Below are 72089 nucleotides of genomic sequence, written 5' to 3'. Positions count from 1 at the left end.
TGGCACCAACGGGTTCCTAAAAACCCGTTACCTCAGTATCTAACCCTAAATAGGATAACGGCAAATCGCCAATGTTTGACTCCATTCCACTTACTTGGTATTTCCTGAGCTACGCTGTATGCACCTACCCTTCGCCGCTGGAACCGGGTGGAGGGAGTGGGAGCTGCAAGTTCCGGTTTTATGGATTGCACACCACGCACCTGATTGGTTCACTACGGTGGGGGCCATTTTGTAATGTCTAAAGTGGTGAATAGTACGTAGTGTAAAGATCCAAGTATCTGTTGACCTCGTGAGTTATATTCATAAAAATTTAATGAAAGGATGGCTCGAATTCAGATATTTGGGGATGTTGCCCATGTCTATGACATCCATATGCCACGAGGCGACCACACCGACTGTTGCGGCTGTCACTCGGTGAATTGGACCTCATTGGGGCTTCCACCCATGCCTGTGATCTCTGTATGCCAACATGGGCCACTAGGACCATTGGAGCCATCGATTGTGTTAAAGGAGACCCTGTGAAGAGCAGAGAGACTCAGAAAAAATGTCTGAAGCACCCACAGCAGGGCCTAATAGATAAAGGGCCTCCGTATTTGTGGCGGATGCCTGACAGTCGTGGGGCTTTCCCACACTCGGAGATTCTGCCCTGAGTGCATAGACACCCCCCACAACTGTGGGGCCTCCGCCACGAGTGCCGAGGACTTTTGTGATTCAGGCCCAGAATGTGGGAATTACTCAGTGTGCTGTGTTTTGCATGCATAATAAATGCAGTTTTTCCTGCCGAAAGTAAGTACTAGACTGGGCAATCATTTTATTGGAATCACTGTGGGTATTTTGAGGAATGAACATATGAATACCTTGAACCTACCTCCCCCAGAACAGCCTTGGACTGCTCGACCTGCGCTACCACTGAGAGTCAAGTGATGAAGTGATAGTACATGGACCAGTTACCCAGGGCCCATAGTAAGTCAGGCCCCAGGACAGCAGAATTTAAATGCCTCAACCCCCAAGGTCGGGCCAAGTAACTCCTACTTGCCCGCTGGCCCTCTGAAAGGGTTCTGCTATTATGTCTTATTAGTTCTGGTAAGTTTAGGTGCCTGTTCTTTTCTGGTCCCTGTGGGAGGTGGTGACATGGAAGTACACTGGTGCAAGGATGACCAAGAGGTTGATAGAATGTCATAAGAGGTCAGATGGCCAGCAAGTTCTAGATGAAGAACAACATAAGCAAATTCACCAAGAATATTAAAACCCAACACATAGTACTTGGTATACTAGAGATGCCCATGTTATATGGAAGAGAAAACCAATAATCTAGGAGAGAAAGTCTGCCCAACCATATGGGAAGTAATTGAAGAATGTTCCCTGACTTCCCACCCATAATGAAATTGCTGTTATGATGTTGGTCCTGAGGAAGGAGTTTTTCCAACCTGAATAACACCGGTACATGTGTCAACTCTGTGTTGTAAACAGACCTTCTATGTATTTGAAGTTATACCTGCACATTCTGGAGGATCGGTTAGGAATTTAATGTACAGATGAGTACACGTTTTAATTGGATGCTCTATGTGTGTGATTGCAATGGATGACAGTGACTGATTTCATTGAAGGTTTTAAGGTCACTGTTATGGATTGGGTATATCTTATGTGCTTATTTGAGGACTTTGTGCATTCAAATATCAAGGTATCTTTTTGGTACATTTATAATAAAATGTAATAAATCTGTGTATATTGTTTGCTTATTATTGTTCTTAGGTCATGGTTTTCTTTGAGGTAGTGCATTTCCTTGTTCTCATTTGAAATGGCCCCCCTTCTGCAACCTCATCTGCATTAGTTGAAGATAGCTTGTTTTTCATTGATTTGGCTCCAATCATAGCGGGCAACAATTTTCGACTTACCTCATTATTATTCATGAAGTAGGCCAGGCTCTACCTACATTAGTTTAGAATTTTAAGAACCAACCTATTTTCAAGTCGGTCGGTTCTTAAATTTAATTACTGGGTGCAAACTTCAACCAGTATCTGGCGACAAGTAAATAGTACATCTGTCCCAAGGCTTGAATCTAGCCCTCTGCAAAACATCCTGTGATTTAGGGTAAAGTATAAAAGAATCTGGTTTCTTGTAAAGTATGCTAACACCCTCAGACCATGTGTGTGCTTTGTAAAAGTTTAAAAAGAAAGAAAAATTGTCAAGTATAGTAGTCACATTTTTTTGCAGCTTCAGTTGAATGTCTGTAAATAGTTGCAATATGTGTGTGTTTTACCTTCACGTCCATATCACTGTTGGTAGGTTTCTGAAAACTTGCTTTACAAAGGTGGCCTGGTTGCTTATGCACTGAGCCTGTGTAGAATTGCAGATACTCATTCACCGAGAAATAGGAACAGATTTATCAAGACAGGTGCAGTCTTACAAAAGTACCATAGGGCAGATGAGAGTGTGCCACACTTTGGTAGCTGCCCTGCATGCATGAGTGCTGAGTAATTTGTCTGGTCGTCTTCATAGTAAAGGGTAGGTGGATCTGGACTTAGTGTGGCATCTCTGGGTGGCAGCATGAGTCTACAGATCTCCCGTGCTCCCATTGGTTATGACTGATTGAGTATTTTGTATAGCCTGCTGCTACCAGAACTGGAGAGTCCTGTCATTTGGTTGGACATGTGGATGCAATGCCCAACAAAGAGTTTAATAAGTGAAGAGTTATGTTTTCAGATTTCACCTGATTTGCAACTAAGGAATCATGAAGCTAAGAGACTAATGTAGATTGTTCCAAAGAAAAACAGTTAAAAACCTAAATGACCAATTATAAAAACCTTGCTTTCATTCAATCAATTAATCAATCAAGGCATTTATAGAGCGCACTACTCACCCAGAGGGTCTCAAGGCGCTTGGGGGGGGTGGGGGGGGTGCCGCTACTGCTCGAACAGCCAGGTCTTGAGCTTCTTCCTGAAGGAGAGGTGATCTTGGGTCAGGCGGAGGTCGGTGGGGAGGGTGTTCCAGGTCTTGGCGGCCAGGTAGGAGAAGGACCTTCCTCCTGTTGTCCCTCTTCGGATGCGGGGGACGGCGGTGAGGGCGTGGTTGGTCGATCGGAGGTGGCGTTTGGGAGCGTAGAATTTGAGGCGGTTGTTGAGGTAGCTCGGGCCTTGGTCGTGTAGGGCTTTGTGTGCGTGCGTGAGGAGACGGAAGGTGATTCTCTTGTTGACAGGGAGCCAGTGCAGGTCTCTCAGGTGTCCGGAGATGTGGCTGCGTCGGGGGATGTCGAGGATGAGTCTGGCTGAGGCGTTCTGGATCCGCTGGAGTCTCTTCTGGAGCTTGGCGGTGGTTCCGCGTAGAGGGCGTTGCCGTAGTCTAGTCGGCTGGTGACGAGGGCCTGGGTGACCGTCTTCCTGGTCTCGGTGGGGATCCACCGGAAGATCTTCCGTAGCATGCGCAGGATGTTGAAACAGGATGCGGAGACGGCGTTGACTTGTCTGGTCATGGAGAGGGAGGAGTCCAGGATGAAGCCCAGGTTGCGTGCGTGGTCTGTCGGTTTGGGTGCGGTGCCCAGGGCGGGGGGCCACCAGGAGTCGTCCCAGGCGGAGGGCGAGGAGCCCAGGATGAGGACTTCCGTCTTGTCTGAGTTCAGTTTCAGGCGGCTGGTCGTCATCCACTCGGCTACGTCTTTCATCCCTTAGTGGAGGTTGGTTCTGGCGGCGGCGGGGTCGTTGGTCAGGGAGAGGATCAGCTGGGTGTCGTCGGCGTAGGAGATGATGTTGAGGTTGTGCTGGCGTGCGATGGCCGCCAGGGGGCTCATGTAGACGTTGAAGAGGGTGGGGATGAGCGAGGAGCCCTGAGGAACGCCGCAGATGACTTCCGTGGCTGCAGATCTGAACGGTGGTAGGCGGACTCTCTGTGTCCTTCCAGCGAGGAAGGAGATGATCCACTCCAGTGCCTTCTCCTGGATTCCGATGTTGCTGAGGCGCTGCACTAGGGTGCGGTGGCAAACAGTGTCGAACGCCGCGGAGAGGTCTAGGAGGATGAGGGCCGCTGTTTCACCGTTGTCCCGCAGGGCTCGGATGTCATCGGTGGCAGCGATGAGGGCGGTCTCGGTGCTGTGGTTGGCTCGGAAGCCAGACTGTGAGGGGTCGAGGGATCCATTCGTCTCGAGGAAGGCGGCCAGCTGCTTGTTGACGGTCTTCTCGATGACTTTGGCTGGGAACGGGAGGAGCGAGATGGGGCGGTAATTCTTGAGTTCGGTGGGGTCCGCTGTTGGTTTCTTTAGTAGAGCGCTGAGTTCGGCGTGCTTCCAGCTCTCAGGGAAGGTGGCTGTGTCGAAGGAGGTGTTGATGATGTCCCGCAGGTGGGGTGCGATGACAGCGTCGGCCTTGTTGAAGATGTGGTGGGGGCAGGGGTCGGTCGGAGATCCGGAGTGGATAGAGTTCATCGTGCAGATGGTGTCTTCTGTGTTGATCTGGGTCCAGGCGCTGAGGGTGGGGGTGGGGGGCGTTGGTGCGGTCGTGGGGAGCGTTGTTTGTGGGCTGAAGCGGTTGTGTATGTCAGCGATCTTGTTGTGGAAGTAGGAGGCGAGGGAGTTGCAGAGGTCTTGCGAAGGGGTGATGTCGTTGTTTCCGGCGTTGGGGTTGGAGAGCTCTTTCACGATGTTGAAGAGTTCCTTGCAGTTGTGTGCGTTGTTGTCCAGCCGGTCCTTGAATGCTGTTTTCTTGGTGGCGTGGATCAGTTGATGGTGCTTCCGGGGGGCGAGCTTGAGGGTGGTCATGTTGTCCGGTGTTGGCTCCCTTCTCCAGGCTTTCTCGAGGGCTCGGCAGTTCTTCTTGGAGCTCTTGAGTTCGTCGGTGAACCATGGGGCCTTCTTGCTGCCGGGTCTGCTAGGCGGGGTCCTCAGTGGGGCGAGGTCGTCTGCGCAGTTGCTGATCCACTTCGTGAGGTTGTCGGCGGCCTGGCTGGGGTTCGCTGAGCTGGCGGGAGGGTGCTGGCTCAGGGAAGCGGCGAGCTGGTCTGCCGTGATCTTGTTCCAGTTTCTTCGAGCAACCTGTTGCTGGTGGTGGTGGATCGTGGTCCTTCTGAAGCTGAAGTGGACGCAGCTGTGGTCCATCCAGTGGAGTCCGGTGGCGTGGCTGAAGGTGATGTCCTTGCTGGATGAGAAGACAGCGTCGAGTGTGTGTCCGGCGAGGTGGGTGGGGGTGGTCACCAGCTGCTTAAGTCCGAGGTTGGCGAGGTTGTCAAGCAGGGTGGTGGTGTTGCGGTCGTTGTTGTTCTCCAGGTGGAAGTTGATGTCCCCCAGGAGGATGTAGTCAGCGAAGGGGAGGGCATGCGGGCATGCGGGCAGATGAAGTCGGCGATGTCTTCGCTGAATTGTGTGCGTGGTCCCGGGGGTCGGTAGATGAGGGTGCCTCTGAGGGTGGTTTTTGGGTCCGTGTGGATCTGGAAGTGCAGGTGTTCGGCGGTTTTCAGGGTGTCGTCGGTGTTGGTCGTGATGCGGATGGTGTCCCTGTAGATGATGGCGATGCCTCCTCCAGTCTGGTTGCCGCGGTCTCTTCGGGTGATCTTGTAGCCCTCTGGGATGGCGATGGCGATGTCGGGCGCTGAGGAGTCGTTCATCCAGGTTTCCGTGAGGAAGGCGACGTCAGGAGCCGTGGTGTCGAGGAGGTTCCAGAGTTCGATGGTGTGTCTGTGGACGGAGCGGGTGTTGAGTAGGATGCACTTGAGGTGGTCTCTGCAGGTGTTCGGCTTGGCGGGTGCTGGAGCGGGGCAGGTCCGGTTGCAGGAGAACTTGCAGGCGTGACGGCTGAAGGGTCCGTGGGTTCGTCTCGGGGTGGCTCGGTAGCATCCCGGGATTCGGCCGGTGTTGAGTGCGTTGAGGGTGGCGGCGTCGTACGTCCGGCGGGTGGGCTGGGGTCTGCGGGAGCCAGGGGTCCTGGCGCTGGGCGTGGTCCGGTTGCGGACGGGCGCAGACGGGCTTACCTTTGGCGCACCTTCGGCGCACAAACGGCGCGCCCGCTGCGCGTGCGCACGGTCGCCATTTATGGCGAAGTGCAGGGAGGGAGGGGCAGCTGGGAGGCGGGAGCGGGGAGGAAGGGGGCGTGGCTACACTCCCCGGTAGCGGGAAGTCGGCAGCGGGGAGCGGGTGCAGGGGACGGCAGCACAATGGGGGGGAAACCAGGGGCAGCCCGGGGACAAAATGCAAAAAGCATCAGGGCACAGTGAAAAAAACAATACAGCAGGCAGGCAAAGGAACACAACGCGGAGGAAACAGCAGGTGGGGGGCGTGGCCTGAGGGCGGACCCGAGGGCGGGAAGGCACTGCGAGGCAGGCAGAATCGGCAGGCGGGGGCACACGCAGCAGCTGGTGGCTGTGCGGCGCGGGGGTGTCCTACAAGTAGGTCACACTCACCTGTGCCGCACGGTCGCCATTTATGGCCAAGTGCAGGGAGGGAGGGGCAGCTGGGAGGCGGGAGCGGGGAGGAAGGGGGCGTGGCTACACTCCCCGGCGGCGGAAAGTCGGCAGCGGGGAGCGGGATAATAATGTTTTCTGCAGGAATGGCCCTCAGAACGTAGGAAGGCCCATAGTGAGGAAATAAGCTCTTAAGGCAACACTGACATTGATCTCTAGCTGCCCTGGACAAGACTTAGGGGTTGAAAATTCAATTTTTGCAACAGAAAGCCAGTGGAGTGTATGCAGGTGATGAGAAATGAGCTCATAAATTTGCATGCCACAAGGACATGGCAGAGGCATTCTGTATGCCTGAAAGTCTGAAGAATTGTTTTTGAGTTAGACGAAGAGAGACGACAGAATGGATGCTTAGATTAGTGTTTTCCAAAAGTCTTTGGGTGCGAGGGGCTAAGTCCTTCTCTACAAACCTTAAGGTGAAAAAGTAGCTGGAAAGTCTTAGAAATTAGGTTTTGAAAGGTAAGATTGGTATGAAACACTGTATCAAGATTGAGAGCAGGACAGGAGGAACAGAGCAAGGAATCAAACAAGGTGGGCCGCCAGTAAAGAGCCCAGAATGAGCAATCTCTTAACAGCAGCTCCTCAGTTTTTGAGAAGTTTAAGGCCAAAGACCTGGCAGTCATTCAGTAAACAAGCTCAATCATTCACTGTTTAATTCTTAGTCCGAGTGCAGGAACGTTTCCCTCAAACTTGATGATCAACCCAGTATCATCCGCATATAAAAATTGATAGAACTAAAAAAGTGAATGATTTCTGCCAGAGGGGTAAGATATAGACATTCCTCTACCTACATGTGAGAAGGACCCGGTGAGGGGAGAGACACTTACCGGACGGGCACCAAGGGGGAACCAACAATCACGCGTGCCATCCCAGCGCCACCACACCGGACTACACAATCCATGCTCCTCTAATATGTTTCCACAGGAATACGTCAACCCGTCTGACCCGGAAGCACCACCCCCACAACCCGGAAGAGTACATCTGGAACCAATGAAAGTGGGGCAGGTACAAAGAGGAGGTTCAGAGAGCGTCGGCGCGGGAGAAGGAGGAAAACGCCAAAGTGGAGAGGATGAAAGAGAAGACCCAGGACAAGCGAGAAACGGAGAAGAAGCGGGACTCGAGGGAGACAGAGAAGACGCGGGACCCAAGGGAAACGGTGAAAATGCGGGACCCGAGGAGTAAGACGCGGGACCCGATTTACCAGACGCCAGAACACCAGGAAACGCGGAGGAAGCAGAGGAAAGCTGGTACGAGGACTGGTGGTGTCCGGAGGATGCTGGGTAGCGGCCGTAACTCAGGAGAGTTACGGCAGAACCGGTGAGTACTAACGGCTCGGGGTTGCTGGGAAGGGAGGGACGGAGAGCGGGAGGGAGTACGGGGTGTGTTGCACGAACAAGAGGACCTTAACAGTTAATGGGACACCCTTACGACAGGCTATGGTCTGAGTATTGTTTTGTCAACCTCGTCGATATCATTGCGCACACTTTATTACAGTTCTTAGGCACTTAAATCTTAAAAAAACTTTTTTCCTCTCATCCTGAATCTCACTTTGGGCACCTGATTCACAACCCTTTCCAGAACCGGCACACAAATTAACTAGATAGAGCACAAAGGTGTGGTGAAGGGAGAACAAACCCATAACCTTAGACCCTCATTCTTACGGTTCCACTATTGTTTTTTTTTATCCTCCTATGAGCCTCCGGGGAGACCACCTCGGTCAAGAGGATCCAGAGAGCAAGACAACAACTTTGCGCATATCAACCCCCTCCAGATCATCAAAGGAGTCATCAGAAGAAGAAGAAGAACACCAAGGACACTCATCCCAACAATTTGCAAACCTTTCTATTAATAAACCACTTTCTGTTAAACCCCTACTTCAGCCTCCACGCCTGTTTATCAAACCTGCCCTCCACACTACATCATCAATCAATCAATCAGGATTTATAAAGCGTGGTATCCAGGCGCTTCCAGGTCGCAGAGGCTTATTCGGACAGCCAGGCCTCAAGGGCCATTCGGAAATCTGGAAGTGAGGGGATGGTCCGGAGTTGTGTGGGGAGGCTGGTCCAGGTCTTTGTTGCAATGTGGGAGAAGGAGTGTCCTTCACTACTGTTTTGGTAGATGCAGGGTGTATGGGCTAAGGAAAGGGAGGCAGAGCGCTGTCTTCTCGACGGTCCAAAGTTCAGGCGTTCAATCAATCATATCATTTGTAGAGCACACTACTCACCCGTGAGGGTCTCAAGGGACTGGGGTGGGGGATGCTGCTACTGCTCGAAAAGCCAGGTCTTGAGGAGTTTTCTGAAGGTCAGCAGGTCTTGGGTCTGCCGTAGGTGGATGGGGAGGGTGTTCCAGGTCTTGGTGGCGAGGTGGGAGAATGATCTGCCGCCAGAGGTCGCTCTTCAGAAGCGGGAGACTGTGGCAAGGGCGAGGTCGGCAGAGCAGAGCTGGCGGGTGAGGGTGTAGAAGCTGAGTCGTCTGTTGAGGTACCTTGGTCCGGTGTTGTGGAGTGCCTTGTGTGCGTGGGTGAGGAGCTTGAAGGTTATCCTCCTGTTGACTGGGAGCCAGTGCAGGTCTCTCAGGTGGGGTGTGATGTGGCTGCAGCGAGGGATGTCGAGGATCAGGCATGCAGAGGTGTTCTGGATGCGTTGGAGCCATCTCAGGAGTTTGGCTGAGGCTCCTGCGTAGAGGGCGTTGCCGTAGTCCAACCTGCTGCTGACGAGGACCTGGGTGACTGTTCTCGTTTCAGTGGGGATCCACTTGTAGATCCTGTGGAGCATGCGGAGGGTGATGAAACAGTAGGAGGAGACGGCGTTGACCTGTTTAGTCATGGAGAGGGTGGAGTCGAGGATGACCCCTAGGTTGCGTGCGTGGTCGGTGGGTGTTGGGGCGGCTCCCAGTGTGGTCAGCCACCAGGAGTCGTCCCAGGCCGAAGGGGTGGATTTGAGGATGAGGACCTCCGTCTTGTCCGAGTTCAGCTTCAGGCGGCTGTTCCTCATCCATTCAGCGATAGCCTTCATTCCTTCGTGAAGGTTGGTTTTGGTGGATGGGGGTCCTTGGTGAGGGTGAGGATCAGCTGGGTGTCATCGGCGCAGGAGATGATGTTGAAGTTGTGCCGACGGGCGACGTGGGCGAGCGGTGCCATGTAGATGTTAAACAGAGTTGGGCTGAGGGATGAGCCCTGGGGTATGCCGCAGATGATCTTGGTGGCTTCAGAGCGGAAGGGGGAAGGCGGACGCTCTGTGTTCTGCCGGAGAGGAAGGAGATGGTTCAGTCCAGGGCCTTCTCTTGGATCCCAGCGTTGTGGAGGCATGTTTGTAGTATGTGTTGGCAGACCGTGTCGAAGGCGGCTGACAGGTCCAGGAGGATGAGGGCCGCTGTTTCTCCGCTGTCCAGCAGGGACTTAATGTCGTCGCTGGCGTTGCTGCGGAACCCGGACTGGGAAGGGTCCAGGATGTTGTTGTCTTCGAGGTAGCAGGTCAGTTGTTCGTTGACGGTCTTCTCGAGGACTTTTGCCGGGAACGGGAGCAGGGAGATGGGTCCTTGGGGTACGCCTTGGGTTATTTGTGTAAGGCGTTGATCTCGGCATGATTGCAGTTCTCCGGGAAGGTTGCTGTCTCGAAGGAGGTGTTGATGACTTTCCAGAGATGGGGTGCGATGGCTGTGATGGCTTTGTTGAAGATGTGTTGTGGGTATGGGTCTGACGGAGATCCGGAGTGGATGTTGTTCATGATCTTGATGGTGTCGTCGTCGTTGATGTTGGTCCAGGAGAGCAGGCGGTTGGTGCGGATGGTGGTCGTGGGTGAGGCGGTCTCAGTGGTTGTCGTGGCGGTCGTGGCATTGAAGCTGTTGTGGATGCATGCGATCTTGTGGTGGAAGAAGGTGGCCAGCGAGTCACACAGGTCTTGCAAGGGTGGGATGTCGTTGGTGTTGGAGCTGGGGTTGGAGAGTTCCTTCACGTTGTTGATGTAGGCTGGTGCTTGGTTGTTTAAAGCCTTCTGTGCCTGTCAGCAGTTTGAATTGGCATCTCTTTTGTACAGGAAGCCAGTGGAGTTCCCCGAGGTGGAATGTGATGTGGGTTCATTGGGGGAGGCTGAGGATGAATCTGGCTGTGGTATTCTGTATGTTCTGAAGTATCTCTAGGTGTGCAGCGATTCCTATGCAGAGGGTGCTGCCATAGTCCAGTCGACTAGTAATGAGGGCCTGCGTCACGGTATGTCTTGTGTTTAGGGGTTTGGCAATTGAAGATCTTATGTAGAAAGCGCAGTGAGGAAGAAGGCGGAGGAGTCAGCGTTGATATGTCATTCAAGGTGATCTTGTTGTCGGTCCTATGTCTGGTGGCTACCAGGTGTCGTTCCATGGGTTGCTATTGGCGCCAAAGGTCAGTAATTGTGTCTTATCGGTGTTCAGCTGCAAGCAGATATCGTTCATCCAATTGGAAACTCTTGTCATGCATCCGTGAAACTTGGTTCTGGTGGGGTCATTGATGGGTGACAAGATGGGTTGGGTTTCACCTGCATAGGAAATTATGTTGAGATCATGGGATCTGACAATGTTCGCCAATGGGATCATATATGCGTTGAAGAGTGTGGGGCTGAGGAATGAGCCCTGGGGGCCGGGGGGCACCACAGGTGATCGCCTTGTGTTCGGAGCTGAAAGGATTTTTCTTGTGAGGTAAGATGTGATCCATCTGAGCGCATCCCCTTGAATGCCGATGTGGTGGAGTCTTTCAATCAGCGTGTGATGGAATTTGGTGTCAAAAGCTGCCAAGAGGTCGAGGAGGATCAGAGATGCTGTTTCTCCTCGATCGAGGAGGGTTCAGATGTCGTCATTGGCTGCTATCAGAGCGGTGTTTATGCTGTGATTGCTGCAGAAGCTGGATTGGGAGGTGTCAAGTAGCTGGTTCTGCTCTAGGTGTGTCATGAGTTGCTTATGGATGATCTTTTCCAGTACATTTGTGGAAATGGGAGCAGGGAGAATGCCATCATGATAATGGACTTGCTAGTGCGTTTTGATTTTGGAGAATTAAGATGTTTCAACATATATGTGTCTGCTTTGGGTGTCAATGAAGAGGAGCACAAGAAAGGTCTTTTTCACAACAGCATTGGATTTCGCACTTTTAACCTTGTGCTGAATTGGCAGCCTGTGACACATATGAAGGGTTAAAAGATATCGATGAAAGATATAAGTCTATGAGAGATATATATTTCATTCAAGGAGAAATATGTTTTTTTTATTTGATGCATTCGAAATCTGGAGTACTTTTTGATCACAGGCTCATGTCAAGTATTGTGAATTCAACATATGGAATTGTAAGGTTTTCAATTCTCAAATCATTGCTGCTGTGAGTTGTCCACTGTGGCAGGATGCAATCCTTACCTGTCTCTAATCATGCCACTGTCGAAGATGTGTGGTTAACCAAGGCTATCATATTTTTCTGAAGAGATGGGGACTTGGGAATGTGACATCAGTGCTGGCTTTGAACCAATGTCTTTTGACAGTGACCAAAACCACTACTTCCTAAGAGAGGATCTAACTGATGCAAAAGTTGAGAGATTCTCAACCCTCTAAAGAGATCTCTGAATCCAGGTGGAATGGATGAAGAATGAGTGAGGGGCAGAGAGGAAGAGACAACATTTGATTTGGCCATTTAAAATAGCACGTAAAACTGCTTCCTAGGAAGTGTCCCAGTGCTAACAGGGAAAACAACTAACAATTCACTACTCCCCATGTAATGGAAACTTTAGGAATAACTGATGTGGGGAACAGAGATCAAAGAAGTCTCATAAATAAAGGCCTTGCTCCTAAACGTATGTAATTTTAGTCTTTATAGGAAGCAAGTAGCTTTTAATCTTTTTATTATGGATGAGGAGTTTTGATTGTGAGTGGATGGCTGGTGGCAATAAATGCCCCCATCTTAGCGTGATAACAGCCACCTAGTCTCACTTTCCTGATTCTTGGAGTAACAATTAAAAATATTTATTTACATCTAAGTTCTCGCAAGAAGATCTACCAACAAAAGAGTGCTTTCAAATAGGTGTCCTGGCTGTTGTTGTAGACCTTAGATGCCACAGTGCTTTGTAAGCGCTTTGAATAGGCATCTTTTGGGTATTGCGAAACAGTTCAATTTCTGTAGACGTTGTAAGATGGGTGTATCTCTCTTGAGCCCAAGAATAATTTTGGCACCTGCATCTTGCAGCAGCTGCAGATGATCTAGAAGATGATTGGTGCTCCTACCAAAGGGAAGTTGCAATCGTCCATTCTAGATTTAATTTATACTTTGACCATGTTTACCCTGTGTGAAAAATAGCAGAATGTTCTTAATTATGTAAAGCAACATAATTCACCCTTCATAATTCACATCTATATAGATAATAACCCAGAAATTGTGCACCTGCGGTGTGTGTGATGGCAAAGCACGTAGATTTTCTGGCCACCACTATGATGTCCTGGCTGTACCAGGTCCAAAGACAATAACTTCAGTTTTTCCTCCATTAACAGTTAGAGAAGTTGCACCCATCTAGCAAGCAACGTCTTGCAGGCAGTTTCCGAAGTTGGAGGCTGCCTTGACTGGATCTCAATGCAATCTGACTATCAAATGGGTATCATTGCACCAGGTGAAAAAAGGGATGCAGAGCAGCTACATCAGTGAAGGGGGGTGATGTATGGATTAATAAGAGTCGAACAGAAATCCAAACCCTGTGGCACTCCAAATGTGATTGGCTTAGGTGCAGAACAGTATATAGCAAGCCTTATAATCTTGGAAAGATCTTGTAATAAAAGAGGTAAACTATTCCAGAACTTTCCCTCTAATGCCTTTGTGTTTTTAGCTGCCTGAACAAGAAAGAGTGTGAGATAGTATCAAACTCTGCTGGCAGGTCTAATGATATCACAGCACACACTAAATCTGGGTCTCTGGTCTGCGTGATCTCATCTGTTACTATACGGGATCCTCAGCTGGTTGGATTCGTTTAACGAAAAAAGGCAAAAGTCCCCACACTTAAATATAAAGAGGGCAGACGCCTCCCCATGGACCAAGTGTCTGTGTGAGTATATTCCTGATCTAGCATAAGCAATCTATAAACAATATTTTCATCTTAAACAAGACAAATATCTAACTCTGAGTCAAGTGTCTATAAACCTACAACCAATCTAGCATGCAAAATATTTCAGGCTCAAAAGTAACTATAAAATGTGTGTATATATACAAAACAATTGTATTAGAATAAAAAACATACAGAATAAATCACGTATTCATTCCATGGACATAGTAATTCTCCTCCAACCGGAGGTTACAATCTAAAATTCTTCACATGAAGCAATAACATTTTAAAAAAAACACTCAGAACAGTCAACGCAGCGTTTCGGTGCCACCTTGTTATTTCCACCTTCTTCAGGACTAAAACAGTTTTCAACAGATCTTATAAAGAATTGGATTATGTTCCAATGTCATAAGCTTAGGGGGGTGAACCTTTTGTCCCACCAAGAGACTACCGTAATACAGCCTTACAATTCTAATAATATCCTATTTTGTCTGTTAGAGCCACAGTGATATTGGGGATACATGGGTTTGAAATAAAAATATGAATCTGCTACGATAAGCAGATGTGTCTTATTCTGCAAATGACACAGAAATTGAGACCTGTCATCGGCTTTTTAACATTGGCGATAATGTGCTCTGGTGTAGTCATATATTCTGCAGGTATTTAAAATCATGGTCGAGGACACGCGGCCTCCCAGCTCTAGTGAACTTGGTGCTGCAGTAAACTAGTGATAATTCACTCACAGGCCCTGATTACACTGGGTACTATACACCAAGGACTTATAGGTAAGTTATATGTGCCAAGTATGATTTTTAACCAACTGGACAAGATTTTAGAGGTCAGAGTACATGCACTGGGGCCTGGGTACGGAATCCAAAAAGGAACAGCATGAGTTCAAAACGTTTTGAGTGAACCAGCACAAAGATGGATTTTCCTACAGTTGTTAGCAGTGGTAATATCATCTTTGTTACTTCAAGGTGTTGAATCGGTTTGAGATCTTTTGGAGGGAAGAGTTGGCAATGGAAGTAAAAACCAAATTACCCTAACAACTGGGTTGACCTTCTGAATGTAGCTATTGGGATGGTAAGAGACTTTTCCCACTTTGTTGACAATATAAGCGTAAACACTGTGGCAGGTTCAAACAATAAACATACAGTTGTGTAAGGGTCCTTCCAGCATGAATTGCTGCGCAAGGGCCTATGTGGCCTACGTGACCGACATGAGGCAATCTGAGTGGCTAGTGTCCTCTATGATTAAGACCTGCATCTCTGACAATTTGTGAATCTTACAATGTCTACATCAGGTATTTGATGAGATTTATGCAAACCAGTAGTTTAGAACGAAACAAAGGCACAGATGGCAGAGAATGGTCACCAAAATGGTGACTGGTACACTGTAGAGTGCATGCAAAAATGTGAGTACCATAAATCCATCTTCTAGGCCAGAGAGAACAAGTGCAGCAAATTAAAAAATAGTTTCCACTAGGTCCATTGCATCTACTAGATGCAATGCTCCAGTGGCAATCATTACAGCTGTTTTACCTGACACACACTTATTTTTGCTTCAACATCAAGAGCATTAGCAACAGCTGTGTCTTTGGAGCAGCCAAAACTCACAAAAGATATCAGCAAAAAGGTGACAGACATCGGTTGGAGTAAACACTCGCATTACAGAATTCTAGCACTGTTTTAGAAACCTGACATACAAATCATGCAAAAAGCAGAACTGGGTCCCAGAATGAGAAAAGAACTTCAGGGGCACAGCAGATCAAGTATTGCAAACATGAAAGTACAAGCAACAGATTCCCTTTCTGGCCAACCTTCGATTTAAGATTAAAAGAGCATAAACCTGCTTCACTCAGATTGTTCCATTGAGTGGACGGGCGTGACTATTATGCCTTTTTTTCCCTGGGAAATCCCCAACTTTGAGTTACATGTGCCTGTCTATCAATCCGAGGGGAGTACGTGTGATTAATAGAATGCACGTTGAGTTCATGCCTCTGTGTTCTGCAATGTGATACTTAAGATTGCTTGAATATATTCGTAGTATTTAATCTAAAACCTGACTTCTTTAAAATAATTTTTAAGGAATACGAATGGCAACTTGCCCCTATCTGTTACTTGTTCTGAAAGTTTTCAACAACTACTGAATAATCTTATAAAAGTTAGACACAGCTAGCTAAGAGAAGAGGTCACCTCCACCCCAGAGGGCAGCTGAATAAGCCATGCATACTCTCATCACTCACTCTCAATGAAGGCTACTGAGAAAGGCAATTGGCCTTTGCCGGCTGTGCTTTTCAGTTGCCCTTGTGGGGCAAGAATAGCAGGCTTGCTATTAAAATGAACAGAAGCCTTATTGCTCTAACACACGGTTACTCATAGTACGGCCCGCGGGCCGCCAGCAGCCCTGCAAACCTTCCTTGACAGCCAGCGGATCTTGCAGACATCCTACCTGTGTTTTAAAAACTTTTTTTAATAGTGTTAGCAAACACTGCGGGTTGCAGCAGCCCGTCTCTGTGAGACTCTGCTCTGTGGGGGCCGGGGGATTCCAGTGATTGTCAGCGTGGAGATGCAGGGGCGCCTAGAGGTGAAATACAACAAAGCTTTATTAACATGTACATGGTCTTTTAAAGACCTGTGAAGTACTCGGTGCGGCTGTGTGTGTGTGCGCTGAGAAACTGTCTCAGCCCGGACTGAGGGCTGACACACACTGGGGGTGAGATGACAGAGCGTGACAGAGTGAGGGAGAGGGAGACAGAGGGAGAGGGAGAGAGGGAGGGAGACAAAGGTTGACAGAGAGAGGGCGACAAAGAGGGAGACAGAGAGAGGCAGTCAGGGGCAGACAGAGGGAGAGGGTGGGAGACAGAGGGAGAGAGACAGAGGGTGACAGAGGGAGGGAGAGGAAGGCAGACAGAGAGGGACAGAGAGAGTGACAGAGAGGGAGACAGAGATGGAGACAGAGGCAGAGAGGGAGGGAGACAGGGGGAGGGAGACAGGGAGGGAGACAGGGGGAGAGAGACGGAGGGAGAGAGGCAGGGAGACGGAGGGAGAGAGGCAGGGAGAGAGACAGAGGGAGGAAGACAGAGGGAGGGAGACGGAGACAGAGGGAGACAGAGAGAGGCAGACAGAGGGGGCAGGGCGACAAAGGGAGACAGACGGAGGGAGACAGACGGAGGGAGACAGACGGAGGGAGGGGGAGGGAGACAGAGAGAGGGAGACAGAGAGAGGGAGGGAGAGAGAGGGAGGGAGAAAGAGGGGAGAGATGGGAAGGGAAAGGGGGAGAGATAGAGGGAGAGAGGGGGGGGGAGAGAGAGAGATGTGTGTATGCCATGTCTGGTGGCTCAGTGGACGAAGGCGTCTGCTGCAGGGACCTGTGTTCAACCTCATGGTCACAATTTATTTTATGCTTTATCACCATCCCCTCCCCCTCTGACTCCACCCCCACCGGTGCAGCCCTCGGCCACAAACCACACTGTAAATTTGGCCCCCGAGAGAAAGTTTGTGAGTACCCATGCTCTAACAGGTAAGTGTTTGTGAACCATCTCTGAATCTTGAAACAGGCTTTTAGTTGCTAATATGCTAAAACTGGCATAGCAAATGGAAGTAGCAGAATGAAGATAAGATTGCAATGCAACATGCAGCAATTATGTTGGAGTACTATCTACTGTTTACGCTTTTGTTAAACTCTGCTGCCTTTTTATTTGCGTTTACTGTGGTTACAAAGCATATCATGTGCACCATATTAGGGGTTTAATTTTAAAATAATTTGTAATGCATTTCATTTTCTAGTGTTCTGGAGTGTGTTATTTATGATTAACCCTGGGCAAAGCACTTTGCTACGCTCGCGTAGATTGCGCTACTTTGCACTACGCGAACTGCACGTAGCAGAGTGCAAACACGCGTAGCGTAGTGCAGCGGTCATTTTTTGCTTGCTCACGGTCGCCAACGTCAAGTTGGCGACCTCGAGCAAGCAAAATGACATCAAGTTGCCGATCGCGAGCGTGGAAAATAAACCTCCCGGCGAGATTCTCAACGCGGGGAGGTCAGGTTTCTCATTGCGAGTGGTCGCGTATGCTCGCGACCGCTTGCGATGAGAAACTACCAGTCCGCATTGAGAAAGCTGCCGCTCGAGTAAAAATCTTCTCGAGCGGCAGTAAAAGACAGCTCGCACTGTGCAAGATGCCGTTTTTAATGATTGCACAGTGCGGACAAGCATCCGGCACTGTGCAATCATCGCGAACAGTGTACTACGCAGTTCGCGTAGTTCTACGCGTAGCTCGCGTAGTGCGAAGTGCACTTCGCATAGCTCCACGTAGTGCTACTTCGCGAACCACGCCCAGGGTTATTTATGATTGAAAGAGGGTTTGGTGTTCCACTAACTGTCCATCTAATGTCTCATGCAACTGATCGTTACCTGATACAGAACTCACTCAAATATTTCTCAGTGGGTTGTGGGGTGTGTAGCAAACGAGTTCCGCCTATTTAGTCCACCTGCATTTTTTGCTTCCGACTACCCATGTTGTTTTAATGCAATTGAGTCTCAGTACTCGTGTCTCCCTCACAGAGAATTCATGGTAATTGGACTGACCATTTATACAGCTATTGCAAGAGGCTTTTGGCTGGTCACATGTGAACACATGTGCAGGCTGGGTGTGTGAGACTACCGTCATGTGAAGTATGGTATGTCCACACAAGTAACCAGTCGCAGACGGGACTCTGCAAGGGTTGTTACTGATCTGGAGTAGGTCTTTAACTATGAGTGGGCCTTCATAGTGTCGGTCTGTGGCGCTTTTTGGAAAATCTTTAGTGCTTTTGCTGTTTTATACATATAGGCAAAACCTGTCCTTAAGTACAATTTAGCCCCACGTAATCCTAAAAAGTCCACGAGGTATCAAATCTGCACACCAAGTTTGTAGTTTCAGTTCAAAATACCTCACATCCACCGTTTAAATGACTTCTGGACTTATCATATTTCTAAGTTCCAGTCAATGATCAGTATCCAGAAATGTTCTTTATCCCCTTGAGGTTACCTCCCTGAACCTTCCCTTCTTCAACCCTCCCCCTGCCCTCCGTACTGGGGCAAGTTAACAGCAGAGGGAACAAGGGCCTCGCCATTCAAAAAGAGCAATTATGAGCGACTGACTCAGCTTGGGGAAAGAAAGGGATGGAGAGGTGATCAACAGCTGGTTAATTAGCTTGTCACACTGCACCTGGGCTGGAATAGCACAGGCCCACTAGAACAGAGGAGGGGGCCAGACCACTGGAGCCAACCTAGGAGGGGCTCACCTCTGATGTTTTGGTGGGAAGTAATCAGGCCGTGATATCATCTATGGGCAGAGCTGAGGCCCTCACAGGAGTTATCACAGAAATCATAAAGTTGCAATTTTTGGTTGTCCCAGAAAGCTGTGCAGGAGGGTTGGGACAGCGATGGAGGGAGGATGTAGCTTCATAAGATTGGCCAGGGTTGACTGGCCCCTAAAACTTTCCACCATAACTTGAAAATATCCTGAAATAAGGAGAGACAATTGTGAAGACCCTGGACCCTGGAGGGGGCCAACAACAGAAAGGATGCCCAACTGATAAGAAAAAGCCATCTACTGCCCTGCAAAGATGGACTAAGGACTTTCACTCAAGTTGACCTGCAGGGCCACGGTGGCTTACTCCAGAGACAGTGACATTGGTCTCTTTATACCCCATGAAGACCAGTAGGGGGAAAAAACAAGACTTCAGTACCCCACAAATGTGCCCTGCAAGGCAGCCAGGAGGCTCTGGTGGCTGGGGCATGCAGCCAGGAAGATGTTCTGCTGACTAAGCAAGATGATCCCTCCAGCAGGCAAGGAGCATCAGGAGCCAAGGCAAACATTTTGCTCTTTTGGCGCCATCCCCAGGAATGAGCACAGCATCTTGGGGACGTCATTCTTTGGGACCTGCAAAGAGAAGGGAACCGAATGTCAGCTATGTTGCCGCTCCCTCGTGTACATGTTTGAGGAGGTGGGTTTGCCAGCCTCACACTACTCTGCTCACACTGTTCGTGGTCCGGGGATGTTGCAATGCTCTTTCTGTGAGTGGGAGCCAATAACAGAATGGTCCAGCACGGTGGGGGATAGAAAGATATTTCATCAGCTGCTGTCTGGTGCCAAGAGAGAGGTGGTGTGCACGGAGGGCTGGCGAGACAGCCGGGCACTGGAACTCCTACCACAACCCAAGATAGTTGTGGGTGTCCCGGGTGGGACTGGGACAACTAGAAAGAAATATTTAAACAATAGACATGCGACACGAGGCCACATAGAGGGGGAAAAAACAAGGCTGCCCATATATTATTTATGGACCGGGCCTGGGCACCCAATAAAGCCCCCATGCAGGGCTATTCTGTGCACATTTTTCTTTTATTGTGGAGCCCCTGGAAACACAGAGGCACAACCAATATGTGCCTGATATGTCTGGGAGACTGCAACGAACACAGCAGCTCCCATAAGATGTTTACAACAACTTGCCATAAGTCTCACAGGGAGCTAAAGGCATTCCCCCAGGAGAGGTTTCATTTGGATCTAAAGTGCTCTGAGCTGCATACTCAAGTTTGGGAGTGCAGAGACGCCTTGAGATTGGCCCCACGGCTGCATTTTGTGGCCTGGAGATTGTGAAGAATGACTCAGACACATACGTTGTTTTCAATTAAAATGCTTTATTGACAATATGGTAATGGAACAGTTAACATTTACGATTATAATGAATGCTTATTATTGGCAGCTCTGTTTCCAGTGATTTAAATGATGGTGTCCTGTGATGGTGACCTGAGGCTGTTTCTTTTAATGTGCTGACATGACGACACAGTCAGTAGGCCTGCCTCACATATAAATGGACACCCTGTATAATGAGTTACTTGACAAAATATAACATGGTTATTATTAATGTGACAACCCTTGATAAAGCCAGTAGACCGATTTTATCTAGCATGACACCTCCATATATGGTGATGTTGCACCTGGTAAACAAAGGGGATATTGTGATTATGTGGTTCAGGGCCGTCTAGGGGTGTAATGTGATATGAGGGCATCACCAAAAGTATTTCCATCTACCTGAATGTATGTATTCATAACTTTATGTGAAGTATTCAGTAGTAGAGGTGTGTAATAAAAGTACTTTCCCTTTTCAAAAGATAAAGCGCTGACAAGACATTGATTTATTGAGTTTTGTTGTTTCGCTCCAGTGAATTAGGATTGCTTGCCTACCACCGCCTCCACCGGGTTTGCCTCGGACTGAGCTGCTTCGATAGCCTGGGAGAGGCGAGTGCTACAATGGGGTATTTGGTACCCAGTAATAGGACAATTGCGTACAGATTACTTTTGGAGGATGTTATACTTTGCAACTAATAACCCAATTTGTTACAAGGTGGGAGCAGTCCACCTTGTTTTCTGATTAGGGGGCCAATAGACTGAGCCTTTAGTGCCAGGGGTTCTAGAAAACCAAACACTGTGATTGTAGAACAATCTAGAAAAAATATCACCAGCTTCTATCGAGGTGGATACCAGACAGAGAAAACCGCTCTTCTTCTGGAAAAACGGAAAAAGAAATAAGGCAGGACAAGGCAGCATAGTACAACACAGACCGGTGAGGTTAACGCAGAGCAGAGCGGGATACCTGGTGCATGAAAATAGTCCTCAAAAAACTAACAAGGAAGAGCAAAAGCAATGTTGTAAAGGCAATGGTTCACAAAACTCTGAACCATCTCCTCACTGAAAAAGTCACAAGTATGAAATTGAACCTTGAGCTATTGGATACAAACTCAAAACCAGGACGAGAACTGCAATAAGACATTTATCCAACAGCTTACATCAAACACAGAACACCTCCTGGAAATAGTAATAAGCAACTACGGGTTGTTCACAATAGCCTAAAAAGAAGAAACCGACTTGAAACTAATAGACTAGCAATGGGTGAGGAACTGTAAAGCTAGGTAGATCAAGCATAGCAATACAACTGAACCAGATTGCTAACTTGATGAGGTCAGAAGTTCAACAAATCACAGAAACTGATCAAAAGAACAGCATTCAAATGTAGAAGAACAAGAGAAAGATTCATTGTAGAAAATGGATCAACCCAAGACGGTACATAGGACGCAGATCAACAAAGAAATCTGAGGGATCAAACAACAAGCACTAGTACATGATTTACTATAAACCAAAACACTGCCTCCGATCAACAGCCAGCCCCAAAGGCAACAACTAAAATCTGCTTATCCCATCTTACATTTGCAGGCATTATTCAATCCAAGAACTTGGAAATTTACTTACCTAAATGTAGCAGCATACAACAAAAAGTAGTTGCCTTTTTCTTCGCCATAGCAGCAGAGTCAGCCATGGGTAAACTTCCCTGGTCACAGTGGTGTGGTCAGCCATGGGCCCACGTCATCGGACATGGTGGTCTGGTCAGCCATGGGCACACTTTTCTGTCACAGCAGCATAACATGGAACCCCCACTTAGGAGTGTCTAATTCCCACCAAAACCTAGGGCATGCAGTTGCTCTTCTCCATCTTACTTCCTCTTGCAGACCCCCACCAGCAGCTGGGCCTCACTGCTTCTGGCTCTTCCTGGAAAGACACCCCTCCTGCAGAGTAGGCAAGCTCTTTCACTCAGCAGGTAGGTTGGCATATATGCACTTCATGTCACATGGGCAGCTTCTTCCAGCAAGGCAAGGCTTCAGGTGATATCCTCAGTTACCTAGGAAGCTGCCAGTCAGGCAGACCAGAGCTCTGGTTACACATCATTCCATTACGCACGAGGCAGAGCACACCCTTCCTTGGTCATAGAGAACCTGGAAATGGAGCAACAAGTGGGTTTGTGGCTCCCACCTTTATACATTAAAGCAGACAGGTGTTGTTCTAATGTCTGCACTTTAAGAATCTTGTTGGCATGGTTCTCCCCTGACACAGCCTTAGTGCAGAGTGATGCTCTTCACAGGAAAGTAGTCTACAGCCTGAAACACCCACAATAGAGGCATACAGGAGTGAGCTTTCTGAACCTGGCTATCATCAGCCACAGTGAAAAGTGATCCAGGGAAAGAAAAAAAGGATGGCTTACCTAAGGGGCCCTGTTCACTTTGAACAACAGAATCTGCTCTCCAATTCTTCACCGCTACCATTTACAAATGGCAGTGCTCACAGAAGACAAATCCGCTCCTCCCAGTGAAGTAGAATTTTTTAAAACACCTTTTCTCCTCTCTTGCTATTCAAGTGTCTAGGTCTCCTCAGCTCAGGAATGTCAGCAGTACGCTTTCAATGTTTGGGAAAGCAAGCTCACCTCCATTGTGTGCACAAAGCCAGGCCAGCGCCATCCATAATGGATTCCAGCATCCCACACACCTCCATTACTCTGTTTCACTCAGACACACAATACATGTACCAGAGAGGCCACATTTACAAACATGCACAACATACACTTGCTCCAGTGACACAAAGAGGTTGCGTCGCAACCATTGACTAGAGGTACATGGTACGCTGCACCTCCAGCTATATATTCTAGACAAACAACAGTAGTCCACTATCAGTAAAATGATGGCATGCTTGGAGGGAGCACCCATCTAGGTCACAGGACAGGTCCAGGACCTTTTTCATGTCAAGGGGCAGGCCTAGTCATCTGCACACACTAGATTAGAGGGGAACCACAGCAAATATGAAAATATGGATACCAGATACTCTTATTTGGGGACGTAGAGTAAGAGAACACATCTGTACACCCTGCAAGGGGCATTACCATCCCAACAGGGCGCTCCAATTATCACCCAAGGCTTTCCTAGAAAAGACAAAGGGAATGCTAGCCTGGAACAGTTTTTCATTGACAACAAGTTAACAACAGCACTAAGCACTGTTCCACCAAACTCAACCCTGATACTAACTGTCAACTCGGCAATAGCTCAATCTGAAATCGATTCCAAATGTTTGCACAACTCTACCAACACAAACACCAGGTGGTAATAGTGACGCCACAGAGTGATCATACTCCACAAAGTTTGAATTTTCTGCTCAACATAAAACACACAGCTGGTGTATCATGCAAAATTGGAACTCATGAATCAAAAGGAGGATACTTTAGGGATTAGTCAACATAAACCAACTGGCATTCTTCATCTTTCAATATCTTCAATCGATCAAGCGACAGTGGAGGAGTTTCTGCGGCTCAAGCACATTTTATTCAAGCTTTTGAGGAACCAATAGAAACCGTTGTGCCATGGCCATTACGTCAAATTCCCGCCAACAATCTAAAAAACAAAAAGTAGAAAATCAACACTGATTGATGATAATGAAGCAAAAAAAAAAAAAGAACGAAATCAGAGCTCCATTATGACTTGAAGCAACGTGACATTGAAATCATCAATAACATTTCAATAGGGCACAAAAAGCGACCTCAAACTACTAAAACTCAATGTGAAAAGCAGCAAAGGTATCTTTATCGAGGACAAGGTACTTTCAAAATAATATTACGTCAACTATACCAGCCTACAAATAGGAGGCATATTCTCAAACAAAGTTCTACAATGATAGCCATGGCACTGAACATCACAGACCTTAGGATGCACATTCAATCATCCTGGCAGGCTAGTTACCCAGATAAAGTATAGTAGTCTTTCCCGAGCTGTGGCAAACAAGCTTGGTCAAAATTCTAAAGATGAAAGGTAAGATCACAATGCCAAGCTCATACTGACCAATCAGATTAATTGATATATTTGAAAAATAAAGCACAAATATTTTGGATCATATGAATGAATTGACAGAAGAAAACACCTTTTAAAGTTAATACAAGGCAGCTCCAGAGGTGGTCGACTGGCAAAAAGACCAGATCTTCAGTCTCCAACATTCTGTCTATGAGGTTCCCACTTACAGATAATTACCCTTAACCTCTTCAATGCGTCGGACGGCCAGAGGATGTCCGACGCTACGGTGGCCGTGTGCATCGGACGGCCGGGGGCCGTCCAAACTACGCACATGTCAAATTCCATCGCGACAAAGAGGTTATATGAAGCTTTTTGGGACTTTTCACAGACTTTTGGTCTGGTCAACAGGCAGATATTTCAGATCAAATTGGTAAGTACGGGTCTTCCACTGCCACACTTAAAAATAATAGCCAGACTCTAAACAGATTCTAAAGCACCATTCAAGATAGGCCTAAATAGCACAAGATGCACAACATTCACCACAGAAAAGAGTACTCAAGCAAGGTTACACATTTACTCTCAATAAAGAGTAGTTCTTTGATTTAGGAGAATACTGTAAATGAAAAAAGCAACATAAAAGCCTGCTTTATCATGGAACATTCCTATTTAAGAATGTGTGAGATGCCTGTTGAAACTTTACACTTACGTAGGAATGTAAAATATATTCACGTCTGTGCTGGATCTCGGTGTAAAGGATTGCTGTGTGAATGGGGCACGCCTGAATAGGCTTATTGGAAGACGGAATGTGTGCTGCTGAATGTTCAGAGTGTGTGAGTATTCCACCAGGCGATTTAAGAGGATGGTTGATCTGCATTAAACTCCAGCTCCATGTGTTTTTTCACATCTGTACTAGTAGTCAGTTAAATAAACTTACTGCAAGAACTTTGTTGTACATGTGGATAATTAATCCAACAGTCGTCCTTGTTATCTGCTGTCCTTTGTGTGCCTTGAATGAGAGGAGCCTTTCCACGACAGGCACGCAGCCCTGCATTCCTGCCACTGATCCATGGCAGCAAAGGTATTCATCATGATGGTATTTTGATAAGTTCCGTTTTGTGGACAAAGAAAATTACATGTGAACAGTTTTTTCCATTTAGAGGGTTTATTTAAAAATGGATTGTTAAAGGGGAAACTCATCACGCAGGCTTCCATCAGACGCACAGTCCCTTTAGCAGTGTTCATTGTCCCCTAGTAGCAATGAACTCACCTCCCTTCTCACCCAAGTTCTTGTAAAGTCATTATAATTCTGAGATGAGTCAATCTCCACAGATTAAGGGCGTTTTGTTTTCCAACCTACTCAAAGCATTTTAAAAAAATCTTTCCTTAGTTATTCAGTGTTGGGCATAAAAGAAAGCATTTGCCATGCAGGTACCTGTTTTTTTCAGTCTAACAATGAACATTCTGTAGGCCCTTTATCCATTAACAATACGCTCAACTTGCTAAGTCAAAGAATGGACGTGTATGGCAGGGACAGCGGTTTGCCTTGGATTATTCCCTTCCTGTGGTTTGTGGTGCGTGCTCCGGAGCAATGGACCCCTCTGCAAGCTTCTTGAGATCCTGTCCTGGACCCGGCTAAACACAGAGCAGGGGAGCTGTTGGTGTTCCTAGCACAAGACATATACTTGGTGAGATGTGCAGGATTGTGTGGTGAGTGCACTACGGCTCCAGGGCCAGTGTGGGGGTGAAGGCTAGAGGGCAAAGAGCAGATTTGGAAATTACTGGTGCAGCTGAAACACACTCAGATCAGGGGACTCCCCAGATGAAAGATGGTTATACATGATTAGTTTCACTCAAAAATTGAGGCGCACAATGGTGTATGGCTGCTATGAGGAAATCCTCCCTTCGTGGCTGATTCTGTCACCTGGCCAACTGGAGAAAATTCAAGTATAAATAAATATAAAATGATTTAACCCCTTCCATGCTGGTGACGAACCCCAGCCGTCACGCTCTGCGGCGCTCGTGTGCTGATGATGGCTGGGGTTCGTCACGGCCCCGCCCTGTTCTTTTGTTTACCGCACAGCAGCGGAAACGGGCCAGCATGGAAGGGGTTAAAAACAAATGGTCCTCAGTTCTGTTCAATAATGACATAGCCAGATTCGCCAAATTTTGTGGAAAGATTTAGCCTCGTTATAACCACTGTAGAAAATTTGCCAAATGTAGGTTAGCAAGCCCAAATGTAAACATACTTTAATTTTCTTTGAAGGTTTATTCTCTATTAAGAGTCTCACTGTGTTCTCCATACAAATGTCACAAACTTGTTATGTATAATAAAACTTTATTCTTTTTCAGAACTGTTAGTGTCCATGCTCTTGTCAGGGGCAACTGCAATGCATATGTTTGTACAGCATCAGAACACAATGTTCCTTCACAGCCCGCAGTTACATCTGGTCATAATATCAATATCAACATCAACCTACCCAGTAAAGAACCATGCAACAATTCTGTAGTTTTCAGTATCTCGTTAGCCGCTTCTATGTAAACTAGGATCTACACTCCGCTTCTAAGTTGGAGGCATGTACAAAGTAATAAATATATCAGGAATCTAAGGATGCTTTAAGTATTACTACCATCTCGTCATGCTCCTTGAGATGGGATCCTTGATTTTATTACACTAACTACATCCAAAGGCAATGACTCACAAATATTCAGGGGAGAGCTGCTCTATCTGCAATTCTGTAAATGGCAAATTTTCAGAAAAACAAAAGTCAAAATGCAGTGATGCAATAAATAACAGGTACACTCAGGAAGGGTAAATGGAGGGAATTATTAATTTTAAAAACACTGACGGCAACATATCTGTCCCTTTGTCCCAGATATCTTTCCTCGCTGTGTGCCTAAAACCCTGAAGCTGCCAAGCTAACAAGGGACTGCAAAGAAGGGAGTCACTTTATCAGTGTATTGACTGGGTTTCAGATCCAATTAACGGTTTCTGTTAATCCAATAATGTCTCCAAAATTGATTCATATTCACAAATATATATGTAGTGCCTTGAAGTGAAAAGCTCAGTTTCCAGCATTCTTAAGATAGAGGGATGGATTTTATGTTATATATTTGACTTCGCTAGACTGCAGAAATGTCAATTTTCTCTAGCTCGTGATCCCAGTGTTTCTGCCATACTGTAATCCAGTATGTGGAACAATACTGGAATCTGGTAAAGTGACCAACGTCTGATGTATCTTTCCTGCATTGCAGATCCTGCATCTTTTGGATTGTTCACTTTTCTCTACACATTTGGAAAACCATGTTTTAGAATGTCAACTAACCTGGTATGTTAGGAGTTAGCTACCCTTTCTGAGTTTCATTTTATCTTTTCATGAGCACATATAATTGCTTATGTCTCTATTTTAATCGGTATGAGGTTTCTGTAGTACACTGTACTTTTCACTATATATGTTAAGTTTCGCCCAAGTGTCTAGTTTCCTTCTAGTTGCTCTGTTGCTTTAAGGGATATTCAGTTATTCTGCGTGTAGTCCGGATTTTCCTTCACGTACTGGGTTTCTTCTATAATAATTTTGAAATGTACATTGAATGGCGACATGTAATGATGAAATCAGCACATACTCTCATCTCCCCAGGCTGTACGGTATTCTGAACATTTAGGTCACTACTGTTGACGAAGGACAGATTCCTGTAGCCATGTAACGTTCCTGTATGCCCAAGCCTCTGTCTGCTCTGTATCAGGTATAATTATTCAATTAAATTCATGTTAAAATGTGAAATATTTAGAGAATTTCCTGATTTCCCTGGTGTGGACTTTCTGATGCCATGACAGACGACTTTTTTACTGAAAGGTCTTGTCATATTCAGAACATAAATACGTTTCCACACTCATGTGAGTTCTCTTGTGCATTATTAGTGATATATTTGTAATGAATATTTTGCATTCAGAATATGTATATGATTTCAGTCTACAATGACTGTCGAATGATCACCCTATGTATTGAAATACTTTTTACACTTGGAGCCTATTAAGAGTTGCTTGTAATATTAACCCCTATTTATGCATGGGTTAGAAATATGAGTGTGAACGTATTTAACACGTTGGATATTTATAGGATGCGTTAAATAACAACCTTTGTTAAATTTCAGCAGGTCAAACCCACCAAAATTTAACTGGGGAAAACATACGGTATTTAGAGTATCAAGCAGATTTTGGTGTGTTTAACACCAAAATCTGCATGTTAATTCCCCATAAACTTGAGCATTATGAATTTCTCATTCCTGAGAAAGAGATTGAGGCTTTGGAGACCGAGGATAGGATGAAGGCCCTTGTCCGTTTTGGGAACCAGAAAGTAGCGGGAATAACAACCACAATCTACTTCAACAGCCTACTTCAGGCACCAGAACCCTCTCTATGGCCCCCTTGGCCAAAAGTATTGTGACCTCCTTGTGGAAAAAGGATAGATGATCCTCCATCAGTCGATTGTGAGATGGTGCCATGGGGGGAGGGACAGTCTCTGCAAAACTCACCAGTTACTGTTATGAACTACCAGCGGGGAAGGCGATGGCGAATCCTGCCACAAACTGGATGGCCATAGTGGTAAAAGAGTAGACTAGGAGGGTTTGGAGACTGTTGTAGTGGCGGCGGACAGACTAGACTGCTACCACCTGACCCAAGAGGTCTGTGAGTACAGCGCCCTCAGCCACGCAGAGGCTGGGGAGCCTGCACAACGCAGTGGCTGGGTTAAATGGTCATTGCTAGAAGCTTTGAAAGCAGCGAAAGGCAGATTGGGGTGGACGTGGGGCCGCAGAGAGGCCTAAGGACCTGGCTGTAGTAGAAGTATCCTTAAATCGATCAGGCGCTAAATATGCCTTTTCCCTGAAGAGTTGGGTGCCATCAAAGGGCATGTCCATGAGGGAAGCCTAGATATCCCCAGAGAAGCCAGGTGTTCTCAGCCTGTCGCTGAAATCACTCTACGAGCGAATCAGTCATATCAAGTCCACATTGAATCGTTGACTTTGCTGCATCTCTTCTGTCAGCAACAACTTGGGAAAGTAAAGCCCAGGCCACCTCTGCGACCCGTTGCAGCACTTGCACAACTGTATCCCACAGAAAGTGGGAATAATAGCCCTATAGGCATGCAGTCTTCACAAACCGCAACGCCAGGCTGGCGGAAGAAAACATCTTCACAAATGAGTCCAGCCTCTTGGATTTCCTACTCAGGGGAGCAGTAGGGAAAGCACCATCGGAGGTTGAGGTTTGGCCCACCAACGTCTCAGGGGTAGGATGTTGGGAGAGGAAGTTGAGATCCCCATGTGAAGGGTAATGGCGGCGGGCAATCGTCAAATTCACAAGAGCCACTGTGTTTTGACCAGCTACCCAAAAGGAAATCAATGAGGGCATAATCGAATAGAAGTAAGGGTTCCAAAGCGGAGATTCCTGGTTTCAGCAGAGACCCTTGGTTGCAGCACCTCCATCAAAAGATTAGTCTTAACTGCCACCATGGGAAACTGAAGGTTCAGGACCTTAGCTACTATATGCACCACCATTGTGTATGATGCACTCTCCTCCATTGCCATGGTAGAAGGTAGACCAGCATATGGAGAAGTATTCAGGCCACTGGCCTCACACAGGTCCTCTGATCATCATAGGGCTGGTATTCTAAATGGACCAGCGAGGCCTAGCCGGTAAAAATGAGACTCCACTCTGGGAGGCAGGGCTCCCGCCAGTGTCAGAGTGGGCAACGTGCGACACCTCTCCGGCTCTGTGAGGATGCCAATAATCCGGTCGTGTGGGGAGCACTGGTGCTGGGGAAGGTCAAGGTGGCTCGACTGGTGGCAGTCTGAATCCAGGAATAGATCCCATGGTGCCCCACCCGAGCTGGCGGCAAGAAACCAGAGGTGGTCCCCTTTGACCCCCACGGCACCTGAATGCACGTTATCAGGCCAGACCACCCAAAAATTAAGTGCATGACCTCATTGAGCTCTCTTAACTGGGAGGGAGGGGGGGTCGATCCAGCCTTCAGAAATTCAAGAAGGCAGGAAGTCGGAACAGAGAACGAGGCCTAGATCGCAAAGGCTCCCTCATCTTCTCAGCGGATGAACAAGAAGTCAAAGAATGCTTTGACTTCTTCCTCTTCTTCTTATGCCTCCTACCTGAATTTTTCAAAGACTTCGAGCTGGACAAAGAGGACTTTGGGCCGCACAAATGATCCCAGGATCCTCCCCTCGACTAGGATTTCGTCCGCTGTGGAGTCGCTTGCCGGACCACTATCAGTTCCCGGGACTGCTCCCTGGAAGCCATTGGAGCCTTGGGGTATCAATCGGAGCCCACCTTGGTGCTGTGGCTACGCTAAAAACACGAAAGGCAAACGAGGTGCAGGTCTGTCGCCATCATCGCCTGCTGACAGGCACCGCAGGGCTAAAAATTTGACTTATGCAAGGACATCCTCGACACACCAGGAGGTAAACCTCAAAAGAAGTCAACATGACATTGAAAAAAAGGCCTGTCAAAAAGCGACAAAGGGGTAGCTCTACTCGCGATCAGCTTAGGCTGGCATGGAAAGAGAAGAACTGATGTCTGCACGCCTGGGTGACGTTTATATAGGTACCGCGAAGTCATTTTCGGTGCAAGCGAAGCAGATGGACGCGAAGCCGACCCGGCGTCACCTACTGGTGCTTAGCGGCACTGCTCATGAAAAATCTTCCGGATCCAGTCTGACGCATGATTGGAATTTCTAAGGTAAGGAATCTGCAGCTAGAAATCTCTGTCAGGTAGAACATTCATATTGTTTCTTCCCTCTGTGGATTTTCTGATGAATTGAAAGATGACTCTTTTGCTTGAAAGCCTTGTCACATTTAGCACATTTATAAGGTTTCTCCCCTGTGTGGGTTTTCAGATGAACTGAAAGATGACTCTTTTGCTTGAAAGCCTTGTCACATTTAGCACATTTATAAGGTTTCTCCCCTGTGTGGATTTTCAGATGAACTGAAAGATGACCCCTTCGTCTGAAAGTCTTGTCACATTCCGTACATTTATATGGTGACTCCCCCGTGTGGACTCTCTTGTGTATGTACAGATTATCATTCCGCTTGAAAGCCTTATCACATTCAGAACATTTATAAGGTTTCTCTCCAGTGTGAGTTCTCTGATGTACTGTCAGTCTTTTCTTCAGAACGTATGACATGTCACATTCAGAACATTTAAAGGGTTTCTCTCCTGTGTGATATCTCTGATGTACTAATAGGTCAGTCTTCAGAACGAAAGCCTTGTCACATTCGGAGCATTTATATGGTTTCTCTCCCTTGTGATTTCTCTGGTGTAATGACAGTACATATTTTTGTTTGAATGCATTGTCACAGTCAGTACACTTATATGGTTTCTCACCAGTGTGATCGCTCAGATGCCGCATTAGAAGAAATCTGGTTTTGAAACCCTTATCACACTCAGAACATTTGTATGGAATCTCACCGCTGTGATACATGTGATGTCTCCTTAACTGTTCTTTTGTAATGAAAGCATTCTCACATTCCGAACATCCATAAGGTTTTATCCCAGTGTGAACTCGTTGATGTGTTATCAGCGGTGCCTTTGTACTGAAAGCCTTCTCACATTCAGAACATTTATATGGTTTCTCACCAGTGTGAGTTCTCTGGTGACTGATTAGTCCACCTATTCCGTTAAAAGCTTTTTGACATTCAGAACATTCATATGGTTTCTCGCCGGTGTGATTTCTTTGGTGTATTATTAGCTGGCCCTTTGTGATGAAACACTTGTCACACTCAGAACAGGAGTATGGAGTCTCACCACTGTGTGACATTTGATGTCTCTTTAACTGTCCTTTTGTAGTAAAAGCTTTCTCACATTTAGAACATCCATAAGGTTTTATCCCAGTGTGAACTCGCTGATGAATTATCAGTGCTGACTTTGAACAGAAAGCCTTCTCACATTCAGAACATTTATATGGTTTCTCGCTAGTATGTGTTCTCAGACGGCTTATCAGACCTGCTTTTTCACTAAAAGCCTCATTACATTCAGAACATCTATTTGATTTTTCACCAGTGTGAATTCTCTTATGTGATGGTAAATCACTCTTTTGCGTGAAAGCCTTATTACATTCATAGCATCTATATGTTTTTTTCCCAGAGTGAATTATCTCATGTGATGATAAATTATTCATTTTCTTGAAAGTCTGGTCACATTGAGAACACTTATATGGTTTCTGCGTAGTGTGATTTCTGTGATGTAGTATTAGTTCGCCCTTTTGATTGAAAGCCTTGTGGGACTCAGAACCTTCACCTGTATAAGGCTGTTGATCATCATCTTCTGTGCCTTTGTAATGAACGTATGGTCACATGTTTATACGGTCTTAGTTCAGTGTAGACAGACTTTTGTCCAATGAGAGAGCCATTTGTGATAAAGCCTTTACATTTGGGTCATTGACATTTTAATTTTTCAATATAGTTTTGTTTGCTTGCTATCAAATAGCTTTTTCTAATAAAAGTCTTGGTAAACACTGTAGATGTATTTACTGAGATCTCCTTAATGTTTTTTCCAGATGGGTATTCATATAAAAATCTCTGTCACATTTAGATAATTTGTCGCCTCCTCCATAATGCACACATTATGTTTAAATAATTATTCCTTGAAATCAAATCCTAGAGAAACTGGGTAAATGCATGTAGCTTCTTCTGTGTCAGTCCAAGTTAGTACTTTCAAGTTAGCTACATTTTACTCACAACATATAGATGACAAATAACCTCTCTACACTCTAGATTCTTACCAGTAGTGCTACAACTGCAAAGTTGTTCACCTAAATGAAGTGCCTTTGCATTGATAAACCAAGTAAATAATTTCTTTGCCTAGTCCCACTGTGTACAGGTGTTCAGCTCAGTTAACAGTGTGGCGGCATCATTTCTCCATTGGCTCTAATATTTCCTTTCTCGTCAGTACGGAGTCAATATTACAGCATTAGGTGCCATTTTAAAGCACATCTAGGGCACAAATATGATCTTTTCCCTGTATGGCACATGTGATTTGTTAGAAGATAGCCGGTTTTCATATTATGCACTCTTCTCATATTCAGTGTTTATTTACATGGCAAAGCTCTGTGCTAGCCTCTCAAGAGGGTATATTTTGATGTGTTTTTAGAGTCACCTTTTACGCAGAAGACAGCAAGGAGTTGATTAGCCCATGGATAGTGTTCCGTGTATACATTTTCTATTGTTATCCTAGTTACTTTAGTCTGGAAACATTTGTTACATTCTATACATGTGTGTAGTCTTTCTCCTTTGTAGGTCAGTTGAGTTCCTTGTAATGTTAATATGTAGACATGCTCATGAGATACTCCTCAGTCCTTTGGTGTGCGGTGCTATGTCACATTCATCAAACACTCATCATTCCATTGGTGTCTGCTACAATTCTTCACTGTTTGCGCAAGGAACACACATCGGTAACACCTGTAGAGCTTCTTCAGTGGAATAAAGTCTCCAAAAACGGTTTTGTACTTTTCAGTGGGTTACAGTCTCAAAGGTTGAATTGCAGTTCCTGGTGTCCACGATATTCCTTTGACCATTGCTGTTATTCTGGATTTCCTTCACTTAAGGGACAAAAAAATGTATAAGCATTAGCATTTTATGAGCCAAAATACCAATTTCAGCATTAACAAAAATCTATTAGTTTCCTTATATGGAAATGAAGTAACAAAAGCCAGGTACACAATTGTAAGTGATAGTCACAGTGCATTAGAATAGAAATAGCATAAACATAATCTAGTGACCACAGTATTTTAATCACATGAACCAAAACATTTGTAAACTTGTAACAAGCTCCAGAGCAAATTGTTAGTCTTCCACTAACAATGTTCACAACACAAATTATAATGGACACAGGTATCTGGAATCCAATGACCAGACACAGCAAGAAGCAGGTAAAATTGGTAAAATTGACTCTGCTGACACCATGGATTAAAACAAAAACATGGATGTTAAATCTAGTGACCAACATAAATTGACATAAGACATTATCATTAAATGGTGATGTCCACAGCATGTAGTGTGATAAATAAGAAAGATTTAAAGACATTTATTTATTACAGTTATTTGAGGAGCACATCAATACCAACTGCAGTTTTCAGGTGCTAAAGTAGAGGAAGCTGCAGCCAGAGGTTAAGGTTTTAAAGAACAAATAGCCAAGTTTTTAGAAGCTTTATACAAACAAGGTTTTCAGGCATCAGACAGAGCTATAAAGGAAGAGAATTCCACAGTTTGGGACCAGTGATTGGAAGGCACACACACTTTTCTGTGATTTGCAATGGGAAGGCTGGAGAGGGAAGAAGAGTTCAGGTTAGAGAGTACGAACACAACAACTACTTGATGAATGTTTCCATGTATATTTGTGTGACAGATCAGCGCTCTCAAAGGCACAGTTTCAAACTCAAACAATGACACCCGTGATCCAATTAGCAAGGCATGGATATGCCAAAAACAAAGATACCTTATACTCCCTTGATCAGAGCTTTAATTAACACAGAAACTAAGGACCTGATCTAGTTTGCCAGACAGACTATCACCTGCTAAATTTATAGATCACTGCTGGCCCAGCTGTTACTGTCAAGGAAATAAAAGTTTGGGGGACAGGTGCTGTTGATTTTGACAGTCATTTACCAAAATGTATTACAGTTTTTGATTTTCAACAAGTTGGCTGCTTGTAATTAAAAACAAAAAACAATTCACTGCCGCACTCAGGGAGTTTTTTCTGTCGGTATTGATGTCTGTGTTTTTTTTCGTCCTCTCACTGGCAAGTTATATTGCCAGGTAACAGGGAGAAAAAAAACTTCACACTGCTTACCCTAAATAAGGTGGACAGAGCTATGCCCTTGGTCAGATGTCCCTTACTCAGTTGTGCCGCCTGAGGGTGCTTTCCGTCAACAGTACTAATGGGGGATTTGTTTACAGAAAGTTGTCAATTCTCCGGACTAAATAGGGTGGGAAGACCATTGGTTTGGGGGAAAGCGTTCACCATCACTTTTATGATTAAATATCCTCCCTCCACCAAACTGTAAATTGAGATATGAGATTAGGGGTGGGCGAAGAATTTTGCTCTAACGGCGGAGTTTGTGAAGTTTTTCCCACTCCAAGTGGAGTTCCGAAATACTCCGCGAAGTGACGCAGAGCAGAGTTTTTTCTCTTGAACGGCTCATCAACGGTAAGTTGGCGAGTGGTCATGAGAGACAATTGCACCCTGAACCTCCTCCTGGCGAGATTTCTCAACATTGGAGATTGTGGCAGAAATCTATAGCTCGCGTTAAGGAAGCTGTCGCCCGAGTACAATGTCCAATCGAGCAGCAGCACCCTCTGGTGCGGCGTGTAGTGCTGTTTGAGCTGATTTTACAGCATGGGACAAACTCCCGGCGCTACAAATAAGTGCGAGCAGCGCAACTTAACAAACTCGGCCACTGGCGGACCACCGCAGACCAAGGTAGAATTTTTCCAGATCTTCACAGAGTTCTGTGAAGTAAAACTCTATGACCTCCGCTCAAGCCTACATAAGTAATGCAAACACGGTGTTAAAGTCAATTACTCAACCTGAGAATCTCATCATTTAGTGGCAGAGAAACTGAATTCTAATTAGATTTATTAATGGTTATATGAATGCTATAACATGTAAGCCATAAACAAATTAGCACAAATTCAAGCCTACCAAATTCAGTAATAACGTATAAATAAATGAGCTGCCTCCACAGAAGCTTTTATCATTTACTGCAACCCTTTGTGGGTTTCATAATTGCATGGGTTTGATTAAATATGCTTAGCATTTTTGAAGGTGTCACACTACACTCTAAAATGACATGCTACTCATGTTGGAACCAGTAATGACTCACTTTTCTTCAATTACTCTATCTCAGAAAGGGGGAGCCAGAGAGCCCACGACAACATGGCGGCCCATTAGTGTTGCTCTGCCAGCTCGGTTCTAAATATCCATTTATGATCAGGCCATCTCCACCATCTGTGGTAAAACATAATCTCCACTATGGCCAAAGCGGACGATGTGCCCGGCGACAGATAAACCCGCTGGGCAGAGTGGAACACCACTGAGAGTAGGACGAGATTACGAAGCGGCTGGCTGGGAGCTGAGGTCGGGCCCCTGGGCCACGTAGTCCCTCGGTCTGCGGAGCAGAGACACAACCAAAAAACTGAGCATAAGAGTGTTGCGCAAGGTGTGGCCAATAGCTGGGATCGATGAGCGGACGTGTGCGCAGGTCGTCACGGCATCCCACCAGCAACAAAGCGGCAGGCGGTGACACCCATGCAGGGTGTGTGGACTAATCCAGGCCACGGCATAGGCCTACAGAGGCGCACATCACACTGGAAGAAGAGCGGAGTCTCTGTGGGACAGGGCCTGCTCTGAACTGTTGTGCGAGAGGTGAAGGGCCCAGGGTGAGTGGAGCGAGATTGACACTGCCAGAGATCTAGTAAGGCATTGTGTCCACCTGCCTGTAATCGATTATTGGCAAGGCTACGAGGCCCTTCGCGCCCTGAAGTGAGTACACATAGACCTTGTGCTGGAAACAATCCGCCCGAGGGCTGGTAAGAGATTGTGCCAGACCGTTGCAAATAATGAGATGCTGCTTATTTCCTGCATGCTGGGCACCTTGAAAGTTATGTCATTGTTGAAAGTATGCATGTTGATTGTTTATTGGAGATGTCATTGGCTAGTTGGGGCTGCTTAAGTGTGAGTGGGTGGATGTTGGGCTATTGTGATGCTATATACACATGCATGACATATATGGCTCCTTGGCTCACAGTGCAACATAAAAAGAATAGAACCTCATTATGTCGTGAGAAGACAAAATGACCAGAACAAGTGATAGTATTAATTGTATTACATGGAATGTTTGTGGCCTCAACGATTCCCCCTAAGGTCATATTCGTGCTTCAGTTTCGAGAAAGACACAATATACCTGTCGCTCTACTACAGCAAACGCACCTAGTTGGGCGCTAGGACTGCACTGTGGGGACAGCGTGTTGGTTGGCCTCCTCTTACTCCACATATTCACGGGGGTTCTATTATTGATTACACGTGGGGTCCCCTTTACACTTGCAGCACATTATGCAGATGATCAGGGTAGGCTCCTCATAGCGCGGAGGAAGTTGGCGGACACTGCGAATTACATTGGTCAATACTTTTGCACCAAACGTAGACGTCCACATGGAGACAACTACATTTAGCAACACCGACAGATGTCATTTGGGGAGGGAATCTAAATACATTTCTAAATTGGATGGAGGATCACTCTGCAGACATGGTGTGGCTTGGGAAACAAGCAGCCAAGGTACTACAGAGTGAGACGGAGGAGTCTGGTCTGGTGGATACCTGGAGATTGAGACATCTCACACAGAAGGAGGGCACAGTTATATCCTCAGTCCATGGTATATGGTCCAGATTAGATTACTGGCTCATCTCCACTGAGGTGTGCCAGTGGATAAAGGAGGTATGGCATCTCCCTAGGACACTGTCCGAACATGCGACAGTCCTGATGTGTTTACAAATACTGAATGCGACCATTCCACAATTTACCTGCCGCTTCCGTCCAACAGAGCTCCTTGATTCGGCCTTTAAAGAAGAGGGTCAGAGGGCGATTGTCAATTTTTTTTGCATTAAACACAGGCTCGGTAGGTAGTGGGAGCTCTCTGGGAAAAGCCTTTAAAACACGATATGTGGGACATGCATAGGCACTCAGGCGGGTGTACTGAAAACTATTCTGACACAATTAAACAATACCAAAGAAAAGCTAAGTTAATTAGAAAGAGAGTGTGAATGTTGACCAACTGAGGCTATTTTGGCAGCAATTAGAGAACACATGACAGAATTTGAGACCCGTGCAGAACAAAAATCACAGGCCATGTTCAAGCTTCATGTAGCAGGAGCATATGCGAGGGTGGGAGACACGGGCACTGCCTTGCACAGAAACTGAAATCGCTGAACTTGTGGTACACTTAGTAGATTAGGATGGCAATGCAATATATTCGAACTCTGATATATTTGAGACCATGAGGAAATATTACGCGAGACTCTATGAGCCACAGAACACTGCACCATTCACCGAACTGAATCAATACTTCGGAGATGTGGCTCTAGCATGGCTCTGGCCAGGGCAGAGAGAATATCTAAAGTAACTAGTGAGAGCTGAAGACGTAAAAGGGGGATACGGGATGATGGTCATACTGGCTGCTTCACCTCCGTCGAGTCGGCTAGGTTGGGATAGTGTCTCAATGGTCCAGCCGGACCAGAGTACTCCTCGAGCCGCGACGAGGTCAGCAGGTCTCGATCTGGAGATGTTCGGGAGGAGCCGCGACAGCGTCAGCAGGGCTCGGATGGTTGCAGGTTCAAGCTTGAGCCGCGACAGCGTCAGCAGGGCTCCGGTGGTCTTAGAGGATGAGCCGCGACAGCGTCAGCAGGGCTCCGATGGTACGAGTTCAGGCTCGAGCCGCGACAGCGTCAGCAGGGCTCCGAGGTCTTTGAGGTCGAGCCGCGACAGTGTCAGCAGGGCTCCGGTGGTTACAAGTTCAGCTCGAGCCGCGACAGCGTCAGCAGGACTCTGAGGTCTTTAGAGAGGACGAGCCGCGACAGCGTCATCAGGGCTCCGGTGGTCTTAGAGGTCGAGCCGCGACAGTGTCAGCAGGGCTCAGGTGGTTCAGTTCCTTGAGGCGAAGAAGGAGCTGCGACAGCGTCAGCAGGGCTCAGAGGTTCCAGGTGAGTTCTTCTTAGGGTCAGCCGTGATCATATCAGCAGGCTTCAGGTCCAAGATACAACTGCCCGCTAGCTGTCGGGCGGGGCCAGTTATAGTCCTTTGGCTCTTTGATCTCCGGACCCTCGCAGGCAGAAGTCTCCTGCCCTGGGGGCTGGTCGTTGGCGAGGTCCGGCGGTTGGCTCTTTGATCCTTTGAAACGATGGGTCCGAGCGGGTCTGGAGCCAGCACTCGAGGAGGCCAGAGGTGCGATCTACTCCGGCCCACAAGGGAAGGCCAGAGGTGTGAGAGAAACCAGGCTCCCCGGAGAGGCCGGAGGGCAATCGAAACTTCTTGGTCTTATCTCACTCAGGACTCTTTACCCCCCAGCCGGGACTGGCGCGCCGTTGTAGTCTGGGTTTCGCTGGGGGCCGGGGTCACGCTAGGCCCAAGGAGGCAGGGATGTCGGAAGGGAAGATGGCGTCCGGGCCTTGTGGGGCATGCAATGTTAAGTGCTCGGAGCCGGGCGTGGGACGGGAAAGGCAGGCCTGGTCGGGGTGCTAGGGGGATCTAGGCTTAACTGGAGTAGGGCGACCAGGCTCGGGGTGCAGGCTACGCTAACGGGGGGCTGCGCAGGGAATGCGGGGTACAGGACTACGCTCACGGGGTGCGGAGGGACCGAGGCGAACCACGCCACGAGGTCGGGTCCAACACGCGTCCCCCCCAGCTGAAGGCGGGGAGAACTACCCATCCTCTTGGGGGTTCTCTTCGCTGAGGCGGAAAAATCGGGACAGGCCATCTGCGTTGGCATGGTCAGCACCAGGCCGGTGCTCAACAGTGAAGTCCATCCCCTGGAGGGAGATGGACCAGCGCAGCAATTTGGGGTTCTCCCCTCTCATCTGCATTAGCCACCGGAGGGGTCGGTGGTCGGTCTGGACCCGGAAGTGAGTACGGAACAGGTAGGGCCTCAGCTTCTTCAGGGCCCAAACCACCGCGAAGGCCTCCCGCTCGATGGTGCTCCACCTTTGCTCTCGAGGGAGTAGCCTCCGGCTAATGAATGCTACCGGCTGGTCCAGGCCGTTCTCGTTCACTTGGGACAGGACTGCTCCGATGCCATGCTCGGACGCGTCCGTCTGAACTACAAACTCTCGTGAGTAGTCGGGGGCCTGTAGGACTGGGGCAGTGCACATGGCGTCTTTCAACGTTTCGAACGCCTCTTGGCAGGTGGGGGTCCAGCTGACTTTCCTGGGCTGGTTTTTGGAGGTTAACTCCGTGAGGGGGGGTCACGATGCTGCCGTACCCTTTGATGAATCTCCGGTAGTACCCCGTGAGTCCTAAGAATGCCCGCACTTCCGTCTGGGTCGTGGGGGCCTCCCAGGTCACGATTGCATCGATCTTGGGCTGGAGGGGGGCTACGAGGCCGCTTCCGACCTGGTGCCCGAGGTAGACTACGGACCCTTGTCCGATCTGGCCCTTGCTTGCCTTAATGGTGAGACCGGCCCTTCTCAGGGCCGTCAGCACCGCCCAGAGGTGCTGGAGGTGCTCGGACCAGTGGGAACTGTAAACTGCGATATCGTCCAGATATGCAGCGCTGAACTCTTCCAACCCAGCCAGCACCTGGTTTACCAGCCTCTGGAAGGTGGCGGGGGCGTTCTTCATCCCGAAGGGCATCACCCGGAAATGGTAGTGACCATCCGGGGTGGAAAAAGCGGATCTTTTCTTAGCTCCCTCCGTGAGGGCGATCTGCCAGTAGCCACTGGTCAGGTCGAATGTGCTAAGGAAGCGAGCAGCTCCGAGGCGATCAATAAGCTCGCCGGCTCGGGGGATGGGATGCGCATCGGTTCTGGTGACTGCGTTGAGCCCGCGGTAGGGCAGGACTTACAATGGGCTTCCACATCGGAGCGCATGCCTGGCCAGTAAAAGTGGGTGACTAGGCGGTGATAGGTTTTGTCTTGACCCAAGTGTCCCGCCAGGGGCACATCGTGGGCCAGATTCAGGAGGAAGCCGCAGAAGCGTAGGGGTACCACCAGCACTCGGGCTGACCCTAGCTCGGCAGACTTTTGCTCGCTGTACAAAAGGCCGTTTTCCCAATAGACAAAGTGGGAGCCGGACTGGTCACCGGCGGCCTGGGCCGCGGCCTGCTGCCGCGGCCCAACCAAGGACGGACAGGAGGTCTGTTCTAGGCAGAATTCTTCTCGGGACGGTCCTCCTTCCTGGCGCCACTGGGCCAGCTCAGGAAGGTCGTCCAAGCTCGGGGTCGGTTCGACGCCAGGACCGAGGGGACCGGCGTCGGGGGGAAAACTCTCCCCGGGGAACAGTTCCGGGGTCTCAGAAGATTCGGAGACCTCGGGGTCCTCGGGGGTCGCCGGTGCCGCCTCTAAGGTCGCCCCTTCGGGCGGTCATCGACCGGGTACTCACACAGGCCCACTCGGGCAAGCCCACCATCTCCAAGTGGGTCCTTTTCTCAACCCACTGCCATGGGGAGCTCTCTAGATCGTTGCCGAGCAGGCAGTCCACGGGCATGTCGGAGCAGACCGCCACTCGTAACTCTCCAGAGACGCCCCCCCATTCGAACGGGACTTGAGCTATCCGGCAGGTGCGGACGGAGTTATCGGCTGCGATCACCCTGCAGGAGATGTGGGGAACAATCTGGGCTTCGGTGACGAGGTGCCGTTTGACGGCGGTGATACTGGCCCCAGTGTCTCGGAGCGCCCCTATGTGATGGCCATTGACAGTCACCTGCTGTCGGTATTTCTCTGTGTTGTCGGGTATGGGGGCTCCTGGGACCATCTCCCTATCACCCAGGGAGACTAACATCATGGCTGCGGGGTCAGCTCCCTCGAACTCCTCTTCTCCCCCCTCCTCTTCTAGGGCTTCTGAGGTGATGTGGCGCACTGGGGGTCCTGCAGCGGCAGGCTTCTTGAACAAAGGGCAGCGGGGGTCATTGGCATAGTGCCCGGGTTGCTGGCAATGGTAACAGGCTTGGCTGACTCGGGGCCCTGGCTTAGCTGGGGGGAACCCTGCACGCGCTGTGGGAGGCGATGTGCCAGGCTGGTTCCTGGGGGGGCTGCGCGGGGACCCTCCCTGGGATCCCCTCTGTCTATTCTGATTCCCCCCTCCCCTTTGGCAGGAAGGCCCCTGTTCATTTCGGCCAGAGTCTCCCCCGGGCCCCCGGGGTACTCTGGTGCTCACCCAGCGATCGGTCTCGACGGCCAGTTTCCGTGGGTCAGCCAACTTGCTGTCCAGGAGGTGCTGTTGGAGTTCCACAAAGCAATTCAGGGACAAATGTTCATACGCAATGAGGTCGATGAGTCCCTCGAAGGTGGATACTTTGCTGCCCTTAATCCACCCTTCCAGGGCCCGGCTGTAGAAATTGACATATTCTACCCATGTGGTGCCGGGGATCTTCTTGCAGTCTCTGAAGCGTTGGCGGTACATTTCTGGGGTGAGCCCATACCTGGTGAGGATGGCTTCTTTCATGTGGCTGTAGGAGGTCTGTTCGGCAGTCGGTAGGTCAAGTAGGGTGTCTCTCCCCTCACTCAGGAATCGACCCCACAGCCCGGCTCCCCAATCTTTCTGTGGAACTCGGTGGGAGGTCATGGCGACCTCGTAGGCCTTGAACCATTGCTGAATGTCATCTTTTTTGTAATATTCCTAGACCACATCCTTGGGGATGTGGACCTTGGGTTCCACCAGGGGAACAGACTCTCAGGTCGCTGCTGTTCGGTTGTCTTCGTTCCGGGCCTTTAGTTCCATTTCCAATAGGCTGCGCTCGTGCTCCAGCTGGAGCTTCTTTCCGTCATGTTCTCGCTGGAGTTTCTTCTCCTCCAGTTCTCTCTGGAGCTTTTTCTCCTCCAGTTCTCCTTGCAGCCGCAGCTGCTCGATGGCTAGCTTTTTCTCGGCCAGCTTGAGTTCTACCTCCATCTTCAACCGGGCCAGTTCTAGCTCGTGGCTTCGGTCGCGTTCTCGGTCGGTCATCTCTTCTCGAGATAGACCTCTCTCCGTGCTGTGAGTCCAGACCGGGGACTCTGCTCTTTCTTGCTCTGGGGCGTGGGTTTCGATCCGGGGTACTCCCCCTCCATCGGCTTCTGTCGGTGCTGGAGGTTGGGCTCCGGTCTCCATCCAGGCTGTTAGAGCTTGTTGAAAGTCCTCTTTGGTGTTTAGTCCCGTTGTCGGGATTTGGCGATTTATGCAAAACTGCTTCAGCTGCCGGTGCGTATAATCTCCCAGAAGTTCCATCTGGAAGGTGGTTTCGCCGTTTGTGATGCTCATGGTTGCTGTTCGTTCGGGTAGTGTGTCAGTGCTGTACGATCCTTAGACGTAGGTTCTAATCACGACGCTGCCACCAATGTTGGAAGGGGCGCACTCAGAGGGCCAGGTTATGCTCACCCGGTCACCCCAAGACCCACCTCTCCCACAGAACTTGCCAAGTCTTATCGTGAGGTCCTCGCTGGGGAGGACTTCGAGTCTAGGATCGTACACACTGAGCTCTCACCACACTACGAACAGACACCACACCGTTGGATTCAAGTAACAAGTTCTTTATATAAGCAATAAACGAAGGAAGCACTCTTATATACACAGTGGTCGAGGGACCACGAAGTCTTGGAGGATTCGGGAAGGGGGAAGCGGGACAGTCTTTTAGTCTCTGGGTCAGTACGAGGCGTACCCTACGCACAGCTCTCAATCCTCGAGCCGGGGGATACGGGATGATGGTCCTTCTGGCTGCTTCACCTCCGTCGAGTCGGCTCGGTCGGGATAGTGTCTCGATGGTCCAGCCGGACCAGAGTACTCCTCGAGCCGCGACGAGGTCAGCAGGTCTCGATCTGGAGATGTTCGGGAGGAGCCGCGACAGCGTCAGCAGGGCTCGGATGGTTGCAGGTTCAAGCTTGAGCCGCGACAGCGTCAGCAGGGCTCCGGTGGTCTTAGAGGATGAGCCGCGATAGCGTCAGCAGGGCTCCGATGGTACGAGTTCAGGCTCGAGCCGCGACAGCGTCAGCAGGGCTCCGAGGTCTTTGAGGTCGAGCCGCGACAGCGTCAGCAGGGCTCCGGTGGTTACGAGTTCAGCTCGAGCCGCGACAGCGTCAGCAGGGCTCCGAGGTCTTTAGAGAGGACGAGCCTCGACAGCGTCAGCAGGGCTCCGGTGGTCTTAGAGGTCGAGCCGCGACAGCGTCAGCAGGGCTCAGGTGGTTCAGTTCCTTGAGGCGAAGAAGGAGCCGCGACAGCGTCAGCAGGGCTCAGAGGTTCCAGGTGAGTTCTTCTTAGGGTCAGCCGTGATCAGATCAGCAGGCTTCAGGTCCAAGATACAACTGCCCGCTAGCTGTCGGGCGGGGCCAGTTATAGTCCTTTGGTTCTTTGATCTCCGGACCCTCGCAGGCAGAAGTCTCCTGCCCTGGGGGCTGGTTGTTGGCGAGGTCCGGCGGTTGGCTCTTTGATCCTTTGAAACGATGGGTCCGAGAATTCCCAGACGCCCAGTGGGTCTGGAGCCAGCACTCGGGGAGGCCAGAGGTGCGATCTACTCCGGCCCACAAGGGAAGGCCAGAGGTGTGGGAGAAACCAGGCTCCCCGGAGAGGCCGGAGGGCAATCGAAACTTCTTGGTCTTATCTCACTCAGGACTCTTTACTCCCCAGCCGGGTCTGGCGCGCCGTTGTAGTCTGGGTTTCGCTGGGGGCAGGGGTCACGCTAGGCCCAGGGAGGCAGGGATGTCGGAAGGGAAGATGGCGTCCGGGCCTTGTGGGGCATGCAATGTTAAGTGCTCAGAGCCGGGTGTGGGACGGGAAAGGCAGGCCTGGTCGGGTGCTAGGGGGGATCTAGGCTTAACTGGAGAAGGGCGACCAGGCTCGGGGTGCAGGCTACGCTAACGGGGGGGCTGCGCAGGGAATGCGGGGTACAGGACTACGCTCACGGGGTGCGGAGGGACCGAGGCGAACCACGCCACGAGGCCGGGTCCAACAAGAGGCTATTCGAACTCTGCTGAATGGCAAAGCCCCTGGCATAGATGGGTTCACTGAGAAATTTTACAAAGAGCATGCTGAGTTATTGGCCCCACAATTACTGAAACCGGATTAGACTCGAGAAAGGTTCGAATCTTATAGGCCGCTATCTCTCATAAACATGGATGCAAAAATTCTAGCGAAGGTGATTGCAATACGTTTACAACCTTCGATACCCCACTTGGTGCTACCAGATCAGGCTGGCATTATAACTGCTTGTTAAACTACGCATAACCTATGCACCATTTTTGCTCTATTACACCAAAGAGAACCCACATTGCAGACAGGGGCGGTACTGTTAGATGCAGCTAAAGCCTTCGACTCTATAGTATGGACCTACATGTTTGCAGTACTGGGATACACGGGGATGCCTGAGTCATTCTTGAGATGGCTCAAACTCCTATATGAATGCCCAACAGCATGGGTACATTTTAATGGCCACACATCCGATACCTTTTAAATATGCAGAGGGACGCAACAGGGCTGCCCCTTGTCGTCACTGTTATTTGTACTTACCATGGAGCCGCTTGCTTGCATCATTAGACAGAAATTTGCTGCAGCTGCGCTCGGATTCCACCTGCGACCCTTAAATATTTCATTATACGCAGACGACATGGTATTATACATTAGAGAACCAGCCTCCCATTTGTAAAGTAAGCAAAAGCACAAGGTTGAAGGGCACAAAGTGTGGTCTCCATGGAAAAATAAGTTGTGCTTCAGATGTGGATTTTCGTTTCCACACGGAGGTAAATGTCCTGCCATTGGACAGATATGCAAACTATGTTCTACGCACGCCCACAAGGCCAAGTAGCAACATCAGCTGAGGCAAATCAACATCAAAGTCCAGCATCATTTAACTCTTCGTCAAAAGGTTCTTTAACGGTTGCGCAATACCTTTTATTATAGACAGTTGTGCATTGATAAACATCAGAAATACTATGAACAGTCTGTAGAGGGCATTGGCAGACAGAGGGGATCATATACTTTTTATAGGAAACATTTTGCAGAACCATCATATGTAAACCATGTGAGGATCTGGTTACAATAATTGTTAGGAGTAAATAGTGGTACGACTCCCACAAGGATAGTTTGGGATGCCCTAAAGGTTGGGATTAGGGAAGAAACTTTACAAGGTGAGAAAAGAAGCAATACAAGATCTGTATATAAGATTGTCACGAGTTGAACAGGAACTGATTCGGAATATAAGAAATAGGCAGGATCCTCAAAAAACACAGCAGGAAATAGCTCAAAGGAAAGCCAAAATTAATTCATATTTTAGCAAAGAAATATTACACTTAATAATCAGACCGCTATGAGAATGGTGAGGCTACTGGCAGGGTAATGGCTAAGCGCACAAAATCAAACGGGGGAAGAGGAGGCATTAAAGCCAATAAGGATTAAGAAGGCAAAATTGAAGATTCCCTGTAGAAATAATTAAGGTGTCTGAAGATGTTTATGCTAAACTTTATGCAAAAGATGCTGAATCCTCACTGAGTGTATATAAAAATGCCCATCATGAATTAGGGGGTTAGAGACTGAGTGAAGAGGATCAGATGGCACTGGATCTCCCAATTGCTATGCACAAAATGTCTATGGCCTCAAGAAAAGCTGCAGGACCTGCCACCCGCCCTTTTAAATTTTTTCAAAATTCTCATCTCTGAAATCAGGGAAGATATGTTGTTGACATTTAGGGAGGCACAACAGGGCTCTATTCCTTGCTTGTGGGAGGATGCAAGTATGAACAAACAATGGGAGGGTAGGGTCTTAGGGAATCAAGTTTAGAGACCTGCGAGGAGAATTTCCCCTATACATAATCATAAACACAATACTACCTTGGGTGTATATATTTAGTACGTGAATTGTGTGTGGTATAGATGTATGTACCCTCAAATAGTGATGGAGAAAATATAATTATTATTAATAGGGGGCATTATCCCTTAAGGACTAGAAACCTCACTCACTGGTTTTAACTTAGCTATATACTACCATTAGGTCCAGCCATCTTTTGAAATAGACGATATGGAACAGCTGATTACTACACTAATGCTCCCTTTGCTGGGAGAGAAAATTAACTTCGATAACTCAGTATGGCACTTTTTGAGTCTGTTGTCATGCGGTAGAAAACTTGCGCCCCTTCTTCTTTCAGTCCATTCTGAAACTAGTGTGTATGCTTTGCCTCTTAGAAATCACCAGCCTCGAGGTTGATGCTACGCCGCCTCTTTACTTTGAACACCTCTTGAGCATATTAATAGACAACTCTAAAAAACTTTTTTTTTAATTAAGTAAGACTCAAGCATTATCTATTTCCCCACAGAGCGGGGCCTCATCCCCATAGCTGTAGCCAGGTGGAGGTGAGGCAACTTATCCTATATTGGAGGGTAAGTGGATCTTCAGGCAATATGAATTGCACTGTCATTTATGTAAGAACATATTACAAGAAGACATGCCCCCAGGCGGCAGAAAGCCCATTAGGCTCCGACATTTTTTTAGCAATGTGCCTACCTGCTGATTTTGGGACCTAGCGCAGCTGGCACATAGGGAAACCTAGCAAGCCTGTACATTTTTGACACCCAGGGGAATCCAGGAAGGGGTGACTTGACTCGCTTTCACCTGGTTCTGTTACCCACAATCCCTTGCAAACCTAAACATTTGTTTAAAAAAAAACACACTTTCCTCACATTTCTGTGGTGGAAAGTTCGGGAATCTGCGTGGATCCACAAAATTCCACAAACCCCACGTTCTCCAAAGCTTTCCGAGAAAAATGGCCCCTCACTTGCGTGGGTAGGTCTAGTGCCCGCGACAGAACACGGTCCAAAATGCAACGTGGATACCACATTTTCACAGTGAAAACTGACCCTTTTTTTGCTAAGTGCCTAACTGTAGATTTTGAACCCTAGCTATGCCGGTACTAAGGGAAACTTAGCAAACCTATAGAATTTTGAAAACTAGACACCCAGGGGAATCCAGGATAGGGTGACTTGACTGGCTCTCACCAGGTTCTGTTACCCAGAATCCCTTGCAAACCTACAAATTTGCCAAAAAAACACATTTTCCTCACACTTCTGTGGTGGAAAGTTCTGGAATCTGTGTGGGTCCACGAAATTCGACCCACCCGGCGTTACCCAAAGTCTTCCGAGAAAAATGGTACCTCACTTACGTGGGTAGGCCTCGTGCCCGCGACAGGCAAGGGCCCGAAACCTATGTAAATGTAAATGTGGGTGTACATGTAAAGCGCACTGCGACTCCATGGAGTATCCTGGCACTGAAGACCGCTGGGGAACCCGTCCTGGTTTTCCCTGTGAGATGGTCCCTTTCTGGGTATTTTCAAGGTGAAACCAGGCATCCCCGGCGTCTGTGGGGGGCCTTTGTAGAGATGAGGCAAGCTTAATGCCCAGAGTTGCCGCGTGTGTTCCCTGGTTAGAGTAGGCACTGAGGCGAGAATTATCGAGTCCGTTTTTGACCCTGGTCCACGACCCTGCCGCGTCGGGAATTGAACCCTGGTCCCGGGCCGTTCTCTGCTTACGGGACTGCCGCCTCTAACCAGTGAGCCACACCACTCCACCTATTGAGGTGACATCAAAATTTCCTATCACAAAACAACCTGGTTTTGAAAGGGGGGTGTTAGACCTGGCACCTTGGCGTGAGTTTCCCTTCCACTTTTTGCTGTTGTGCCTCAAATGTTTTGCTGGTGTCCGCTACTCAGGGCACTGCGCCACGGCCAACCCGTGCCGCAGTGCAAGTGCTCCCTACTGTAAAGTGTACATGTGATTGATGTCCATGATTGGTTCATTGGATTTACTGTTAGTCCCCAGTAAAGTGCACCAGGAGTGCCAGGGCTTGTAAATGCCAATACTGCTAGTGGGCCTGCAGCGCTGGTTGCGCCACCCACAGAAGCAGCCTTAAAATGTGTCTAGGGTCTGCCATTGCAGAACCTGCGTGCAGTCTGGTACTGTCATGCTGGCTGGGCAAGTGCACACACTTGCCAGCCCCTAAACCTTCCCTTAACTTCATGTTAGCCACCCCTATGGTAGGCCTGAGGGCAGGGTGCATTGTAAGTATAAGGTAGGACATGCCCTGATGTGTGTGGCATGTTCTAATAGTGAATTACTGCCAAATTCGTTTTTCACTATTGAAAGGCTACCAGTTCCCTTTTAGGCCAGATGGGCTGCTGGAATTATTACACTCTATAATCCCAGCAGGCTCAGGGAACCTGGTAGAAATTAATGTTTAGTATGCCTGAACTCAGAATAATAAAATACTTCTTTTAGTAAAGTTTATTTTAATATCCTGTGTTTGCAAATGCTACTTTTAGAAAGCTAGCATTTGCTTGTCTAACCATTTCAGCCCGCCTCTGCTTTTGTGTGTATCTGACTGTCTGAGTTGTGTGAGTGACAGGGCTGGGAGTTGACAGGTGGTGAATAGCAGGATGACACCTTAGTGGGAGGTGGGAGTTTCCCTGAATGATGCATCAGGCTGTGCTCTGCCTCCACAATGCTGGCTCCGCCCTCCTGGGGAGCGACTGATGACTCAGCCTGCACCTGGCCCAGGAAGGACCGAAGCTTGTCAACAAAGTGCTCCTGGCTGCCCCTGTCCACACAATGCTGGCTCCGCCCCCCTGGGGAGCGGCTGATGTGCCTGCCCTCACACTGAATGCAGAAGCAGAAGTACCCACCACAAGTGCTCAGGGCCTGAGAGCAGTTATGCAAAGGCCCCCCTGGCCTGTAAGAACAAAAGAAACTGGGTATAAAAGTAGGAGCCCTGCTCCTTGTAAATTAGATCCTGTTTGCGCTACAGAAGAAACTCTGCCCGAAGAGAAGGACCTGGAAGGACTACAAGGAGGAGTGCTGTCTCTGGCCTGTGTCTGGTGCCTTGCTGCAGAAGGAGAGGAAAAGAAGAGACTACAAGAAGACTTTTGCTTTTATTTGAACTTTGTGCCAAACTCTGCTAAAAGATCTCCAAGGGCTTGCTGTGGAACTTGCCCCCTGACCAGCGCCCCAGGAACAGTGGGCGCTACCCCCTGACAGAGGAACCGCTGTGAGACGCTGCTTTCCCTCTGCACGCCTCTCCAGGAAAAGCGGAGCGCGCTGTGACCATCACGCTCTTCATCAAGCTCTGGGTGTTGCCATCGCTCTGAACACCGTGACTGCCGCCTGCCAGGCCCAGAAACATCGTAAAGATTAGCCCAGCTGATCTGAGCACCGTGACTGGCCCCGAGCCGCAGCTCGCAACGTGAAGAAAGGTTGTGCCCGGTGCCTGCTTGCACCCTTCGTGTCTTGTGCCCCTGAAACACGCCTGTCGCTGTCTGAGATACAGCTGCTGCGTGTAGTGCAAGAACGTCACCTGGATTGAAAGAGGCCTGCGCCGAGGACCGCTGCCCTCTACGTGTGCCCCCCTTTGTAGGAAAAGCTCGAGGCGCTCTCCTAGAGCGACCCGGCCCGCGCCGCAACGCCGACCTCCGAGTCAGAGCCGAGCCGCCGCTCACTCCAACCCCGGGAGGAAGACACCGCGACGCGGATCACCGAGCCGACCTGCGCCCGGACTACCTCAGCAAGAAAAGGTACTGTTGAATTGCCCCGCGGTGCGAGCCTTTGCCTTGCCTCGCTCACACCGCCCTCTGCCTCGCCCAGCCCTCGGAGCCGCGTGTGGAGCGCTCCTAGGGCCCCCGCTCTCTCCCCCGCCAGCCGCGCACAGCCGTGCTGCTCGCGCTGAGAGGCGGAACTGATCTGACCCGCCGCCGCTCCCGCCAGAAGCGTGAGCCCGGGCCGGTCGGGCCCAGTTTGATTCCCGAAGGCGCACTGAGGCTTCAGCAGGCACCCCGCCTTCCTGAGGACATTAAACAAGACAGCCCCAGATCATATCGTATTGGGGGAATAAGAGAACTAGCTGAAATTGAACACTGTGACTTTGCTAAGAGTAACTGGAACCGGACCTTTTGAAAGTAATTGAACTGTATTTACAAAGCTCACTGCTAAAGAAATATAAAGAGAATATATTTTTACTACAATACAGTTTGGTGTCATTGTGTGGTGGGTTGGTGGTGATGGTGTGATACTGCAAATGTTTAACCATATGTGCCCCAGAGATTAGCCTAGACTGCTTGCGCCACACTACCTAGAGGGTAAGCAGAGGTTGTTCTTGAAGGTAACCCTTAGCCCTGACGTGGAAGAGAGGGTCCCTGCTTGTCGCCAGTGCTGCACTGCGCCAACCAGAGACTCCCCTTTCCAACATTGGACGCAGCGGTGAGGATAGCGAATTTATATTTGCAGTGTTTTTACCTTAACTACTGACCATTGCACGGTGATTACAGTCCAGTAACTTAGCCACAGATTTTTTTTAAAATTTTGCTAAAGAAGAAGATCCCTAGTGTTGAAATCATGCCTGGCACAGACAGCATTGATGGGGCGGAATCCATAACCTCTGATGTGTTGGAGGTAGAATGGGATGCAGCAAAGCTGGATGATTACACAAAAAAGGAACTGAGGTTCTTCTGCAAGAAACTCAAGGTTCCACACGTGGGGTGCAGAAACAAACCAGAGTTCTACAAGGCCCTGAAAGCCTGGATTGAATCTAGGAAGGCACCTGAGGATCAGAATGCACCTGTGGATTTTGTGGATCTTGAAAAACCAGACAGCGTCCATAGCTTTGGCAGAGGCCTGTCGCCAGAGGAGCTGGCAGACAGACAGGCAACCAGGGATCATGAAATGAAGCTGGCAGAATTGAAATTGAAGGGCCAACTGGAGCTTGAGAGCAAAAGAATGGCTCTGGAAGAGCGAAAACTCCAAATGGAGCATGAAGTGAAATTGAGGGAGATGAATCTAAAAGAGAAAAGTTTGGATCATCCTCCCTCTGGTGGCAGCACAACGCCGGTGCAGGTAGAGTCCAGGGTGCACATCCCCAAAGATGTAGTTAAGGAGTTCTTTAAGGGGGATGACATAGGACAGTGGTTTAGGGCATATGAGGTAGCCATGTTCTCCCACCGGGTCCCTGACAAGGATTGGGGAGCGGGGTTGTGGGGAAGGTTCCTTAGCGAAGGGCGGGACACCCTGCTAGATTTGCCCACTGAAAACCAAAGATCCTATCCCCATATGAAAGAGGCCTTAATGACCAGGTATGGGCTTACCCCTGAAATGTATTGACAGAAGTTCAGGGGGTGTACTAAGCGCCCTGGGAATACATATGTGGAGTATGTGACTTTTTTTTGCAGAGCACTGGATGGTTGGGTGAAGGGTAACAAAGTGAATGATTTTCAAGGTCTCTTTGATTTAATTGCATGGGAGCACTTGTCTGATCACTGTTTTCCTGAGTTACGCCAGCACCTGATTGATAGCAAGCTGTCCAACCCGAGGAAGCTTGCTGAGGAGGCGGACCGCTGGCTCAGCACCAGGGTCCACAAGGGTCCAGTGGGAGACTCCGCCAAGGGTGGGCAGGGTCCCCAGCAGAAGAGTGGGGGGACAAGGGAAAACAGAAAGGGTTCCAAAAAGGCCCCCAAAGTAATCCCAAGGGGACCAGCAGAAAGGTTCTCAGCCTCCCCCACCCCCAAAGCAGAATGGGGCCCCGACAGGTAGACCTGTTCCAAAGGGGCCCTTCAATTGTTTCAGATGTGGTGAACCGGGGCACATAGCCAGTGACCCCAAGTGTCGCCTGTTTGGAAAACCAGCACCCACTGGTGCTCCGCCCCGACAAGTGACCAGTGTTCACTTAGGAGAAGAAGTAACGGTCCCGGGGGGTGGAGATCCTGTTCAGATGACCCTAGTCTCTTTAGGAGACAAGTGAAATGGTCCCTACAAACTACCTGCCCAAGAATACTAAGAAATATGGGCAGGTGGTGACCATCAATGGTAAGAAAGCTGAGGCTCTTAGAGATACAGGAGCCAGTGTGACTGCAGTGAGGCATCACCTGGTGTCTCAAGAGCAGGTTGTACCCCATGCCTATTGTAGGGTTGTCAATGCTGACAACTCATAGAGTCAATGTCCAATGGCTCTAGTTCCCTTCGAGTGGGGGGGGGGGGTCTCTGGTACTCTGCAGGTCTGTGTGAGGAAAGCCATGCCTGTAGACTGTTTGCTAGGGAATGACTTGGAGGACTCCCCTTGGGAAAAGGTGGAGAAGACGACTCACCGGAAGATGGTGGGTCTACCTGACTGGGCGTGCGTGACCACCCGGTCAATGGCAGCCAGTAGGGGTGATCAAGAGGTCCTGGGGCCTGAAGGAGAGGCCCAGGAACCGGCCTTAGGGAGAAGGCGCAGGGGGCGCGGGAAACCGGCCCCTGTTGTTCCCACGGTCCAGGAGGAAGCAGACCTTGAGGGGGATGCCCTGGAGCCTACTGGGGAACAGATTGCTGAACTGGGGGACCTGCCTGAGCTGACCCATTGGCAGCAAGAAGGAGGCACCTCCAGGGAGGAATTCTGCAGGGAGCAGAAAGAATGCCCTTCTCTCGTGGGTATGCGGCAACAGGCTGCAGACCAGGCCAATGGTGTTCAGGCCAAAACACATTATGTGTACTGGGAGAATAACCTCCTGTATTCAGAGCCTAAGGCTGCTGAACCTGGGTCAGCCCGTGTGCTGGTGGTACCCCAGAAGTTCAGAGCCTTCCTACTGGGGCTGGCTCATGATGTGCCGTTAGCAGGACATTTGGGGATGGACAAGACCTATGACAGGCTTGTCACCCACTTCTACTGGCCCCAAATGCACAAGAGCTCAGATGCTCATTGTAGGACCTGTCCAACTTGCCAGGCAAGTGGGAAGAGCGGAGGGAAGAACAAGGCTCCCCTCCAACCCTTCCCAGTGGTCAGTACTCCATTCCAACGAGTGGGTATTGACATTGTTGGGCCTCTGGACCCCAAGACAGCCATGGGCAACAGGTTCATCCTGGTCTTGGTGGATCATGCCACCCGGTACCCTGAAGCCATCCCTCTGAGGACAGTGACGCCCCCGTGGTGGGACGTGCACTGATGGGAATTTTCTCACGAGTGGGATTCCCTCTAGAGGTGGTGAGCGACAGGGGGACCAACTTCATATCCAAGTATATGAAGTCCCTTTGGCAAGAGTGTGGTGTAACCTACAAGTTCACCACCCCTTACCATCCCCAAGGAAATGGGTTGGTTGAGAGATTCAACCGAACCCTGAAGGGCATGATCATGGGCCTGGAAGGTCCAATGAGGCGTAAGTGGGACGTCCTCTTGCCATGCCTGCTCTTTGCATACCGTGAGGTGCCACAGAAGTCCCTAGGGTTCAGCCCCTTTGAACTGCTGTATGGTCACCCCGTGAGAGGACCACTGAGTTTGGTAAAGGAAGGCTGGGAGCACTCTCCCAGGAAACCTCCCCAGAATGTATATAGTTACATGCTGGCCTTCAGAAACCAGACCAGGCGCTTCAGGCAACTTGCTGAGGCAAATCTGGAAGCCAGCCAGGAAGAGATGAAGCGGTGGTACGACCAGAATGCCACTCTGGTAGAGCTTCAGCCTGGACAAGAGGTGTGGGTCTTGGCCCCAGTGGAGCCCTGTGCACTTCAGGATAAGTGGACAGGTCCCTTTGAGGTTGTGGAGCGCAAGAGCCCAGTGACCTACTTGGTGGACATGCAGACTCCCAGGAACCCTTTAAGGGTCCTACATGTTAACCGCCTCAAGCCCCACTTGAAAAGGTCCGAAGTGGGCATGCTGTTGGCCACTGATGATGGAATGGAAGAGGAGTCTGAGCCTCTTCCTGACCTCTTAGTGGCCTGTGAGAAAGATGGGTCAGTGGATGGAGTTAACCTCTCACCCACCCTGACCCCTGAGCAACAGGAAGACTGCCGCCAATTGCTGGGACAGTTTCCAGATCTGTTCTCCCTGGTTCCTAGTGTCACAGATTGGTGCGTCCATGATGTGGACACAGGAGACAGCTTACCTGTGAAGCATAAAGCTTACAGAGTGACTGACAGTTTCAGGGCCTGCATCAAGGAGGAGGTCTCCAAGATGCTTGCTCTTAGGGTGGCTGAGTCCTCCAGCAGTCCTTGGTCCAGCCCGTGGTCTTGGTCCCAAAGGCTGCTGCGCCGGGAGCCACACCTGAACTCCGGTTCTGTGTGGACTACAGAGGACTCAATTAAGTCACCAAGACTGACGCGCACCCTATCCCCAGAGCTGATGAGCTCAGTGATCGGCTAGGGGCTGCCCGGTTCCTCAGCACGTTTGATTTAACGTCTGGGTACTGGCAGATCGCCTTGACCGATGGGGCAAAGGAGAGGTCAGCATTCTCTACACCAGATGGGCATTTCCAGTTACGGGTAATGCCATTTGGAATGAAGAATGCCCCTGCCACCTTTCAGAGGTTGGTCAACCAGGTGTTGGTTGGGCTGGATGAGTTCAGTGCCGCCTACCTGGATGACATCGCAGTGTTCAGTGGTACCTGGCCAGAACACCTGCGACATCTCTGGGAAGTGTTGATGGCCCTGCGCAAGGCAGGCCTCACAATCAAGGCGAGCAAGTGCCAGATTGGGCAGGGTTCCGTGGTGTACTTGGGACACCAAGTGGGGAGTGGCAAGGTGGCTCCCTTGCAACCCAAAATTGAGACCATCCTGGCTTGGGAACCCCCCAAGACCCAGACTGCAGTGAGAGCCTTCCTGGGGCTCACTGGGTATTACAGGAGGTTTGTCAAGGGCTATGGCACTATTGTGACCCCCTTGACAGAGCTGACTTCTAAGAAGCAGCCCAGGAATGTGATTTGGACTGACACCTGTCAGAAGGCTTTTGACACCCTGAAGACTGCCATGTGCACGGCGCCCGTGCTCCTGGCTCCTGATTTCTCCAAGGAATTCATAGTGCAAACAGACGCTTCAGAGCATGGTGTAGGGGCTGTTCTCTCACAGATGACTGAGGAGGGCTGGGACCAACCTGTAGCCTTCATCAGTAGGAGGTTACTTCCACGGGAAAGTAGGTGGAGTGCAATAGAGCGAGAAGCATTTGCTGTGGTCTGGGCGCTGAAGAAGCTAAGACCCTACTTGTTTGAGTCTCACTTCCGGGTTCAGACAGACCACAGGCCCCTCAGATGGTTGATGCAAATGAGGGGTGAGAACCCAAAACTGTTGAGGTGGTCCATCTCCCTACAGGGTATGGACTTCACGGTGGAACACCGCCCTGGCACAGATCACGCCAATGCTGATGGTCTGTCCAGATTTTTCCGCCTTAGTGATGTGGAACTCCCTGGGGAAGGGTAGTTCCCCCCACATTTCAGCTGGAGGGGACACGTGTTAGACCTGGCACCTTGGCGTGAGTTTCCCTTCCACTTTTTCCTGTTGTGCCTCAAATGTTTTGCTGGTGTCCGCTACTCAGGGCACTGCGCCACGGCCAACCCGTGCCGCAGTGCAAGTGCTCCCTACTGTAAAGTGTACATGTGATTGATGTCCATGATTGGTTCATTGGATTTACTGTTAGTCCCCAGTAAAGTGCACCAGGAGTGCCAGGGCTTGTAAATGCCAATACTGCTAGTGGGCCTGCAGCGCTGGTTGCGCCACCCACAGAAGCAGCCTTAAAATGTGTCTAGGGTCTGCCATTGCAGAACCTGCGTGCAGTCTGGTACTGTCATGCTGGCTGGGCAAGTGCACACACTTGCCAGCCCCTAAACCTTCCCTTAACTTCATGTTAGTCACCCCTATGGTAGGCCTGAGGGCAGGGTGCATTGTAAGTATAAGGTAGGACATGCCCTGATGTGTGTGGCATGTTCTAATAGTGAATTACTGCCAAATTCGTTTTTCACTATTGTAAGGCTACCAGTTCCCTTTTAGGCTGGAATTATTACACTCTATAATCCCAGCAGGCTCAGGGAACCTGGTAGAAATTAATGTTTAGTATGCCTGAACTCAGAATAATAAAATACTTCTTTTAGTAAAGTTTATTTTAATATCCTGTGTTTGCAAATGCTACTTTTAGAAAGCTAGCATTTGCTTATCTAACCATTTCAGCCCGCCTCTGCTTTTGTGTGTATCTGACTGTCTGAGTTGTGTGAGTGACAGGGCTGGGAGTTGACAGGTGGTGAATAGCAGGATGACACCTTAGTGGGAGGTGGGAGTTTCCCTGAATGATGCATCAGGCTGTGCTCTGCCTCCACAATGCTGGCTCCGCCCTCCTGGGGAGCGACTGATGACTCAGCCTGCACCTGGCCCAGGAAGGACCGAAGCTTGTCAACAAAGTGCTCCTGGCTGCCCCTGTCCACACAATGCTGGTTCCGCCCCCCTGGGGAGCGGCTGATGTGCCTGCCCTCACACTGAATGCAGAAGCAGAAGTACCCACCACAAGTGCTCAGGGACTGAGAGCAGTTATGCAAAGGCCCCCCTGGCCTGTAAGAACAAAAGAAACTGGGTATAATAGTAGGAGCTCTGCTCCTTGTAAATTAGATCCTGTTTGCGCTACAGAAGAAACTCTGCCCGAAGAGAAGGACCTGGAAGGACTACAAGGAGGAGTGCTGTCTCTGGCCTGTGTCTGGTGCCTTGCTGCAGAAGGAGAGGAAAAGAAGAGACTACAAGAAGACTTTTGCTTTTATTTGAACTTTGTGCCAAACTCTGCTAAAAGATCTCCAAGGGCTTGCTGTGTAACTTGCCCCCTGACCAGTGCCCCAGGAACAGTGGGCGCTACCCCCTGACAGAGAAACCGCTGTGAGACGCTGCTTTCCCTCTGCCCGCCTCTCCAGGAAAAGCGGAGCGCGCTGTGACCATCGTGCTCTTCATCAAGCTCTGGGTGTTGCCATCGCTCTGAACACCGTGACTGCCGCCTGCCAGGCCCAGAAACATCGTAAAGATTAGCCCAGCTGATCTGAGCACCGTGACTGGCCCCGAGCCGCAGCTCGCAACGTGAAGAAAGGTTGTGCCCGGTGCCTGCTTGCACCCTTCATGTCTTGTGCCCCTGAAACACGCCTGTCGCTGTCTGAGATACAGCTGCTGCGTGTAGTGCAAGAACGTCACCTGGATTGAAAGAGGCCTGCGCCGAGGACCGCTGCCCTCTACGTGTGCCCCCCTTTGTAGGAAAAGCTTGAGGCGCTCTCCTAGCGCGACCCGGCCCGCGCCGCAACGCCGACCTCCGAGTCAGAGCCGAGCCGCCGCTCACTCCAACGCCGGGAGGAAGACACCGCGACGCGGATCACCGAGCCGACCTGCGCCCGGACTACCTCAGCAAGAAAAGGTACTGTTGAATTGCCCCGAGGTGCGAGCCTTTGCCTTGCCTCGCTCGCACCGCCCTCTGCCTCGCCCAGCCCTCGGAGCCGCGTGTGGAGCGATCCTAGGGCCCCCGCTCTCTCCCCCGCCAGCCGCGCACAGCCGTGCTGCTCGCGCTGAGAGGCGGAACTGATCTGACCCGCCGCCGCTCCCGCCAGAAGCGTGAGCCCGGGCCGGTCGGGTCCAGTTTGATTCCCGAAGGCGCACTGAGGCTTCAGCAGGCACCCCGCCTTCCTGAGGACATTAAACAAGACAGCCCCAGATCATATCGTATTGGGGGAATAAGAGAACTAAGCTGAAATTGAACACTGTGACTTTGCTAAGAGTAACTGGAACCGGACCTTTTGAAAGTAATTGAACTGTATTTACAAAGCTCACTGCTAAAGAAATATAAAGAGAATATATTTTTACTACAATACAGTTTGGTGTCATTGTGTGGTGGGTTGGTGGTGATGGTGTGATACTGCAAATGTTTAACCATATGTGCCCCAGAGATTAGCCTAGACTGCTTGCGCCACACTACCTAGAGGGTAAGCAGAGGTTGTTCTTGAAGGTAACCCTTAGCCCTGACGTGGAAGAGAGGGTCCCTGCTTGCCGCCAGTGCTGCACTGCGCCAACCAGAGACTCCCCTTTCCAACAGGGGGGTCCCATGAGTTTTTGGCTGTTCTGTTGCTCATTGCATGACTGTTCTGTTGCTCATTGCATGCATGGCATCGCGGGTGTTATTAATCACAAGGCACTAGATAACTTGTTTGAGACAGCAATATCTGGCTTACAAAAACGCTGCAAATAAAAAATTAACTAAATTTTCCTCTTTGGTGTTTCCGAACATGCCTATTGATGCATTGGCCATTTCTGGTATAACAGATTTGAATCCCAATGACTCCATATCTTTTCAATATTTCAAATCGTGACATAAATGTATACATTTGAAAATATTTTTTCTTGTTCAGCTGATCATAAGGTTCTCTGTAGTCCTATATTTGATGTAAAACATTGTCTACACTTGCAGTGGCACTGACTGATGACTGGGGCCAGAGGCAGCCTCTGGCCTGCTGTATATATCATGCGTTCTCCAATTGCAACCCCCAACAATAACAAAATTCTTATGGAGCACCTATTATTACTTGAGTATTATGACCAGTGTTGCTTCTTGGCTGGTGCTTATCCACCCACTCGCTTGTAGGTGAATAATATTCCTCGACATTTGATTGAAAGCAACTGTAAGTTAATTAGCTACTGCCTTGGGGCTTGCTTTGTATTCGACAATGGCAAGCCCAAATTTGCGTTAAATATCTGTACCATAAATGGACCATCAGATGTCTACTCTCATTCTGGGTAGGAGCTATTTCAAATAGCTTAATCGTTTAAGTCCTATTTTGAAGGCTCAACTCTAGGCCTGACATAAGTTCCTTATCTTCAAGGCGCTTGTCCCCAGCCCAGTTTATTGCAAAGCTCGAAAAAACAGGACATGTTCATGACCGCAAGTCAGGCACAGCTTAACTGAGCATGCGCAGAATAGAGACACCAGTAACACTGTAGCATTCAGGGCTGCCAGAGATCACACATTGTCAAAGGGACATCAGTAAACTCTGTTATCTTTCAGGGCTGCCAGAGATCACACATCATGAAAGGAACATCAGGAACACAGTAACAGTCTCACCTGCCAGATATTATACATACTGATAAGGGCAAGCAGTAACACTGTGACATTCCGAGTTGCCAGTGATCACACATTGTTAATACAACATCACTAACACATTAATATTCTGAGCTGCCATAGATGACACATCGTGATATGGACATCACTACCACAATAACACATCATGTAAAGGGCGAGCAGTAACACTGTAATATTCTGAGGTGTCCTAATCAGTAAAATAAAATGTCTTCTTTGTTAGCTGAGTTGAGGTTAACGTATGTAATTATATATAATACAGTAAACAAACTACAGTAGAGCCATTTTTATAATCCTGGGCGAATCATGCTACTGTATGCAGTAGTGTGTACATGATTGCCACCTGACCAGGGAATTAACCGGGATGACTAGTTTTATAATTTTAAAACCTGTAAAAAAAAAAGTTGAAGATTTCAGCAGTCAGAATTTTCCCCCTTTCAAACAAATCCATAAATTACGGTGAATGCAAAATTAAATTAATTAAAAAATATTCCCAACCAACCTGCTCTTTAACAAACATTAGAGCGAATAGAGGCTGAATTGAGCTCTTGGCCTTTGCTTTTGGCTATTCACAGGGAGCCCCTCCTCCCTCCAGCACTGAGAGTCTCTGCACACTCCATCACTCACTTGTTGTGGTTTACTGCCCCTCATTCCTCCGGTCCTTTCTTCCTCGTTTTGTCCGCTTGAACCGAGACCCGAGAGCGGCTCCGAGGAAGGAGGAGGAACAGCACCGACAGCAGAGAGGGCCCTGCAGAGCAGGATGGAGACGGGGCGAGTGCGCAGGCGCGGACAAGGGTTACTCTGAATGCGCATGCTCGGAGATGAAACACTGCATTCCGCGCATGCTCAGAGGTAGGGTACCTTCGCTCTGTCATGCGCAGTAGGAGGCGGGCTCTCCCCGGGCCACGCGTGAGCGGCGATGAAGGAGAAACAGCACTGGATGAGACAGAGTGAGTGCGCATGCGCGCAAAAGAGATATTATCAAAGCGCATGCTCAAAGCAAAACACCTGTCAGCGCATGCTCAGAAAGGTCTGTAGGCCCTCTATTTGTCATGCGCACTAGAAAGATACTGATTACTGATGCAAGTAACATTTGCTGACAGCTCCAGCAGGGGGCGGGCTCTTACTGGGACATTTTTTTGCAGTTTTATAATAAAGTGATCTGGACACAAAGGTATGGGAGAGTTCTTTACAGGCGCACCACTTGCATTACAGATGGACACATTCATGTTTAGGCATGGAGAGATCATTGCCCTGAATCACAGGATATTATTTTTGAGCCCCGCACTTGGTTCCACTAATTTGGGTCGTTGTGTGGTTATGGAAATGCTACCGTTTGTGTAAATAGCCCTGAAAGGCATCTAAACGTTTTTGCCCTTGTTTCCTTTAAAAGTATTTTAGGACTGGCTTGCATCGGAATTCTTTAGAGGAGTTTATATTTCTTGCATTAAATTATATGAAAAATGACAGGATTTTAATGACATTTGTATAGCTGTGTTGGTATGAAAATACAGGCCTGGCTGGTGAAGGTGACAAACAAGGGTAGGGGTAGCAGCTGCTAACCCTTGTGATCCTTTGTTACACCTTGGGAGGGACTCTGTGAACTATAATCTCAACCAGCAGGCCTGGTCCAAGCGCCATGGTCAGTGCGAGAGCTTCAGAAACACTGTGACAGTAACACAAAGCGACAAGACGGGTGAAGAAGAGAGGCTAGCACCTGGGTGGAAACGAGGACCCCTAGGACATCACCTGTGAAAGCAGTGGCGTCGCCCCCACTACTTTCTCACAGTGCGAGAAGGCAGAAACATAAAATGGTAAAAACTACCATTTAATGTTTCTGCTTCTCGCACTGCGAGAAAGCAGAAGTTCCTGGTTGGGGGCAGGAGGGTAGGCAGTCATGCTCCCTTGAGCACGCGGCCCCCTCTCCCTTTTTAGGTCTCACGTTTGACAGCGCAAGCAGCCTCAGCGAGACTTAGGTAATATGTATGTTGGGTTAAATGTAATGTCATTTGTCTCTCCTCTACCTATTGGCTTTGCCTAACTACAGTGTTATTTCACTCTGCTTGCACTTCTTTCAGTGCCATCTATTTTGCACGCTGTAGCCTGTGTCTCATCCCCTCCCATTCCCCTTTGATTCTTCTAGCGCCCGGCCTCAAGCATGTCAAATCAGCCTGCAGACGGCGGTGGTTTATGGTTTAAGGTTAGACGGAAGAATGCAGCAGAGATAATATGAGGCCCCTCGAAGGCGGCTACGTGGGATGGGAGATTTCGCTTTGTCTCCCGTTTGCAGAAGGCATAGGCAGTAAAAATGAATCTTTATGACAGCGGCATCCCTCGCCATTAGAACTGCTCTTCAGGTCTGCCTTCAGGATCATAAACCGGTGTAAATAAAACAGGGGTCGCGTTCGCACGGAGCACTCATTCCCCTCGACAACATGGCTTTGGTCTTTCAGGTTTCACTTTTGAGTGGCATCAGGGCCGCGAAGTGACGCTTGTTTGTCTTCCCTGTCCGCCTTCTCGTCTTGTTCCCCTTTCTGCTGCCACCCTTGGCTCCTAACCTATTGTATACAGGCATATTTGCTCTATTCCCAGCACTGCCGAGGAATAAACCATCATGAAAGCTTCACAAGCTCTCTAAAACATGAAAAGGGTTTACAAGGAACATATATTATGATATCGTAACTACAATGGTGTGATAGCAGCAAATGATCTGCTTACGATTTTTATTATCAGTCGAGTGTGGCTTATATTAAAATATTGAGCCGGTAGCTGTGTGAGAATTACGTCAACATCTGCTCGGTGCAGCCTAATGCATGTTATGTGCAGGTGAAGCTACGCCAGCAGTGCTTGTCTGAAGTCCGTATATAGCTCCTGCTTCCCGTGTGCATGTTTGCAAGGAATGTTTGTATGTCATTTGCTGCCATCTTGTCGGGCTTGAGGATGGGATGAATGCAGCTTCCTGGCTCGCACTTAGTTCACATTAGAGCTGAAATGTCTGGAGGAAATCAGCCTGATATTCTTTGGATGGAGGGGAGTGACAATTGGCGCAACAGACTGCTCCTAATAAGATTTAACTTATTTTAATGGAAGACTTTGCCAAAGAAATCTGGCCTGAGTAAGCATTTCAAATACTTATTGGCGAAGAAATGTATATTTTTTAACATTAGGGTCCTCTCTGTACCATTCAGTATCGGTTACTTACCCCTTTGAGACTGCATACAAAGGTTCATAAAGTGGGATTGTGTTACAACTATGATATGGGTGCTTCATGATCAGTTTAAAAAAGAGATTGCAGATTATTCAATTTGACTTAGTTTAATGCTGATTTACACAAATGTATTAATTGAAATACCTGGAACCTATAACAGCGTACAACACAAAAATTAAAGAGTCAATGCCAGCAATATAACATGTTTTCCGAACAGCAACAATTTAAGACTAGCAGGTGTTTTACATGTAACAATCACCTTCACATTATGAAGGGAATTTTGATACGTTTTAATTTTGTTTCTGTCCCTTGAAGGTTTCTCACCTGGTGCATAAATGATATAGTTCACTTTTTTCAGTTACTACTCCATCAAGCCTTTAGTTTTCTCACTGGGTTTATAAAAATCAGTAGTACTTGAAGGGTTTATGCGTGATTAAGTGTTTTTCTGAGGAAATTCAAACCCAACACTGCAAAGTCAAATCACACTGGAGCAAAGGATTAACAAATTGTGATTAAAAGGACAAGCCCAGCTGCATGTAATCATACATAGTAAATTAGCGCGTGGCTTCCTGGGGAATATGTGAAGGAGTTTTAGCCTAGTTGTTGTTGTTGCAATGGCTGGCCAGCAGTGAAGGTCACCTGGGTATTAATAAGTGGACAGCAGTGTCGTAGGTGCCTGCGAGTTGATAGCAATGGAATGTTTGCCTGGGCACTGTGGGCACACTGTCTTAAACATCAAAACCACGCCCAGCAGTTGGGTGCATCGGGGACAGTGTTAAGCTCAAATTCACAAGACAGTGTGCCCCAGAGGCAAGGTTCAAACATCCCAAAATACAGCTGAATAAAGAAAGGGCTGAGCTACTTAATGGAGGCTGCAGCGTCTGTAAGCTACGCACTCCCTTCCTTCTTCCAGTGCCTCGACTCTTGCTGCTCCCAGTGTCTAAAGACATAAAAGCATTTGAAATGCAATAGGTCTCGCATTACTGAATGTTTGAGCTATTAGTGTTGCATTATTATTGGCAATGCCAATAGCTCAAACTTTAATAATGCGACACCTATTGCATTGCAAATGCTTGTTCTCTATGTAGGAGAAAATGGCCCGGCAGGGGCACTCTCCCCTGCGCCTCACCAATCGCAACGCTGCCATTGCAGCGTTATGATTGGCTTAGGGTAGGGGAGGGAGGGTGCCTGCTGGCTGCTTCCTGTGTTCCAACTTCCTCCAGCATACACAAAAACGCGGAAGCAGCGCGATACCGGCGGTAAGGTAGGTAACTTTATTTTTATTCTCCCCTTCTCGCACCTCCCCTCTCCCTCCCGTGAGCATGTTTCTCAAAACAAATGCCTGTCCCCCTGTCTGACCTGTACAATTTCGTAGAGAAGCTGTACTAAACAAAGGGGCACCTGCTTCGTGACACAAGATAATGGCACAGTCTAAAAAAATCCAGTTTGAAGTTCAACTCTTGTTATTTGTTTCCCTTCATGTTGAAATACAAACGGGATTTAGACTGCCATAATGTCATTATGATTAAAAAGGAGTTTTCAAAGCAAACGAGACGCCAGCTGCGGTTCTGATGCGCACTCAGATGTTGACGTTAAAAGGATTGCCCATGACTTTTCATCAAATGCAAAAAGAACAATTGATGGACAGAATGCAGAACAATGTCATACATTCACCCCAGTACAGAGAACTGGGCCTAAATCCATTGTTTTTTTGCTCAGCATGCCATTCCAGTTTGGACCCAGCCGTATGCAAATCAGTCTTGCCCCTGTGCCCAATGGGAACAGTCCAGCCCGAACTGCCAGGCCAGGTCCTCCCTGGACTGGAAACAAGCATCCTAGGACCGGTTTCAGGCTTTCAGCCCTCATAAGCCAAGATAGCTTGAGTCCAGTGGCATGGAGACCACGGGACTCATGTCTGAGCAGTAGGTAGGTACATTTTATTTGTTGATTAATTAAAACCATTACAAGAAAGAAAAACAAATACAGGTCAAACACAGTTACTAGTTAAACCTATAAGGATACAGTGCATAAGTAGAAATTGTCACCATTGATCAAAATTTTCCAGTCAGGGATTATCGTACTGCTAATATTTTCATACATTTGGTGAGTGAAAAATGCTAGCAGCAATATTCGATGTCAAATAACCATAAAAATATATATATATATATATATATTCAATGAAGAACCTTATTAAAAAAAATTCTATAACAATCGTATTGCATTAACAAAGCTAAAGTGACTCGTGCGATCAACATCAAAGTGACCAGTGCTTTAAGTGCAATTGGGCTAGCAACAGATATTCAATGGCAATAAACAGCCTAGTTAAAGAACAATATCACTAAAAATTCAATATGATACAAGGTAAAAAGTAAAAAGCAATGTGCTAGCAACAAATGTTCAATAACATATGACAATTGCAAAAAGACACAATAAAACTGTTTACATACTTTCTTTAACTATTGTATTAAAAAATCCTACGATGGTTCATGCTAAATACAAGACAATAACAGAAACTAAAGTGCAATATGCTAGCAGCTTATTTAATTTTTTAAAACCATCTATAGTGGGTGCCAATCTTTCTGGGATAGAGAGCACCTACACCCTTCGTCAAAAATAATAAGCAAAGTAAGCGGGACATTATTAAGAAAATACTCTAAAAACAACATATATAAAAGTTTAAAAAGTGCCCTTAGAATAATCCATCAACTCCCTAAATACAGCGACATCATCCTTTCCCAGTCGTATCAATATTAACATTTGCTTTGCGTGTCGACCTTACATAATTTCTTTTCCACTCTAAAAATGAATTGGACAAATTGATGTATAACATGAACCTTGACACCACTTAAACAAAGTATTAGTGCCGATGTACAGGTTCTAACTCCCATTTCTTTAAAAATAGGTTTTAAAATTATTTTCCGCTCCTGCAACATTTTTGGGCATAGTGTTACAATATGCAAAAGGGTTTCATCATGCAGGCGCATTAGCCTACAATTATTTGTCGCCCATTAGGACTCCCATTTGGGGGTTCATTCTTTGGTTGGATATATTCAAAACCTTAATAACATACATTTCTTTTTACTTAAGGATTTTTGATGAAAAAGTAAGTATGGTTGGGCCATTATTTTCTCAAAAGTATTGGCAATAGTCCAGGAGTGAGTTTTCTTCCTCATCTCATCCTTATCCCAAACTTCTGATAACAAAGCCACAGTTGAATTAATTAATTTTTTATAAATCATTTTACTCATTGTTTCATCTTCCAATTTTGGGCGTTCAAAAGTTAGGCGACACTCTACTAAATATTCCTGCCAACTTCTGGGATAATCGCCTTTCGAAATCTCGCACCAGCACATATTGGCCAACAAGCCCTCATCGGCTCGGGATAATGCCGATAATGTTTTTTAAAATGTTGCTCGGCGAACAAGTATCTGATTCCTTAAGCCCAATTCCAATCTTAAATTGGCACGTGAGATGTGTCTAGGAATCCTAAAAACTGATTTATATGTCCTTGCAACTATGTCCTCCAACACTTTCACATCTCTACCCTTAAAAATTATAGACCCATAGTCCAGGGAGGGAATAAGTGTTGCTTTCATAACTTTAAGCTGGTGGTCATAATTGGGACATAGTAACTTATCTCTAATTTTTCGGAAAGCGAAAGCAAGTGAGGTACCTTTAGCCTCTAGGTTATCAAAATGCTGTCTAAATGACAGTTTCTTATCACATGTAATTCCCAAATATTTATAGGCTTTTACACAGTCAATAGACAACCCATTGATATTCAAATACTTTACCCCTAGTTTGCCTTTCCCTATTAACATTATTTTTTAAATTTTGTTTTGAGTCACATATAAATTAAATGAAGTTATTAATCTTTTTAATCCTATCAGGGTTTGGCTAAGTAAAATAGTATCGTCAGCATACTGTAGGTATTTTATTTCTCTACCCATTACAGCAGGGGAATGTGAATTTACATTCTTAAAATGGGTTGGGAGATCAGACATAAATAAGTTAAAAAGACAGGGAGCGAGCACGCAGCCTTGTTTTAAGCCGACATTTGTTTCAATATTTCAAAAAGGGGGTGGTGATGGACAGAGTATCTGAGTTAATCAGAACACTCCTACCCAGTCAACAGATCAGGGCTTGATCCATCACCGTTTTTTAGCTCACTGCACCATCTCAGTTCAGAACCTGGCTATATGCAAATTAGTCTGTCCCTGGCCCAGTGCATCATGGGAACAGGGCAGACCAAACTACCAAGCCAATTCTTCACTGGAAAGGAAACAAGCTTCCGGGGACCGGTTTCTGGCATTACAGCCGTCTTCGGCCCGGCTTGCTTGAATCCTGATGGTGCAGTGAGCAAGGGACTCATGTCTGAGCATACCCTTCCACACTTATGGTGGCCAAAATATTTCAAAAAGGGGGTGGTGATGGGCAGAGTATCTGAGTTAATCACCCCCTTTTTGAATCGTTTTGGCCACCACAAGCGTGGAAGGGTATGCTCAGATGTGAGTCCCTTGCTCACTGCACCATCAGGATTCAAGCAAGCCGGGCCGAAGATGGCTGTAATGCCAGAAACCGGTCCCCGGAAGCTTGTTTCCTTTCCAGTAAAGAATTGGCTTGGTAGTTTGGTCTGCCCTGTTCCCATGATCCACTGGGCCAGGGACAGACTAATTTGCATATAGCCAGGTTCTGAACTGGGATGGTGCAGTGAGCTAAAAAACGGTGATGGATCAAGCCCTGATCTTTTGACTGGGTAGGAGTGTTCTGATTAACTCAGATACTCTGTCCATCACCACCCCCTTTTTGAATCGACATTTGTTTCAAGGCGGCGGGTAGTGTGTCTTCCGTTGCCAATTTTGACCTGTACCCAGGTATTGGAGTACGATAATTTAATCATTTTTAACAGAGTTTCCGATATACCCCAATTTATTAACTTAGTCCAAAGCATATTTCTGGGTACAGAATGAAATGCGGCTTTTAAGTCGATAAAACAAATGTTCAACTTTTGTTTCCTACATTGTGCTCTTTCTCCCAGTAATGACAATAAAATCAAATTAGTAAGAGTCGATTCTCCCTTCCTAAAACCTGTTTGGAAAATTGGGATCAGTTCTTCTCTTTCCGCCCATATCTCCAACTCCTCTAACAGACAACTTGCAAATAATTTTCGCATCTGCTTCTGTGAGGATTATTAGTCTGTAATTTGCGGGGTTGTTCTGAGGCCCATTTTTATAAATCGGCTGAATAATACTACCCTCCCATGACTCCGGGATACAACTTGACTTAAGTATGTCATTAAAAAGGGACGTCAATAACTCTGATCAATGCTTGATTTTAGCTTTAAAAATGGCATTAGGAATCCCATTAGGGCCAGGTGCTCCATTTGATCTAAATTTAAATAAAACTTTTTTAACTTTCTCCACCGACCATAATTCAGTGTCAATAGAGTCTGATAAACAGCGGTTACTAAAAGGGACATACCCCTCTACTGGGTCCCTATTACTTTTGTAGTTAAAACATTCAACCTCCTCGTCGGATTGCTTAAGGGAGTTATTTTCATATTAAAAAAGTGTATCCAACTTAATTCATCTATATTGGCACTTGTGTTTCTAAAATTTCCATTTTCTAAGTTGTTAATAATGTCCCAAAACAGACGCGGATCCTTAGATTTACAAGCATAATGAAGTTTGGCCAGGTCTCTTCATAATACAATTGTTTAGCCCTCCAAATTTCTTTTTTATAACCCCTCTTTAAGTCTCTGATTTTAGGTGACATTAAAAAGTAGGATGACCCTTTTGCTTTTCTATACAAACCTCTTATAGTTTTAGAAAGGAGCGTGAGCATACCCTGCCAACTTATGGCGAACAAAGTGGTACAAAAGGGGGTGGTGATGGACGGAGCATCTGAACCAATCAAACACTTACACCCAGTCAACAGATCTGGGTTTAATCCATCACTGTTCTTCAGCCCATTCTGCCACCCCAGTTCAGACATGGCCAAATGCAAATCAGTCTTGACCCTGTGCCTCATGGGAACAGTCCAGCCCGAACTGCCAAGCCATGCCTTCCCTGGACCGAAAACAAGCTTCCGCGGACCGGTTTCTGGCATTCGAGCCGTCTTCAACCAAGCTTGCTTGAATCCAGTGGCAAAGTGAGAAAGGGACTCACGTCTGAGCATACCCTGCGTACCCACGCATTCTGGGTCTCCCCATCCCGGATGACGACAGCAATTCTGGTCCTTCTACCGATTCAGGGTTGCCCCGGAGAGAATCCCGACCTTGGCATATGGTCCCCAAAAACAGACAGATGCCTAAATGAAGTCTCCTGGCGAAGTGAGCCGCGGTCAAGGCGACGCTCATGTCCCAAGCCTGCCGGGGCCAGTTGATGGGACATTAACCTTGGCGATGACGGCGCCAGGTGGTTGCTTTGAACACTTATACAGGTTCTGTAGAGCCGCACTTGATACCCCGAGCTACTCATGGTCCGCAAACTGTCCTCTGTGTTCTCAATGCATGGGCAATCAGGGGGGGGTGAGGCAGCCTTGTCCGTATTGCCTAGAATTACTTCATTCTTCTCTACGAAGTTAAGATCTGAGAGCCTGTTGGCTACTCAGCATGCAGTATTTGGGAGGTTTCAGGGTTTTTCCTTTTTGGGGGGGAGGGTTCCTGGTGGTGGCACATTGGTACTTTTAATTTATGTTTTATTTGGAGTCGAGCTGGTCATGCTGGGGGACTTCTCTGGGCTGCAAAGTTGGTGGGATGCTGTGGGGCGATCGCAGGTAAATGATCCACGTGGGAGTGCTGAGAGGCTGGAGGAGGGGGGTTGGGTGTGCCCATGGTGTCCCTAGCATCCTGGAATGTCAAGGGGCTGAGTTCCCCTCATAAAAGGCAGAAGATTTGGAAATACCTCAACGACCATCAGTTTGAGGTTGTGGCGCTACAAGAAACTCAACTCAAGAAATCTGAGGAATTGTGACTCTGTCACAAATCTTACCCTTTAATTTACAGGTCCTCCGCTAATACCAAGCAAAAAGGGGTAGCCCTTCTCTTCCGTAGTACAGTCAAATTTCAACCTGAGGCAATAAAGGCTGATCGAGAGGGGAGGTTGCTCACGGTGAAGGGGAGACTACAGGGCGGCCTCTGCACTTTCATCTCACTCTATGCGCCCAATGTGGGAAAGACAGCGTTTATGACTTCCGCCTTGGACATGATTGGGGAGTTTGCGGAAGTCCCGGTGATTCTGTTGGGCGACTTTAACCTGACGTGGCATGAGGCCCTGGACAGTTCTCGTTCTCACAGGGCTGCCCTCAGCAATTTCCCCAAGGGTGTTGAACAGAAACTGCACGGCTTAGGCTTGCGGGATCCCTGGCACACTCTCTAATCGACTACTAAGGACTTTACATACTACTCCCAAGTCCATCAATCCTATTCGTGGATTGATTACAGCTTCATCAGCCAAACTCTGGTGGGTACTCTACAGATTGCCCAGATCTTGCCCATCTCCATCTCAGACCACAGCCTGATCTCTATTAGTTTAGCCGGTGGGGGGGGGGGGCAAAACCTAGCACCTCTCTGTGTTATTTCCCTACATCGCTCACACGGGATAAGACGTTACAGGACGACTTAAGAACTTCCACCATGGACTATTTCACTCACAATCTTCCACAAGCCACCTCCCCCCAAAATAACTGGGATGCTTTTAATGCGGTCATAAGGGGCAAATATATCCAACTTAATGCAGTCCTGAATAAACAATGGGCGAAGAAACGCACAGCACTTGAGGAAGAATTGAAGGTGGTGGAGAAAGTACACAAGGAAACACCTACTCTGGTATTGCAGTGTCAGCTCACCACCCTTCGAGGCACACTGCTCTCCATCTATAAAAATAGAGCAGAGTACACTTTGCTGAAGTTGCGGCAGACATCATATGCGCATGGCGACAAGGTGGGGGCACATCTAGCCCGCCAACTGTGTGAGAAGAGGGAACGCAAATATATTGGGGGTATTCGTGATGGGGATGGTAGCCTCACCCACTTTTTATGGGGAGCTCTATCATGGCACTCCCTCCAATTCCATATTACAACAGCAGTGTCTATTTTCGGTGGACCTTTGCCATCTTTCCCCGGCTACTGCAGAGCCCTTACTTAAATGCACCCAGAAGAAGAGGCTGGACAGGCCATCTCCAAACTCAAGCTTCATAAGGCGCCGGGACCTGATGGCCTCACAGCCCAGTTTTACAGGTGCTATGTGTCTGAGCTTATCCCGCATCTCACTGCGTTGTTTAATGCGATAGCCAGAGATGTCCAGGTCTCAACCTCGATGGTGGTGATAACTGTCATTCCAAAGCCCGGGAAGGATCCCCAAGGCTGTGCCTCTTACAGGCCCATTGCTCTGCTTAATCTTGATGCAAAACTCTACTCCTCAATTTTAGCCACGAGTTTGGAGGACCTGATGCCCACACTAATCCACCCTGATTAGTCCAGCTTCATAAAGGGACGACAGACGCATGATAACACCTGGCGCACTCTGCACCTAATCGAGAAAGTATCTAAATTTAAGACCGGCAATTCTGGTTGGGCTCAACGCCGAAAAAGCCTTTGACAGGGTTGATTGGTTGTTCCTCTTTCTTACAATGCAGAAATACGCCTTTGGAGACGGGTTCCTCATTATGGTCCATGCCAACTATCACCTCCCGCGATCTCCCTATACCCCAATCCATTTTAACTCTGCCTTTCCACCAGCAATGCGCGATGGGCCCTTTGATTGTTGGAGGGAGGGGATCTGTTTAACGGTTTCCGACTTATTTTATAACTATGACGTGCTGACATTTGAGAACTGAAACGGGACTTTGATGTAGCACATAGCGAGCACTACCACTACCTCCAGCTGAAGCACAGGGTCTCTCAACCGCCCATAAGAGAAGCGGCCATCAGGGGATAAACTGCCATGGAGAGATTGATCAGACGAGCGGGTAACATGAAGGGGGCAATTTCCGCATTATATGCCATGCTGCCTGCCAATATACACGCTCCAAGGGCATGTACATGTCTTTCTGGGAACAGGCGGTAGGGCGAGACATTACTGCCGACGAGTGGAAGCACATTTTGGGGGATCTCACCAAACATAATCATTCAGTAGCCCTTAGAGAGGCACACTATAAGATGCTCCTAGACTGGTACCCT

At 48.2% G+C, this 72089-nt stretch overlaps 1 protein-coding gene across 1 annotated transcript; it reads right to left on the bottom strand.

Annotated features, from left to right (window-relative positions):
• Window positions 1-26362: 26362 nt before the first annotated feature.
• LOC144772284 (uncharacterized) lies at window positions 26363-60447 on the bottom strand. The gene is made up of 2 exons (XM_078656516.1): window positions 60329-60447; window positions 26363-33721 (listed from the first exon to the last, which is right to left on the bottom strand). Exon 2 carries the CDS (start codon window positions 32300-32302, stop codon window positions 30893-30895), a length of 1410 nt encoding a protein of 469 aa, XP_078512642.1. The 5' UTR covers window positions 32303-33721; window positions 60329-60447; the 3' UTR covers window positions 26363-30892.
• Between the last annotated feature and the right edge of the window lie 11642 nt (window positions 60448-72089).

The sequence above is a fragment of the Lissotriton helveticus genome, chromosome 8 (assembly GCF_964261635.1).
Source record: "Lissotriton helveticus chromosome 8, aLisHel1.1, whole genome shotgun sequence".
NCBI classification, from domain to species: Eukaryota; Metazoa; Chordata; class Amphibia; order Caudata; family Salamandridae; genus Lissotriton; species Lissotriton helveticus.
The sequence above is the reverse complement of the archived record's forward strand: the minus strand, read 5'-3'. Positions and strand labels throughout refer to the sequence as shown.

Excerpts from the sequence above, each read along its gene's own strand:
- LOC144772284 (XM_078656516.1), bottom strand. The coding sequence starts at position 32,302 with ATGAATAATTTATCATCACATGAGATAATTCACTCTGGGAAAAAAACA.